The 70,254-nt window shown below is 47.3% G+C and overlaps 4 protein-coding genes across 7 annotated transcripts; 2 read left to right on the top strand and 2 right to left on the bottom strand.

Moving 5' to 3' along the window:
* The first annotated feature begins 18,795 nt into the window (after positions 1-18,795).
* LOC136534998 (peroxisomal acyl-coenzyme A oxidase 1-like) lies at positions 18,796-24,241 on the top strand. Its single transcript, XM_066527348.1, has 14 exons — positions 18,796-19,190; positions 20,073-20,181; positions 20,294-20,355; positions 20,589-20,798; positions 20,951-21,038; positions 21,113-21,275; positions 21,377-21,575; positions 21,931-22,128; positions 22,561-22,692; positions 22,840-22,960; positions 23,067-23,177; positions 23,299-23,368; positions 23,516-23,699; positions 23,816-24,241. Exons 1-14 carry the CDS (start codon positions 18,819-18,821, stop codon positions 24,026-24,028), a joined length of 2,232 nt encoding a protein of 743 aa, XP_066383445.1. The 5' UTR covers positions 18,796-18,818; the 3' UTR covers positions 24,029-24,241.
* Positions 24,242-24,391: 150 nt separating this feature from the next.
* On the top strand, positions 24,392-39,712 carry LOC136534996 (glycine--tRNA ligase, chloroplastic/mitochondrial 2-like). 3 transcript variants are annotated; one of them, XM_066527346.1, is made up of 36 exons: positions 24,392-24,830; positions 24,947-24,997; positions 25,098-25,165; positions 25,474-25,555; positions 25,658-25,721; positions 25,930-25,985; positions 26,084-26,161; positions 26,521-26,595; positions 26,850-26,920; positions 27,078-27,194; positions 27,287-27,388; positions 27,800-27,920; positions 28,055-28,141; positions 28,271-28,357; positions 28,838-28,939; positions 29,194-29,254; positions 29,838-29,893; positions 35,034-35,105; positions 35,524-35,606; positions 35,701-35,749; positions 36,019-36,081; positions 36,368-36,457; positions 36,541-36,627; positions 36,790-36,864; positions 36,945-37,003; positions 37,209-37,302; positions 37,383-37,601; positions 37,689-37,783; positions 37,969-38,059; positions 38,149-38,253; positions 38,341-38,379; positions 38,696-38,785; positions 38,877-38,978; positions 39,124-39,205; positions 39,300-39,385; positions 39,477-39,712. In XM_066527346.1, the coding sequence occupies exons 1-36, from the start codon at positions 24,546-24,548 to the stop codon at positions 39,573-39,575; spliced, it is 3,243 nt and encodes a 1,080-aa protein (XP_066383443.1). In that variant the 5' UTR covers positions 24,392-24,545; the 3' UTR covers positions 39,576-39,712. The 3 variants fall into 3 exon arrangements, with proteins under 3 accessions (XP_066383443.1, XP_066383442.1, XP_066383444.1); XM_066527345.1 differs by having other exon boundaries at positions 29,194-29,257; XM_066527347.1 differs by lacking the exon at positions 25,098-25,165 and having other exon boundaries at positions 24,741-24,830; positions 29,194-29,257.
* Positions 39,713-40,618: 906 nt separating this feature from the next.
* On the bottom strand, positions 40,619-58,128 carry LOC136534995 (mediator of RNA polymerase II transcription subunit 13-like). 2 transcript variants are annotated; one of them, XM_066527343.1, is made up of 16 exons: positions 58,078-58,128; positions 57,904-57,983; positions 51,401-51,479; positions 50,832-51,140; positions 50,679-50,765; positions 49,618-49,849; positions 48,340-48,546; positions 46,300-47,610; positions 45,937-46,189; positions 45,736-45,820; positions 45,558-45,645; positions 45,199-45,277; positions 44,490-44,788; positions 42,201-43,248; positions 41,744-42,121; positions 40,619-41,490 (listed from the first exon to the last, which is right to left on the bottom strand). In XM_066527343.1, exons 3-16 carry the CDS (start codon positions 51,457-51,459, stop codon positions 40,853-40,855), a joined length of 5,073 nt encoding a protein of 1,690 aa, XP_066383440.1. In that variant the 5' UTR covers positions 51,460-51,479; positions 57,904-57,983; positions 58,078-58,128; the 3' UTR covers positions 40,619-40,852. The 2 variants fall into 2 exon arrangements, with proteins under 2 accessions (XP_066383440.1, XP_066383441.1); XM_066527344.1 differs by having other exon boundaries at positions 45,736-45,822; positions 45,942-46,189.
* Positions 58,129-60,172: 2,044 nt separating this feature from the next.
* LOC136534991 (uncharacterized protein At4g28440-like) lies at positions 60,173-62,575 on the bottom strand. The gene is made up of 2 exons (XM_066527335.1): positions 62,143-62,575; positions 60,173-60,769 (listed from the first exon to the last, which is right to left on the bottom strand). The coding sequence occupies exons 1-2, from the start codon at positions 62,456-62,458 to the stop codon at positions 60,585-60,587; spliced, it is 501 nt and encodes a 166-aa protein (XP_066383432.1). The 5' UTR covers positions 62,459-62,575; the 3' UTR covers positions 60,173-60,584.
* Positions 62,576-70,254: the final 7,679 nt, after the last annotated feature.

The raw sequence follows: 70,254 nt of genomic DNA, 5'->3' as shown, positions 1-70,254 counted from the left end.
TCCTCGGACGAGGACGAGGAATGGCCCAGGGCGGATCTCTCCGAACTCCACAACCCTGGGGCTTTGCGCCAATTCTTGGCTGCAAGCGACTACTGTCTCGGCTACTCCGACTCCGACGATGAAGGGACTTACGATCCATCTCGTGAGTGCTTCCACATCGGGCTCGGGATGCCAAGGGCGGGCGAAGAGGGCGAGAGGACAGGCAACCATTCCCCGCCCCGAGCAGGGGCAGGCGACGCCACACCTCCGCGTCTCGAGGCCCCGGCAGCACGGAACGAGAATCCCGTTCGTGGGAGCCATCGACGCCCAGATCTGGAGCAGCTCCACGAGCTTCGAGACAAGGTCGAACAAGACCGGCTCCTTCTGCAACAGCTTCGGAACACTCTCGAGCAGGAGCAGCAGGGGCGCGGTGAGGGCGGAGGAGCCCGAGGGTGGGCCCGCGACGTCCATCACCGCATCAACAACGACGAGGAGGGAGCGCCATCCCCAATCTTTAATCGCGCCAGCCAGAATATCGCAGCCGCTGCGATGCTGGTCCGATCAATGCCCGAGCCCTCCACCACCGAGGGGCGACGGGTCCGTGGGGAACTCCGCGATCTCCTCGAGACCGCCGCGGTGCAGCAGGCCGAAAGTTCCGCCTCCCGCCGGTGCGGAGGCACTTCGGAGCAACCCACAGCGCAACCTTGTCGGGGCCAGGATGCCTCAGTCCGTCCCGAGGACGCTCGCGCGCCGACGGTCAACAGGGCCCCCTCGGTGCGCGACCGACTTAGGGACCGACGCGAGGCATAGGGCGACCACAAAGTAGTTGGCAGGCGACGGCGCCACGATGACGGAGCAGCACGGGGCTACCACCCACACCGAGGCGGTCGCTACGACAGCGGTGAGGACCGCAGTCCTTCCCCTGAGCCGCCAGGACCTCGGGTCTTCAGCAGGGCCATCCGTGTTGCACCCTTCCCCGCCCGGTTCCGACAGCCGGCCAACCTCGCGAAATACAGCGGCGAGACCAACCCGGAACTCTGGCTCGCCGATTACCGCTTGGCCTGCCAGCTAGGTGGCGCGGACGATGACCTGCTCATCATCCGCAATCTCCCTCTGCTGTTGTCGGACTCGGCACGAGCCTGGCTCGAGCATCTCCCTCCCTCGCAAATCCACGACTGGCGCGACTTGGTTAGGGTCTTCGTCGGGAACTTCCAGGGCACATACGTGCGCCCTGGGAATTCCTGGGATCTTAAAAGCTGCCGCCAGAAGCCAGACGAGTCTCTCCAGGATTTCATCCGGCGCTTCTCCAAGCAGTGCACCGAGCTACCCAGCGTCGGCGACTCGGAGATCGTCCAGGCTTTCCTCTCCGGCACCACTTGTCGGGACTTGGTCCGAGAGTTAGGACGCAACGTCCCACGCTCTGCTGCCGCACTCCTCGACATCGCCACCAGCTTCGCCTCAGGGGAAGAGGCTGTCGGAGCCATCTTCCCCAACGCCGACCCCAAGGGGAAGCGGAGGGAGGAGGCCCCCGAGGCCTCAGCCTCCCACCTCCCTAAGAAAAAGAAGAAGGGTCGCCCAGGGAAGCAGGAAGTCCTCGAGGCCGTCCATGTCGCCACGACGGATCACAGGAATCCCCGCGGACCCCGCGGCCCCGGGCTATTTGACGACATGCTGAAAAAGCCCTGCCCTTACCATCAAGGTCCGGTGAAGCACGCCCTCGAGGAGTGCACCATGCTCCGGCGCTACTACGCCAGGCTCGGGCTCCCCGACGACGACGCCAAGCAGAAGGGCCCCAGCGGTCGGAATGAGGACAAGGACGACGGGTTCCCCGTGGTACGCAACGCTTTCATGATCTTTGGCGGACTCTCGGCATGCCTCACGGCACGCTAGCGAAAGAGGGAACGCCGGGAGGTTTTCTCGGTCAAGGTGGCCACCCCCCGGTACCTCGACTGGTCTCGGGAGGCAATCACCTTTGACCGGGATGACCACCCCGATTATGTTCCAAACCCCGGGCGGTACCCGCTTGTCGTCGACCCGATCATCGGCAACACCCGACTTACCAAAGTGCTCATGGACGGAGGCAGCGGCCTCAACATCCTCTACGTCAACACTCTGGAGCTCCTGGAGCTCGACCAATCGCGGCTCCGAGGCGGTTCCGCGCCCTTCCACGGCATCGTGCCAGGAAAGCGCACGCGACCCCTCGGGCGCATCGACTTACCCGTCTGCTTCGGCACTCCCTCCAACTACCGCAAGGAGGTCCTCACCTTCGAGGTGGTTGAATTCAAGGGGGCTTACCACGCCATCTTAGGGCGCCCGTGCTACGCCAGGTTCATGGCGATCCCCAACTACACCTACCTCAAGCTCAAGATGCCAGGCCCCAACGGCATCATCACGGTCGAGTCCACGTACGAGCATGCATACGACTGCGACGTCGAGTGCATCGAGTACGCCGAGGCCATCGTGGAAGCCGAGACCCTCATCGCCGATCTCGTCCAGCTTGGTAGCGAGGTTCCCGACGCCAAGCGGCGCGCCGGGACCTTCGAGCCCGCGGAGGCTGTCAAGCCCGTCCCCGTTGATCCCACCGTCCCCGACGGCCGAGAACTGAAGATCGGCGCCACCCTCGACAGCAAATAGGAGGCCGTGCTCGTCGACTTTCTCCGTGCGAACGTCGATATGTTCGCATGGAGTCCCTCGGACATGCCGGGCATACCAAGGGAGGTCGCCGAGCACGCCTTAGATATCCGGGCAGGCTCCAGGCCAGCAAGGCAGCGCCTGCGCCGATTTGACGAGGAGAAGCGCAGGGCCATCGGCGAAGAATTGCAGAAGCTCATGGCAGCCGGGTTCATCAAGGAAGTATTCCATCCAGAGTGGTTGGCTAACCCTGTATTAGTCAGAAAGAAAAGTGGCAGGTGGAGGATGTGCGTGGACTACACTGGTCTAAATAAAGCGTGCCCGAAAGTCCCATTCCCATTACCACGAATTGACCAAATCGTCGACTCCACTGCAGAATGCGAAATCCTTTCCTTCCTTGATGCGTATTCCAGTTACCACCAAATCAAGATGAAAGAGTCCGACCAGCTCGCGACTTCTTTCATCACTCCATTCGGCATGTACTGCTACGTAACCATGCCGTTCGGCCTCAGAAACGCGGGGGCTACTTACCAACGGTGCATGATCCAAGTCTTTGGTGAACACATCGGGCGAACCGTCGAGGCCTACGTAGATGACATCGTAGTCAAGTCCAGGAAGGCCGGGGATCTCATCGGCGATTTGAAGATTGCCTTCACATGTCTCAAAGGGAAGGGCATCAAGCTCAACCCCGAGAAGTGTGTCTTCGGGGTTCCCCGAGGCATGCTCTTAGGATTCATAGTCTCGGAACGAGGGATCGAGGCCAACCCGGAGAAGGTCTCGGCCGTGACCAACATGGGCCCGATCCGGGACCTCAAAGGGGTGCAGAGGGTCATGGGATGCCTTGCGGCCCTAAGCCGCTTCATCTCACGCCTCGGCGAAAAAGGCCTGCCCCTGTACCGCCTCTTGAGAAAGTCCGAGCGCTTTTCTTGGACCACCGAAGCCGAAGAAGCCCTCGCCGGGCTCAAAGCACTGCTCACCACCCCCCCCCGTCTTAGTTCCACCCACCGAGGGCGAGCGCCTCTTACTCTACGTCACTGCGACGACCCAAGTGGTCAGCGCGGCCATAGTAGTCGAGAGGCAGGAGAAGGGACACGCTCTACCCGTCCAACGACCTGTCTACTTCATTAGCGAAGTGCTCTCCGAGACTAAGACACGTTACCCCCACATCCAGAAGCTGGTTTACACCGTAGTCTTGGCTAGACGCAAGCTGCGTCACTACTTCGAATCCCACCCGGTGACTGTGGTGTCGTCCTTTCCTCTGGGAGAAATAATCCAAAACCGGGAGGCCTCGGGTAGGATAGCCAAGTGGGCTGTCGAACTTATGGGGGAAACCTTGTCTTTCGCGCCTCGGAAGGCGATCAAATCACAGGTCATGTCTGACTTTGTAGCCGAATGGACCGACACACAGCTGCCGCCCGTTCAGATCCAATCAGAATGCTGGACCATGTACTTCGACGGGTCTCTAATGAAAACCGGGGCTGGCGCGGGCCTGCTCCTGGTCTCGCCCCTCGGAGTACACATGCGCTACATGATCCGGCTTCACTTCGCCGCCTCCAACAATGTCGCCGAATACGAGGCCCTCGTCAACGGCCTGCAAATCGCCATCGAGCTCGGAGTACGACGTCTCGACGTACGGGGTGATTCGCAGCTCGTCGTCGATCAGGTGATGAAAGAATCAAGCTACCATGACCCCAAAATGAAGGCGTACTGCACGATAGTACGTCGCCTGGAGAACAAGTTCGACGGTCTCGAACTAAACCACGTTGCACGAAAGTTCAACGAGGCCGCGGACGAACTAGCGAAGATGGCATCGGCACGGACCCCGGTTCCCCCGAACGTCTTCGCCAGAGACCTCCACAAGCCATCCGTCGACTACGCCTCGGCGACGGAAGAGGGCCCGTCAGCCGAGCCCACCACGGGGCCCGAGGCCCCCTCTGCCACCGAGACCTCACCCGGGCCCGAGGCCATGGCGATCGACGCAGAGCCTCCCAAGGCCGATCAAGGAACGGACTGGCGAGTCCCTTTCCTTGATCGCCTCGTTCGAGGAGAGCTTCCTACCGACAGAACCGAAGCCCGACGGCTTGCGTGACGCGCCAAGACTTACGTCCTCTGCGACGGCGAGTTGTATAGGCGTAGCCCATCTGGTGTTCTCCAACGATGCATCACCGCCGAGGCTGGCCAATCCTTACTCTGGGACTTGCACGCGGGAGTCTGCGGGCACCACGCGGCGCCTCGGGCGCTCGTGGGTAACGCCTTCCGCCAAGGTTTCTATTGGCCGACGGCGGTGGCCGATGCCACGAGGCTAGTACGCTCCTGCGAGGGATGCCAGTACTACGCTCGACAGACGCACCTCCCGGCCCAAGCCCTCCAAACCATCCCCATCACATGGCCATTCGCTGTATGGGGGCTGGACATGGTTGGGCCTCTGCAGAAGGCACCCGGGGGCTATACCCATCTGCTGGTAGCTATCGACAAATTCTCCAAATGGATCGAGGCTCGTCCGATCGCTCAGATCAAATCCGAGCAAGCGGTGCTGTTCTTTACGGATATCATCCACAGGTTCGGGGTTCCTAACACCATCATCACTGACAATGGGACACAATTCACCGGTCGCAAATTCCTAACTTTCTACGACGACCACCACATCCGGGTGGCCTGGTCGGCCGTAGGGCACCAAAGGACGAATGGCCAAGTAGAGCGTGCCAACGGCATGATCCTACAAGGCCTTAAGCCAAGAATATTCAATCGATTGAAGAAGTTTGGCAAGAAATGGCTTGCCGAACTCCCGTCAGTCATCTGGAGCCTAAGGAATACCCCGAGCCGAGCCACGGGATTCACACCGTTCTTCCTGGTCTATGGAGCCGAGGCCATCCTCCCCACTGACTTAGAATACGGTTCCCCGAGGCTACAAGCGTACAACGAGCAAAGCAACCGCACTGCCCGCGAAGACGCCCTCGACCAACTGGAGGAAGCCCGAGACGTCGTGCTGCTACACTCAGCCAGGTACCAGCAGGCCCTACGACGCTACCAAGCCCGGCGCGTCCAAAGACGAGACCTGAAGGTGGGCGACCTGGTGCTGAGGCGGAGGCAGAGCAACAAGGGCCGCCACAAGCTGACCCCACCGTGGGAAGGGCCGTACATCGTCGCTCAAGTACTGAAGCCCGGGACCTACAAGTTGGCCAACGAGAAGGGCGAAATCTTCACAAACGCTTGGAACATAGAACAGCTACGTCGTTTCTATCCTTAAAATTCCAAACGTTGTTTACATTGTTTCTCGAAATACAATAAAGAAGCGTTCTTAGTTGTTATAATCTTTCGAGGAACACCCCTTCGCTATAAGGGAGACTCGGCTCTGCCTCTGCAAAGCCGAGCCTCCCTCGGGGGCTAAAAAAGGGGGAAACCCCCTAAGTCCCGAAACCCCCTAAGTCTCGAACACCGTTTGTTAATGGTCTTTCGAAAAAATTCTACGCCAAACTCTCTCGCGCTCCGACGGGACCTTCACAAGGAACCCAAAGACCAAAAGTTTGTCTAGAGGCCAAAGGGCCGGTCGAGTCGTGAGAACAGCCTACGCCTCTGGGCTACGGCAGCTCCCTCGCCACCCTTCGCCGAAAGACGGCTTAGGTCCCGAGGGATTTCTTTGCGGGTCCCCAAGATCGAGACAGAGGGCACAGGCTCGGAAGTAGAACAGAAAACGGTTAAAAGACGCACGTACGCAAATACTTTAAAGGCCTCGACGGCCACCAAGACGTCACGGTATGACAACTAACCCAATCCGATTACATGACCCCTTTTGGCCCAGAATTAAAGCTCAAGGACCGGCGGCCGGCGCGGGAGGGACCACCTCTTCTTCAAATAGACGGGCCAGCGCTGTGCCAGGCGCCTCGGCCGCCTCCAACAGCTTCACGACCTCCGCATCCGCCTCCTCGTCATCTTCCGGCAACACGTAGCCGTCGCTGACAGCCTCGAGGCTGATGGCGTAGTGCGAGGAGACGACGGCCAGGGCGCGCTTGACACCCATGTGCAACGCCCCCCGGAGCCTCTCGCGGACGCGGCCGCTCAACGCAATCAGGCGGCTCCCAAGGGAGCTGGCTGATTGGACCTCCTCGACGTCCAAGGCCTCGCAGGCGGTGAGGACAGCGCTGCGCAGCGCCTCGTGCTCCCGGACCTCAACATCCAGCGCCGCTTGCGCTGCGACGGAGGCCTCAGCCGCCTGGGAAGCCTCTTTCTCCAGATCTACGCCGCAACGAGGGGTCAGGAGTCAAACGTGAACCGGAACAAATGGAGCAAGGAACACAGTTCAGCGGAACTTACCCGCGGCCTTGTTCTTCCAGGATGAGACCTCGACCCGAGAGGCCTCGGCCGCCTTGGTAGCCTCTGCCAAGGCGACTTTCGTCGCCTGATGCTCGCTCTGCTCCGCACCCAGCTGCCCGGCTGTGGCCTTCGCAGAGGCCGTTGCTTCTTGGGCCCGGGACCTGAAGGAGTCTCTCTCCTCCTCCAGTTCCTTGATCTTCGCCACCAGAGGGGCCGCCTGGCCCTTAGCCATGACTAGCTCGGCCTGAAGGTCAGCACAGCGAAGGCGGAGGTCCTCCACTTCCGCACTCCGCGCCGACAAAAGCCCCTGGGCGTCGGCAAGCAGGCCTCTCTGCCGCCGGAGCTGGTCCCAGATACCCCTCTCCCTTCGTAGGAACACCGATTTCCCAAGGGACCGGGTCTCGAGCTCCTAAAGAGGTGAAAAACGCACGTCAAACACTGCGAGGACAACTCGGCATGAGATACGAAAGTACTTACCCGAGTGACACCAGGCAAGTCCCCTTCCATGACAGTCATCGCTGTCTGCAACGACCGCACTGCCAATTGGCGGTACTCCTCGAGGGTATCCCAACGCCCCCCCTCGGCGATGTCCTCAAGGGCGAACACGGGCTCCCCCTCGGGATCAGCCTGGTCCCGCCAGAAAACACGCGGGAAGTTCCACCCACGGGGCTCGGGCCGTAGCGGGACAAGGGCCGAACTCCCCTCGGCAGGATCTGGGACTTGCTGCTCCGCGGCACTGGCCGCCTCGGCGTCCGCCGCCTCCTTCCCTCGGGAAGAATCATCAGACGAGATTGTCTGAACCAGGGGCGGCACCAAAGTTGGCCGCGCCTCCACCTCCATCGCCTCGGTCTCGACGGACCCGGGGGCTCTGGCCTCCGCCATCTCCACCTCGATGGCCCCGGAGTCCACCGCCCTGACCTCGGAGGTCTTGGGGGCCCCGGCCTCACCCTCAATGGCCTCGGCAGTGCTAGACGCCCCAGCCTCCGTCGCCCCAAGACCCACAACGTCGTGAGGCGCGGGCTCCTCCTCATCCACTCGCCCCGCGGCCGCCTCGGCACCCTTTTCCTGGGCAGCCACCTCCTCCGAAACGGCCTCGCCCGATGCCACGCCACGCTGCACGCCCGCCTGCGCCTCCGCTGCCTGATGGGCGGAGGAGCTAACGCTCACCTTGAGCGCCTTACGAGGCGCTAAGGGAGGATCTTCCACCAGAAGCGTCTGGCTGGGAGAAAAGACACTCCCAAGGTCAGCATGCAACCAAGGGGCAAACAAGAAGTACTACGGACCCCACCAGGGAAGGCGCTTACCGCGAACGGGGATGCAGCCGCTTCGACACCGCCACCCTCCTCTGCAACGGCGGCGGTGGTGGCAGCAGCGCGGCCTCGGTGTCCACCAGTACCCGCTGGCCTCCGTCGGATCCCGGCACCTCCTCGACCCTTCGCGGAGATGATGGGGTCGCCCCCACCGTCACCCGCTCCACCTCCACCGTCGAACCCATCGGGCTGACGGCACGCTCCTCCGACACCCGCGCTTCGGGTGTGTCGGCCTCGGCCCCGGGACGGGCCGCCACTGGCCCCGGGACACCTCCTCCTCCTCCTAGGGGCGTCAGGCTCCTTGCCGGCGCCCTGGGAACCATCTCCCTGATGTCGGGGAGGTATTCCAGGCAGGCCGTCCCCACCTCGCGCCCGCCGCCGTCGCTCGAAGAATCCGTCACCGACGACGAGGGAGACGGTTCCAACGGGAGCCCGTCGAGCCTCTGACGTCGGCGACGGGCGTCCAGCTTTTCGCGCGCGAGGATCTTCTTCGTGCGCTTCGCCTCCTTGGCATCTTTCTTCCTCTTCTCCTCCTCGGCACGTGCCCTGTTCGCAGACCGCCGCCGGGTGTCCTCGGGTACGGGCGGCGGAGAGCCTCGCACATCTCTTATCCCCTGAGGGAACGACGAAGTAAGACAACAGACGAAAGGGCAAAAAGCAAGAAGACCGCGAAAGCCTCGGCAACCTCCAACTTACCAGCGAGACATACCCCCGCGACAGGCGCATCGGGAACGGCACCAAATCCTCAATCTTCGGCTTCACGTCAACCGTTTCCCTCACCCGACGCAGGGTCTCTTCGTCGGTAAGGGCGAAGGCGGACATCTTGATACCGGCAATCGGATCGCTCGGCGTCATCTCGAACAGCCGCCGCCGCCGAGCCATCAGCGGCAACACCCTTCGACGGTGAAAAGCCACCACGACCACAGCCGCCGAAAGGCCATGGTCACGCAGCTTCCGCAAGGCCCTCAAAAGCGGTTCCAGCCTGGGCTGATCGGCCTGGATGACGCCGTACCCCCACTTCTCCGGTTGACTCTCTATGACCCGCCCGGTATAAGGGGGAAGTACTCCGCCGTCGTTGCGGAGGTAGAACCAGCCGTCATACCAACGACGGTTGGACGACGACAGCTGGGCCGGGATGTAGAGAGACTGCCGGTCTTGCCGCACGTGAAGGGTGCAGCCGCCGGCCCTCTGCACCTTCCGAGCCCCCCTCGTCCCCCCCGGCTTGGTGGTGAACGTCGCTCGGAACAAGTGGAGCCACAACTCCCAGTGGGGAGCGATCCCCAAGTACCCCTCACAGACGGCGACGAAGATGGCCGCCTGCGCGATGGAGTTGGGGCTGAAATTGTGTAGCTCCACGCCATAATAGTGCGGGAGCGCCCGCATGAAGTTATCCGCCGGCGACCCAAAGCCTCGCTCATGGAAGACCACGAAGCTCACCACATAGCCGTCGCGCGGCCTCGGCTCCGACTCGTTCCCCGGAGCAATCCACTCCGGCTCGTCGGGGTCGGTGATCGGGCGAAGAAGACCGGCCTCCACGAGCGACTGGAGCTTCTCCTCGGTGACGTCGGACCGCTCCCAGGGATCCGCCGCGAGGATGACGGGACCACCAGCCATTGCGCGGCGGAGGACGCTGCTACGGCGGTAATCTCTCTCCCTCTCTCTTTCAGCCTCTCCCCCTCGCCCTTCTTCTCCCCGGCGCTTTATGCTCTCAGCGACGGCACGGAGGCAGCAAAAGCGAATGCGGAAGAGGTAAGAAGGGGAAGGGCGAGGTTCTTTGCGTATTTATGCAGGGACAAGACGAAACCGCCGGGCGACGAAATCGGGGAAGTTTCCCCAAAGGATCCGGAGCGGTTATCCAGATCCGATTTTACCGCCCACGCGCCCACTCCCTCCTCATTAAATCGTGCGTGCAGACACATCCCGTTGGCCGGCGCCACGTCGCGTCCAACAGCAGCAGCAGCAGGCGCCGTTTCGCCTCCCCGAAAAAGTCGCCTCAAAAGATGCGCCTGCCGTTGTTAGCCGTAGGGAGAGGAATAACCCCCCCGATTCCTTTCAGGCAAAGGAACTGGGCACCGAGCCTGCTACGGTCCAGGGGTTCGAAGGCTGGGCCCTTAGAGGTTTCGACAGCCGCCCCAGGGCAACAGAGTCAGGGGCGACTACGGGCGAGCCTATACGAGGCCGAGGCCCAAGCAAGCGAAACGCTTGGGACGCCCTGTGTCGTGTCCGAGACCGGCGGGAGGTCTCCGAATGGGGTCCCACCGTAGGGAGGCACCGAGCCACCGAGGCCCAGCGAACGGCCTCGGCACCCACTAGAGAAACCCTCCGGTACTCTTGGAGCGCGTCTCCGGACCGCTAGCCGACCCCCAGCGAACGGGGTACGGGCCTCCACTCGGACTTACCCGATAACAGCTCACCGGAAATGCCGTCGCTCGCGCCCACCGAGGGTAGCACGGCATCTTCCACCCCTCCTTCCGAGCGAAAAGGAAGCGCGAGGGTCGAATAAAAAGCCAGGAGAATCCCTGACGGCCCTCTTGCCCCGTGCAGAGGCTAAGGGACTCTTCCTGCGAAACATTGCCGAGGCCCAGCGACTTAGACTCGCGCACGAGGGGGCTCGGCAAAACAAACCCTCCTTCCGAGCGAAAAGGAAGCGCGAGGGTCGTTCAAAAAGACAGAAGAACTCCTGACGGCCCTCTTGCTCCGTGCAAAGGCTAGGGAGCTCCTTCCGCAAAACATTGCCGAGGCCCAGCGACTTAGGCTCGCGCACGAGGGGGCTCGGCAAAACAAACCCTCCTTCCGAGCGAAAAGGAAGCGCGAGGGTCGTTCAAAAAGCCAGAAGAACTCCTGACGGCCCTCTTGCTCCGTGCAGAGGCTAGGGAGCTCCTTCTGCAAAAGTCGTCGAGACCCCGCGACCTAGGCTCGCACCCGAGGGGGGCACGGCAGACAGACCCTCACGCGCGAGGGGCGAACCAAAAGCCAGGGGGACCTCTGACCGCTCTCTCGCTCCGTGCGAGAGACTCGGGGGCTCCTCCTGCAACTTTGCCGAGACCCAGCGGCTCAAGCTCGCACACGAGTGGGCTCGGCAAACAGCCCCCTCGTCCGAACAAAAAGGACGTGCGGGGCTAAAGACAAAGCGACCCGAGCCCATTACGGTCCAGGGGTTCGAAAACTGGGCCCCCAGGGGTTTCGACAGCCACCCCAGTATAAAGGAGTCAGGGACGACCACGGGCGAGCCTGTACAGGCGCGCCCCGGGTCGTGTCCGAGACCGGCGGGGAGGTCTCTGAATGGGATCCCACCGTAGGGAGGCACCGAGCCACCGAGGCCTAGCGAACGGCCTCGGCACCCACTAGAGAAACCCGCCGGTATTCTTGGAGCGCGTCTCCGGACCGCTAGCCGACCCTCAGCGAACGGGGTACGGGCCTCCACTCGGACTTACCCGATAACAACTCACCGGGAATGCCATCGCTCGCACCCACCGAGGGAAGCACGGCATCTTCCACCCCTCCTTCCGAGCTAAAAGGAAGCACGAGGGACGTACAAAAAACCGGGAGAACCCCTGATGGCCCTCTCGCTCCAGGCGGAGGCTAGGGGGCTCTTTCCGCAACATCGTCGAGGCCCCGCGATCCGAACTCGCACCCACGGGCCCGGCAAACGCGATGAGAACACTCCACTCGAAAGGGAAAAAAGCCCCTGAAGAAGTGAAATCACTCCCCCAGGGCCTCGGGGGCTACACCCGGCGGGTGCGCTCGCGCGCACCCACCGAAACCTCGAATACAAACGCCATCCCGACAGGAACTATCAAGAGCCAATTCTCGTCAGAACCTCAGGAGGAGTACCTCCACTCCCCCCAAGGCTCGGGGGCTACTGTCGGGTACCGAGAGAAGGGGTACCCTAAGCAAGACCCAAAAAACAACTGCTTAGACTTCGGAGAGATCGAAACCAGCTAAACACTGCCGGTCTCGGCCGATTCTCCGACTCGCCCGAGGCCCCGGGGGCCTCGGCCGATTCCCCGACTCGCCCGAGGCCCATCACCACGAGCCTTGGCCGATTCTCCGACTCGCCCGAGGCTCCCTCACTACCGACCTCGAGCGATTCCCCGCCAAAGGCCTCGGCCGGGCCACCGACCCTCCGCCTCGCGTAAGGAGGGCTCGGCAGCACTCCCCTGCCCCTTCCTCCTCCCGTCCCTCTGACAAAACATCGTGTCGCATCAACTCAGCCAACTGCTACCCCTGACGACAACCGCATGCTCGGCACAGTACAGCAGAATGGCCGACGGGACAGGAGGCAGGACTGGGCAGGGGTTACCCGTCACTGTGCCAACCACCGTGCACATGGGTTGACGCCCATGCCCCCCTATGCTGCCAACTCCTGGAGGACAACGCAGCGTGGGGAGCCACGTCTGGGCTACTGTGGCCTCGGAATCAGTACCCAGGACCAATAATTCCCTCCAAGGCCTCGGCAGTGTGCTTCAAGGGCTCGACAGACTGGGGACCCAGGTTCCCCAAAGCCCCCCGCGATGGCTTGGCCTCGGCACCTACAGAACCACAGCCCCCTACGACGTCATCACGCGATGACCTGCACGTCCCCCGGACTGGGCAGGGGTTACCCGTCACTGTGCCAACCACCGTGCACATGGGTTGACACCCATGCCCCCCTGTGCTGCCAACTCCTAGAGGACAACGCGGCGTGGGGAGCCGCGCCTGGGCTACTGTGGCCTCGGAATCAGTACCCAGGGCCAACAACTCCCCCGAGGCCTCGGCAGTTTGCTTCACGGACTCGGCAGCCTGAGGGTCCATGACCGCCGAGCCCCCCACGATGGCTTGGCCTCGGCGTCTGCAGAGCCATTGCCCACTACGACGTCATTACACGGTGACCAGCGCGTCGCCTGCCATGTCCTGCATCAAGCTGTACTGGAGCCCCGCGACGCACAAGATCAAGTACGACCGGCGTGTCACTTCTGCACGACAAGGACGGAGCCACTCCATCGACCATACCACAACAACAGTGGCCGGCTACAGGGCTCGGACACGACACCCTATCTGCAGAAGCGCTATGTAGCAACCTATGTACGTTCCCGGTCCTCCCTTAGAGTATAAAAGGGAGGGACCGGGACCATTTCTAGGGGGGGAGGACGAAGACACCGATAGAACGAGACACTTCCACTACGCTGCTTGAGAACAACGCCTCAAACAGCCCGCACCACCCTCGCCGAGACCTGGGGCTAGCCCTCTCTCTCTCCTAGCTTGTAACCCCCTACTACGAGCACTCCGGTGCAAGGAATACAAGATCAATCTCTCAGACTGGATGTAGGGCCTCGATTGCCTGAACCAGTATAAACCTTGTGTCTCCTTGCATCACCATCCGGGATTAGGGGCACGCAGCACGAATTCACTCGTTGGTTGAGGGACCCCTGGTTCTAAAGCACCGACAACAGGTGATTAGTCCATAGGTACATATGTGTGAGCAACATATGCCATGAATGTAAAAATGGCTTGGAGATGCTGCAAAGCTCACACATGTGAAGATGAAGGAGCTCATTGCACATAAGACATGACATTGAGTCATGTGATCAAGATAGAGAAGATCAAGACAAGACTTGGCTTGATAGACCAGTTGCAAGCGTGAAGGGCAAGTTGAAGGCTTTGGAGTGATGGACCGCGTGGCGGTGAAGCTTGAGCAAGACTTGGCGCTGATGGATGATGGCAACAGTGAAGAGCAAGTAAAGTCAAGATCGATGAACCAATATGATCATGTGATGATATGGAGTGAATCATATCATCGTTGATCGTGTTGGTGCATGTGTTGCATTGACATTGGAAGGAATGGAATGCACAAGGCAAAGGTATAACCTAGGGCATTTCATTTCACCGGTCATAGGCATGTAGAGAAGTTTATGACCGGATTTAGGATAGATGGCCGTACTATCAAGAGGAGCAAACTTATTTACATATCGGTCATCTAGTGCCACTCGAGTGATCTAACTTTGCATCGTTGCTAGGATCGAGTGGCGTGGCATGTTGAGTGGCTAACATCCTTTGGGAAATGGTTATGAAAAGCTAACACACTTACACATGATGGTGTACACTTGGTAGTGTTGGCATATTTACTAAGGAGATGGAGTTGGAGTTGATGAGGATCAACTTGGTGAAGAAACTTCATCGGCGGAGTGTCCGCCCGTAGAGTGCGGACAGTCCGACGGTGCCACCGGCGCCCTACACAGAAAAGATAGAGTCTCACTGGGTGCACCGGACGCTGGCACTGGAAGTGACCGGATGCTGGCAGGGCGCATCCGGTCAGGCTGACGCATGATGACACAGGAGCTGGAGTTTGATCGGACGCTGGGCTGCGTCCGATCACATGCGACTGGATGCGTCCGGTCAAGGTCGGTACCTTACTGTAAACGATTGGACGCTGGACCTCAGCGTCCGGTCAGTTGAAGCTGCTGCGTCCAGTCAGAAGATGACCGTTGAGATCAGAAGAATGCCGTTGAACGCAGGTGACATGTGGCTATCATCGGGCGACCGGACGCTGATGTCCAGCGTCCGATCAACACGACCGGAGCGTCCGGTCGGCCTGATTTTTGCCCAGTGAAGGGGTAACGGCTAGTTTAGCCCTTGGGGCTATAAATAGAAGTGGCCTTCGGCCATGGTTGGTGCTGAGCACCTTGGGGGATTTCGTGTCCATGCTTGAGAGTGCTTAGGAGCCCTCCATCTCACATATACCTGATAGTGATCATTCGATTGTGTGAGAGAGCGATTCTAGTGCGATTGCATCGTGAGGTTGCATCGAGTGGCACTAGGTGATCAAGTTGCAAGCCGGTGGTGCTTGTTACTCTTGGAGGTTGTCACCTCCTAGACGGCTTGGTGGTGATCTCCGTCGAAGCCCGCAAGAAGCTTGTGCGGCGCTCCGGAGAAGTGCTTGTGAGGGGCATTGTGCTCATCCCGTGGGAGCCGCGAAGAGCAACTTTAGTAAAGCGTGTCATTGAGCTAACCTCACTTCCAGGGTAGGTTCTTGCGGCGCCCGATGTACGGGCTTGGCGGGTGATGCCAATTAGCCGCCGAACCACCAAGTGAGCGATCGACACAACGGGGACTAGCGTGTTGGCAAACACGTGAACATCGGGAGAAAAATCATCATGTCAACCTTGTTCTTCCCGTTGGTTCGCATCCCCGTTACACAAGCTTGCGATTACATTCATATACATTGAGCTTGTGTTGTTGCTTTTATAATTAGTTAGCTTATGTAGCTTGCTAGTTACCTTCTTACTTGTGTAGCATAGAAGTAGCTCCCTTGCGTGACTAATTTGGTTTGTGTAATCTTGTTAGTCATATTGCTTAGTTTGTGTAGCTAAGTAATTACGCTCTCTAATTTGGCATTGGTTACCTTGTTATTGAGCATTGCTAGTGAGCTTAGTTGACTTTGTGTTTTTGCTTACTAGCATGTGTAGGAGTTCCCTTGTTGCTTAAAGTACTAGTGGCATAGGTTTATGTGACCTTGCTCCTAGAATTGGTTAGGTGAGCTCTAGCTAGCCCGGCACCTTTGTTGCTTTATTAGTATCTTTGCAAGGTGCTAGTGAACATAGATAGAGGGGTGTAGTCTTGGCTAGACCGATAGTTTTAATTCCGCACTTGTTTCGGTTAGCCAACGTGATTAAATTTTAAAAAGAACTATTCACCCCCCCTCTAGTCGCCATCTCGACCCTTTCACCGTTGTAGCTATATATCCGCAGTCATCCGTCAGTCCTTTCTGATTTCCGCAACCGCTCTCGAGAGAAATCACATCTCAGTAGCCCTCTGGCTTCTCTGTATCGTACCTCTACGCGCACGGAGTAGCCGAAGAGCAGGTGCCTCCAGAACCCTCGTCCGCCTGAGAACCTTGCACGGGGTGAGCGGCGATTAGGTTTTTGGGGAGCGATCCGCGACTGCTCGTCCACAACAAGGCGTCTTCTTCCCGGTGACCGTTCGTGGGACTATACTGCGAACATCTTTCTGCATCGACTGCGGTCCACGACTTCGACCAACGCACTATGTCAACTGGTGCGAATGAAGCCTCCGCTGCCCTCGGCATGGGACCCTTCGCTGGGTACAATCTAATCTCTGTGATTACTGTACTTTGCGCTTTTACTGTATCGATCTGTATGTCATGTCTACATGCTGTAGCGTTCAATAGAGATATACACATGCACATATATGCCGTCACAAACCTGTTGATGTTATATTTCTGGATTAAATTAACCATGAAAATACCTAAATTTCTAACACTTAGTTCATCTAGTCTGTAACTCAAGATTGTGGCCTGGGGGTTGCTAGATGTGAAGTTCCTTGTGCTAACGTTTTATCCCAGGTTGAAGTATTATGTGTATATTTGTGCTTAAAAAAAGAATGCTAGACCTTGTTATGGTAACAGCTAGTTCATCATTTTCTTGCAATCTGGACATATTATCAGTGTTTGTTTGATATGCAAAATTAGTGCAGCCAAGATATTTATCCCTTTGTGATGTGTTCTGTGTTCTCTGTAGAAAAGAAAGAAAACCTTCTCTATAATGTGTAGGTGAAACCTCACCTTAATCTTGGAGATTTTCAGCTCCAGGCATAGGCTTGTGCCCCCTCACGAGCACCCCTTCTATTTGCAGATCTTGACTAACACTGCTCCTCCTTCTTTGTTTGGTTGATCCTCACCTAGCCACTTCTCTCGACTCTCTTACTGATCAGCCCCTTTCCCTCATCGCATGTCGTTCTCCATGGCTGGCAAGGACTAGGCTAGGTGCTCTTGGTAGGCTTCAACTTAGAGTGGAGACTCAAGGACTGGTTTGCTACTACGATGGGGGAAACGCTCCTTTCACCTTCACTTCTTGTTCTCGAATTAGGCCCTGTTTGGTTCGTTCATCTTCTTCTACAGTTCTTATCACATCGAATATTTGATATATGTATAGAGTATTAAATATAGACTAATTACAAAACTAATTACACAACTTACGACTAATTAGCGAGATAAATCTTTTAAACCTAATCCGTTCATGATTGAAAAATATGGTGCTACAGTAAACATACGTATTAATTAGGCTTAAAAAATTCATCTTAAAAATTAGCATCTATCTATGTAATTGGTTTTATAATTAATCTATATTTAATACTTCTTATTAGCGTCTAAACATTTAACGTGACCCTAAACAAACCAACACGCCCTTAGTATTCTACTCCCCTATTCACCTCACTTGTCAAGGGCTGTACAGTGCTGCAACTTGATTGGCTAGCTCCCTTGTAGAAGGGCATGGCAGTTCACTGGTGTATAGACTAGTACAAGAGTGGGTGAAATAGTTGCCACAGTGGTGTGTCCTAGTGTGTACCCTGAACATGTAAAGAATGATCTGTGGTGTGCGTGTGTGATAATCTCTGTGGGTCTGAATATATGATTTGGGTATTTTTATGTCAATGTGTATCAATTATCTAGCCTGGTGTAATTAAGAGAATCTAATGGCCCACTTATCTATGGTTAGTTATCTACTAAAAATGTGGGTCATTACAACCTTCTTTCGTTCAAAAATCAGAATCCAAACTACCCGTTCCATCTCCAAATAAATATCTTTTAGAGTTAATTTTTATAATGTTGATGAACTTTATTAGTAGAATATAAAAGGTATGTTTCATGTTATTCAATGATACTAATTTCATTAATAAATATTACTATTTTATATAAAATTTTAATTTTAGATAACTCTAGAGTTAGTTTATTTGGTGACGACCAAGGTAATATTAGCCGAACGAATGACCTACTTAATAGTATTAAAGAACGAAGCGTGAGTTAATTTATTTGCCGATGAAGCTAATAGGAGTGACTCTAATATATACACTACTTAATATAATATTAAAACGATCAAGGTGATTTTTCTGTCTACTTTTTTTTTTTTACTTTGCACAATATAATTGCCTCTCGATCCTCTCTATATCGTACATGATCCGGACTCACAGCGAGTTAGAACTGTATGTGTTCGTGCATCTAGTGATGCTAAAGAGGCTATTTCTAATACGTATTAGAATAGATAATGTGATCATTATATAATACATAATAAATCTCCGAGCTATATTTATTAGTGACCTCACAACAAGGTTTGCTAACAGAACACCTCGTCCACCTTTCTAATAGAAACCGGTTAACGTACGTACGTGAGATAGATTAATTCCTGTATCTCTGTGGCCTACGAAACGGCAGTACACACGCGGGCGGGATGCGGTGGGTCAAATACGCATGTGACGCGAGTGAAAAACAAAACACATGCATGCAAATATAGGCCTTGTTTAGATGCCATCCAAATTTTAAGTTTTTTCACTTTTTCTTCATCACATTAATTTTTAACCGCTTGTATGGAGTATTAAATGTAAGTAAAAAAATAACTAATTACACAGTTTAGTTGAAAATCACGAGATGAACGATTGGACAATATTTACCAAATAAGACGAAAATGGTACTATTCGTCGGGTTCAATTTTTTTCTAATCTAAGCGAGGCCATAATGTAAAAAGGAAAGGAATCCTTTTTCTCTGTCTGAAACCAAACCAAATCCGCTGCGGCGCATACTCCAGTCTCCAGGAGATGTGGTCGGTAGCAGTCGTGTCTATCTTCGTCTTCCAGAATCAGAAGGATAATAGGAACTCGTCGCCGGCTTGCGGCGCCACCGTTCGACGTCGTCACTGGGACCCGGGTAGCCCAACAACAGAATATATATACTGCAGGGCGTTGAGGTCTTTATTAGGGAGGAGTTGTGGCAGCACAGCACAACTCAGCTGCGAAGCCAAGAACCCAAGAGAGAGAGAGAGAGAGATGGCCATGGCGGAAGTGGACCACCTCGCCGCCGAGAGGGCCACCGCGCGCTTCGACGTCGAGGAGATGAAGGTCGCCTGGGCCGGCTCACGCCACGCCGTCCACGTCGCCGACCGCATGGCACGCCTCGTCGCATCCGACCCTGTAAGCCGGCCGGTCAATCCCACCCCACCCCGTCTGGATCTCGCTCCCCTACCTCATCCCCTGCACCCTGCAGGGCTGCAGTGCGCCAAATTCCGCCGCCTCACCTCACCGGACACGCAGATCGGAGGACAAGTCCCGCCTGCTTCTTGCATCTACCTGTTGTAGCTGTAGCTCGCACACGTGCTTCCCTACTTCACTTCCATATATGCAGTAGCCAGTAGTACAATCCAATCCATGCTTCGCCTTTTCCGGATACACTCACCATCTGTTCCCTTCTGATTGATTGATTTGATCCGCTGACTTATGTCTTCTTCTTTCTTTCTTCGTAAAAAGCAACACCACTTTTGCATCTGCTTCCGTACATTCGCTCCCTCGGTACCAAACGGAGAAAACAAAGGAAGCAACCAAACGGATTTCGGATAACCCGCTTGATTCAGCTTTGGTCACATCATTATTTAGGATTTTACGAATATCCTTAGCTCCACTGTTGACTGCCTGCTTTTTTATTGTTTCCCTCCCTGCCATGGTCACCTCACCTCACGATGTTGACTCCAACCACAATCTTTTATTTATTTGTAACCAAACATTAATCACATGTTACAGTAACCTTGGTCTCCACTTTCAAACTGGATACTCAACAATGCCCTTTTGTTCAAAAAGGCAACAGAAGATTGTAACGGTCATGCTTTTCTCTTCCCTTACAAAAATCTTTCTTTTTCTTTTTCATGCTAAAGAGGCTAATATCGACATAATACCCACCCTCTGCTTTGTGTGCCCAGCTCAATACAGCCCATTACAGGCATCAAGATATATATCTGATTGACATTACAATCTGTTAAATCCCCCCTTCCCCTTACATCTTTGCGTTCTCGATATGTGTAGGTCTTCCGCAAGGATAACCGGACCATGCTCTCTAGGAAGGAATTGTTCAAGGACACTCTGAGAAAAGCAGCCCATGCGTGGAAGCGGATCGTCGAGCTACGTCTTACAGGTCCCAAATCAACCCCCATCTATTTCCACTAACAACCAAAGATCCGTTGATCAACTGTGCTACATACAGCACTCTAAACTAATGTAATGTCTCGCTTGATGTCGATTAACAGAAGAGGAAGCAAATTTGTTGAGACAATATGTCGACCAGCCTGGTTATGTTGATCTGCATTGGGTATGTCTATCCATTCCTTTTTCCGTTAGTAATAATATGTTCTTATTCATACCTCAGTCAAGCCTTTATTGTGTGTGTCGATCTTCATATGGTTCTTGGGTTTCTGTAAAAACTAGGGCCTTACCTTTGATAGCAATCACAGAAAATTCATGCCATGGAAGGAACAACAGATAGTTGCTTTGTACAAGCTTCTTCTTCTTTTGTTAACTTACGGACACAATACGATCTTGCAGGGCATGTTCGTGCCAGCTATAAAAGGGCAAGGAACTGAGGAGCAGCAGCAGAAGTGGTTACCACTGGCTTACAAGTTCCAAATAATTGGGTGCTATGCTCAGACGGAACTTGGTCACGGCTCAAACGTTCAGGGCCTTGAAACAACTGCTACATTCGATCCAAAGACTGATGAGTTTGTCATCCACAGTCCAACTCTCACGTCCAGCAAAGTAAAGTTCTATGAATCAACTGCCACCTTATTGATTTGTTTAAAACATTTGCTCTTTTCCCTTTTTAAAAATTACTTTAGTGCTTTAGCAATTTGTGATGTAAATTGTTGAAGACGCTGCCCCGCAATTCATTACATGTTTCTTGTTGGCAGTGGTGGCCTGGTGGCTTGGGGAAAGCTTCCACCCATGCAGTGGTGTACGCTCGGTTGATAACTGAAGGAAAGGACTATGGCATACATGGTAGTGTTTTGCTTCTGGGAAGCCTTTATTGATGCACTCTCTTTCTTTGCGACTTATGCATGTCGGTGTTCCAGGTTTCATTGTGCAACTGCGAAGCTTAGAGGATCACTCCCCACTTCCTGGTGTTACTCTCGGTGATATTGGTGGGAAGTTTGGTAGTGGTGCATATAACAGTATGGATAATGGTGTTCTTCGATTTGATCATGTGCGCATCCCAAGGGACCAAATGCTGATGAGGTTTGTCCATTTGGATCATCATACTTCATTCTGTCACTTTATCCCTTTTTTCTTGTCTTAACCTTCCTTAAACTTGACATGGTTATATTCTTGCTTTCTAGGCTTTCACAAGTTACAAGGGAGGGGAAATATGTTCACTCAAATGTTCCAAAGCAGCTGCTGTATGGGACAATGGTTTATGTTCGTCAGTCAATTGTTGCAGATGCTTCTAAGGCTTTGTCCCGTGCTGTTTGCATTGCTGTACGATACAGCGCAGTCCGAAAGCAGTTTGGCTCTCAAGATGGTGGCCCTGAGACTCAGGTACTTTCTCTGTTAAATATTTGAATAAATTTCGTATCGTTATTATTCGTTCATTTTTCTGTTAATTGTGAAGAAATTTTGTTAAAAAACTATGCTCTCAACCATAAATTGAGCTGACCATATAAAGTAACTAATAAATGAGATCTATCCACTAGGCGGGCATCAAATACCTATTTGGTTTGATAAACGTCCATACCCTTATCTATAAACTTGATCAAATGTAAGATTGATAGTTTGACTTGGGAGAAAGATAGAAGTAAAGTCTTTTTGGGACGGAGGGAGTACATGTACATGGATATTTCTGCATCTTCTGGCTACCAATGAGAGGTGACTAATATATTCAAACTGATTACAGGTCCTTAATTACAAGACTCAACAGAGCAGACTCTTTCCATTGCTGGCTTCAGCATATGCATTTAGATTTGTGGGTGACTGGCTCAACTGGCTATACACGGATGTCACTCAGAAATTGGAAGCCAAGGACTTCTCAACACTGCAGGAAGCTCATGCATGCACTGCTGGTTTGAAGGCTGTGACAACATCTGTAACAGCTGTATGTATTGAGTTTAATTTCAGTAACCCTTGTGCTGTTCTACTTGTTATTAATGGTTTATATTCATCAGCCCTCTTTGGCTCTCGTATACAATTATGATTGGAGTGGAGTTGAGTTAATATTGATCATTCCCAAGTACTCGTAGTATAAAAGTGGTTTGTAGAAGTTCTGAACTACCAATTGGGCAGATGTTGTCTATATCACTAAATCTTTCTTGGGTATTTCAATTGTAGCTCGTAATTCAGGTTTCATAGGCTGTCACTAGATACGATTTTTCTGTCTGACTTGCCTGACTCCATTCCATTTTAAGAGAGCAGGCTCTGGTCTGATGGTCAAGCTTATGCATGTTCTGATGGTCTAGTCACTATATATAACAAAGGACAGTTTTACAATTCATTGTTGTATAAAGGGATATTTCTCTCTGTTACGCAGGATGCAATTGAAGAATGCCGGAAGCTCTGTGGTGGACATGGTTACTTGAACAGCAGTGGGCTTCCTGAATTGTTTGCCGTCTATGTTCCTGCTTGCACTTACGAAGGAGACAACATTGTTTTACTTTTGCAGGTTTGTATGCTACTCATATTCCTTAGTTGTGATGATGTCAATCATCTGTCATGCTTTTAGCACGTAGTTTATTTGATTGAAGCCCTTTTTTTCTTTCATTGTGTTTTTTGTCAATGGTGTGGTAATAGCCTTTGGTGGTACCTGCAGGTTGCAAGGATTCTAATGAAAACTGTTTCTCAATTGGCATCCGGAAAACAGCCTGTTGGCACAATGGCGTACATGGGCAAAGTACAGTATCTGATGCAATGCAAATCTGCTGTCAATTCAGGTACATAATTATAGGCTGACACATTGTATGGTCTCCTTGTCTCTTAAGGAGGTGATATATTTTGTGATGTGATGGTAATAGTCCATGTTTTGATGACTATCAACAGCCGAAGATTGGCTTAACCCTGCTGCCATTCAAGAGGCATTTGAAGCAAGAGCGCTCAGGATGGCGGTAAACTGTGCCCAGAACATAAGCCAAGCTGCAAGCCAAGAGGAAGGTTAGTATTTATTTTACACACATTAGTCTGGGAGACAGGCAGAAAACAAAAATCTTATATAGCTGGTAAAGTCTGGATGGAAATTAATCAACTTTACCAATGACGACCTCATTCCCTGCAGGTTTCTACGAGCGGTCCCCAGATTTGCTTGAGGCTGCAGTAGCTCACATCCAGCTGATCATCGTGACCAAGTGAGTAGCAAGTACACAACCATGTGGAGGAAGCATGCGCAATTCCTTCCATGTCATTTTTCGTATTTTTGGAAAAGAAAAGAACAGAAAAGAAAATGAAAGGAAATAACGATGATTCATTTGCTACTCTTGTTGCTTGTCGCCCAGGTTCATCGAGAAGGTGCAGCAGGACATTCCTGGACACGGGGTGAAGGAACAGCTGCAGACCCTCTGCAACGTGTACGCGCTCTACATCCTCCACAAGCACCTGGGTGACTTCCTGGTGACTGGGTGCATCACGCCCAGGCAGGGAGCGCTGGCAAACGAGCAGCTGGGCAAGCTGTACGCGCAGGTATATTATATATAGCGCTGGCAAACGATGAAATGGAGTGAAATCCAGTGAAGAAGTGGGCAGCAGGAACTGAACTGAACTGAACTGACGGCTTGCTGACTTGTCACATTACACAGGTGCGGCCGAGCGCTGTGGCGCTGGTGGATGCGTTCAACTACACGGACCACTACCTGGGGTCTGTGCTGGGGCGGTACGACGGGGACGTGTACCCGGCGCTGTACGAGGAGGCGTGGAAGGACCCGCTGAACGAGACGGTGGTGCCGGAGGGGTACCACGAGTACCTCCGGCCCCTCATCAAGCAGCAGCAGCTCAAGCTCTCGAGGCTCTGAACGAATTCTCTTCTCTCTGATGTGGTCCGCTGCCATTTGCGTGTGACCCCTCTGAATAAGCGAGCGAGCGAGCGAGAGATTCAGCATTTCTCTGCTGCTCGAGTGCGTACGTAGTGCAAATTTGTATCGTAGAAAGAAGAACTGGTGTTACTGAGGGATCGAGGATTGAATTGGTGCAGGCATGCAATAGATTGTTACTACTAGTTTTACTAATAGCAACTCTTCTTTTACTATTATACTATAGATTGTTGTTAGCTTAGCTACATTCTATAGATGATAGATTATAGATAGATTGTAGTATGATGCACCCCTGTGGTCTGTGGACTGTGGTGGTTTCTGCTTTTCTGCTCAGTGGTAGCCTGCTACTGCTCAGTGCTAGGTGCTCTCCAGAGAAAGATAAGTAGCCGAAGTACGTTTTCACTAGAGGGAAGACGTACCCCACCTCCACCAGCCATCTTATCTGTCTCCTCCCTCCCTTATCCTCCTCTTCTACCTCCACCTGGCAAGTGGCTTCTTGATGATGGCTCCTCCGCCTCCCCTCCTCTCACCCACCGCCGCCCGCCGGCACGCCCCGCTACTAACGGCGCCCGCCACTTTGCCTCCTCCAGCCTCCACCCGCTTCTGTCCTCCTCGCCACCGCAGACGCCGACGCCCTCGCCCTCGCCTCCCCCTATCTTCTTCTGCTCCTGCCGCAGCAGACGGCGACGCCTCCACCTCCTCCTCCGCCGTGTCTGCTGCCAACCAACGGGGCTCTTCCGCTTCCTCCGTCCTCACCTTCCAGCAGGCCATCCAGCGTCTCCAGGTTCGTTTCGCCCGCTGCTCCCTTCCCCTCCCCACTAATCAAATTCAAAACCACCCATCTCCTCTCTCCTCTGAGTGACGTCTGATCCCTCTTCAATTCCAATTCCATTTCCACAGGAGTACTGGGCCTCCGTAGGATGCGCCGTCATGCAGTGTAGCAACACCGAGGTAACCTGCTTTAGTTACATGCGTATTCTTCAGCATTGTTACTTACCCCGACCCTTACTAGTAGGTAATAACGTTGTTTTTTCATCCACATCGAATCCAGGTCGGAGCAGGCACAATGAATCCTCTCACATTTCTTAGAGTCTTAGGTCCTGAGCCATGGAACGTCGCGTAAGCTCGCCTTCTCACCCCTCATCCTGACCACTACTAGTAGTATTTATCAACTCAACTCCCACAGTCCCACCCCTTTTGTTTATGCGCCGCCGTCTAATTTCTCCTCATTGCGCTCCACAAATTATGGCTTACAATAATTTCCTTATTATATATAATAATAATTCCTGTAATCTCAAAACACTGACATGTGATGCTCTATATGAACGGCAGTATATACAAAGGCTACAGTGCTAACTCCATCTTCCTTTGCTTTTTTTCTTTTCTTTTTGTTGTACTGTATTTTTTCTCCAATTTTGATCCTCAAGTTACGTGGAGCCAAGTATAAGACCAGATGATAGTCGCTATGGGGACAATCCCAATAGGCTTCAGCGCCATACTCAGTTTCAGGTTGACTCAAGTTTTGCTCCTTTTTTTCCCATCTTATTTTATTTGATTGGCCAAACTGTTACCGGTGCCTGATTCAAGGAATTTAATCATTCCTATGAATAGGTAATTCTGAAGCCTGATCCTGGAAATTCGCAAGATCTCTTTCTGCACAGCCTTTCAGCAATAGGTATTGCTAAATAATATTATCTGCCTTCAGTTCTACTAGACGCTTTGTACAACAACCAAGGAACACTAATGTGATAAATGTTTTTACTTTTGGGTATTAATTAATGAAAGTCCCAACTGGTACATTATGATGTTCTATGTTTCCCTCTAATCACATTTTTAACGAATATAAATGGAGTCAGTGATTGGTTGAGTTGTTTTTCTCACAGGTATCAACATCTGTGAACATGACATCCGCTTTGTTGAAGACAACTGGGAGAGTCCGGTGAATTTCTACCTTCTTTCCAGTGTTCTTTTTTTTTATGCCAGCACATGTTGTCCTGGCTAAGTAAACTCCAACGAATTTCTTCTTATTCATGATAGGTTCTTGGTGCTTGGGGACTGGGCTGGGAGGTTTGGATGGATGGCATGGAAATCACACAGTTCACATATTTTCAGCAGGTACAACTAATTAAATAGTACTATGTATCACTTCATGACTCTTGCTAAAATCAAACTGGGGACCACACAGCTGTTTCATCTGCATATTTAGGATGTAGACAAGGAATGCAAATCAGACCAAGTGACAGTGGACTTATTAGATTTTTTAAGAAAAGAAAAGAAAACTAGACCATCCAGGAGGAACTATGTGATCTGCACCAAGAATAAAATAGCATAAAAAAACGAAACTTTATTTATTCAGAACTAGATGACCTATGAGAAACTAGATGATTTTGCATCGTCACTTCATGTACTAAAAGTTTTCAGGTCCTATTCCTGTCTAATCCCTGTACCTTTTTTTTGTATCTCAATTGTTGCAGTCAGGAAGCCTTCCATTGCAGCCGGTTTCTGTTGAAATAACATATGGACTTGAGCGTATCCTCATGTCACTTCAGGTAGGCCCAGTAATTATTTTGTACTCGTCTTGTATGAGTCATACATATACAGTGCTTATTAGCATTCTTTCTTCCTGGATAGAATTGTAAACATAATTCCTTGATTTTGTTGATTATTGATCCTTGACTCCTGTATGTCTATAGCACAACAACTGTGATACTAACTTCTCCATTGAGATCATTTCTACCATACTATGCTGGGTAGCATGACCTTTGAAAAAGCTGACCTTACTTTAATTTAGATGCTGTGACAGGGAGTTGATCATTTCAAGAATATACTATACACGGAAGGAATTACATATGGAGAACTGTTCCTTGAGAACGAGTATGCTTTTTTCTTGACTGTTTTTCGATGCTATGCAGATCTTTTCTTTTCTTTTTTCTTTAGATTTTCCCTCCATTTTCCTCCTCTTATATACCATGGATACTGATTCTGTCATGTGCTTAAGCTTTGGACCTTATTTCTGGTTTCTTGACTTCAGGAAGGAGATGAGTGCATATTATTTAGAACATGCAGATGTCAGTCACATTCAAAAGCACTTTGACAATTTTGAAGAAGAGGCTCGCTCTTTGTTATCACTGGGGCTGCCAATTCCGGCGTATGCTTGAATGATTTTATACCGTCTCTTTTGGATCACAAGCAATTAAGTGATAACATTGACAAGTTGGCTCTTGATTTGCAATGAACTAGGTATGATCAGGTTCTGAAGGCCTCTCATGCTTTCAATATATTAGATTCTAGAGGTTTTGTTGGTGTAACTGAGCGTGCAAGATATTTTGGTCGCATGCGAAGGTGCGGAACTATTTCCCTTGTTTTCTTTCTATCTTACCTCATCAGGTATCATGGAAACTTTCAAGTGCCTCTTTGTTCCTAATTAAATTATATATTTCCATTAGAGCAACAAATATCTCCATATCACCATGTTTTTCTTTTTCTTGGAGGTTTAGCAACCTGCATTTTATTTTAAGTTCTAATATTCCTCACTACCCATATTTTGATTGCTTTTCCAACTTCATTGCTATGGGCTTTGGATTCATAATTGAAGATTGCTTCATCTAATATTGTTTTCTTATTGAACTGATTTGGTGTTTAACCATTCATTATTATGTTACATTATTTGATGTTCGTTCAATGTTCTTCTTTCATCTAGCTTCTGCATTAAAGTCAAAATAAAATTATGATCTTGCTGACTGCTTTGTGCAGCCTTGCTCGTCAATGTGCTCAGCTTTGGGTGGAAACTCGAGAAAACCTTGGACATCCTTTGGGTGCTTACGAAGAGGATAACCTTATCTATCCTCATGTCTCCGAAAAACCTCGTAGAGAGGTAGTTCATTTACATTGCTATCCGCTGAGTATTTTTTACGAAGAAAATCACATAAGAATGCACATATGGTGTTGCAGACTACACAAAACAAAACACATGTTGTTTGACCTAGAAATTTGGTTTCTGCCATTCAGGAAGTGCCGGTGCAACCACGGGCATTTGTTCTTGAAATAGGAACAGAAGAGTTGCCACCCCGTGATGTCGTAGAAGCAACTGAACAGGTAAACATGGCTTTCCATTTGTATCTAAAGAACATGATGACCCTTGCTTTGCAAATTTTTCTTTACTAGAATTTGCTGACTTTGTTTCATAGTGTAATGACTTGTGATCTGTTGCTTGTTGATCTTCAGCTTGAGAAATCTCTAGTTAATACATTGGAGAAACGTAGATTGACCCATGGGAAAGTGCACACTTACTGGACACCAAGGAGATTAGCGGTATCATCCTGACAGTTTTCATCTCGCATTTAGTTTCCTGACCAGCCTTCTTGATGTATTTTTCTACACCGTCATATCTTTCAAGCTTCATCAGAAATTGCTGTCATGTAATGTCTAAAATATCTGCAATATTTGTATTCCTTCTGTGAGTAGAGACCAGGAGCCAGTTTGGTGTGTGTTCAGTTAGAAATGAATGTGATAACCTGCCTGATGGCTAAGCCAATTGCATGGTGGAGAACTTTTCTTACTCATTAAAATTTCCTTTGCTTAGTATATTAGGGATGTTTGTGCATTTTAGTCACACGGAAATATCTAAAACGGTGTACATGAACACGAAAACATTTTTGAAAGAAGTGATTTCTTGGTGGGCATCTTTTAGTTATGTTTGTTATATGGAAAACCCTTAATATATTAGACCACTATTTTTTTTACATCTACACTTGTCCAATCTGAAGCAAGAAGTCCAGCTTTGATTTACAGATTGTTGTTGAAAATCTTAGTATGAAGCAAACAGAGGTAGAGGTTGAACTACGTGGTCCACCAGTTGCGAAGGCATTTGACGAAGAAGGAAACCCCACTAAGGTTGGCTATCCACAAGAAACTTGGCTATACTCTGCTGTTGTGATATTGCTTATTCTTGTATCTCTTTTGTAGCCTGAAACATGAATATGTGCATGTGGAAAATAAAATCTAGTTTGGTTCTTAATTAGGAGGAACAGAGTAGCATCATTTACAAAAGCTGCATTTTTTACCATTGCTGATAAGGACCTTATCCTCTTAGAACAATTTTCTTTTGATGGAATTTTTACAGAATAATTGTCTTTGTTCCTATCCAGGCCGCTGAGGGATTTTGTCGAAAGAATAATGTCTCTGTCGATCATCTATATAGAAGAATAGGTGGTATACAAAACAAGCTCTTCCCTTTTAAATATTTATAATTGCCACTTTCTTTTAGAGTTGCCAATTTCTCTTTCTAGCTTTTGGGTTTATCTTCATCATTGCACCATTTATATAATTATATTGCTCATTGTGATTGGTTGCCAACTTACCTACCTACAGTCATCTCCACTTCTTGTTCATGCTTGCTGTGTTCGAATCACCATGTGGAATTGATAGCACGGAATTTACTATAGAGCTGATGACCTGTGTAGATCATTCATTGATATTACATTTAGTTATTTTATAGGATAACCTTAGCTTTAGTTTAGTTCTCATCTGCTTATTCTCTATAAACTTATTCAGTGCTAGAAATAGAGGGTACTGAATTGATTAGATGAATCCATATTTTATCAAGAGAAAATTGAAGTTTCTTTTTCAGATTTATTATCTGCTTCCTATATCTTATTACCAGATGCCCATGTTGAGGCCTTATGCTTATAACACATAATACTGCTTCCCCCTTATAACCCCCTTTTTTCTTAATTATCTCTTCTTGTTGTTAAAGAGGCCTAAATTTCATGAAAAAAATCACACTTTACAGGTAAAACAGAATATATCTATGCTAGAGTCAGAGAGTCTGCTCGTTTTGCTGATGAGGTTATTTCTTATCCTATATATTTGCTTGACAGAAGATTGTATTGGATACCTGAAGTAGGCCTTAGTTGATCAACAGAGTTTTCAAGAGTTAAAAAGTTCTTCCTCGTATATTCGTGGTGTTTATAAACAATGGACTTTCTGGCACTGGAATGAGAATGATATCTGTTGCATTTTGCTAGGTTTTCTTAGAGCAGCTTGCTTGTATTCGGATCAACATACTAATCTAGTCATCCATTTTTTTAATTGTCAGTACCAGATGGCGAACTCTAATGTCTAAACAGATTAAATGCTCCATCCTATTTACCATCAGTCAACCTCCATAAACTAGGTGCTATGTTTTCTTGTGCGAAGTGAAAGCAATAGAATTTCATGGGAAATTAGTAGATTGATTATGAGGCCAAGAGGCAGGGGTACATATAGAGGCAAGGAGGACCCAGGGTTGGTTTATAGAAGTATGACCACCGTCGGATCTCCTTGCCTATTATAAGAGTAATCAATCTATAATAGCCATAATAGGCCAACAGCCATGCGTTGCCGGGGCTGCAGCAGAGTTTCTGCCGGATGATCTGATCAGAAGGACAAAGAAGAAGGCAATGCGATCGCTGGACATCCTCGGCGAAAATGAAGGTATTGACCAACAAGCTCAGGATGATTACGCCAAGTTGTTTAGACATCCTCTGTCTGATTCACACCTCCGGGCGCTGTCTACTCTGTTCAAGTGGTCCTTGCCTGAGGACTTTGGCCAAGGGGTTGACAGTGAAATGTTGGGATAGCTTTCTGTTATATGTTTGGTCGGCTTCAAATGTGTTTTTATGGATCCTGCAAAAATTTTAATTTGGAATGTTAGGGGTCTAAATTCTACCTCTAGGCAAGACTCCGTACGCTCTATTGTGGATTCCTCTCGGTCGGACATTTTGTGTATTCAGGAAACCAAAGTCACAGATATGTCTCGCAGAATTATTCTCTCTAGTCTAGGCTCGGATTTCTCTGACTTCATTGCTGCTCCTTCTGTTGGAGCCAGTGGAGGAATCTTGCTCGCTTGGAGACAGCATATTGGAGTTTCTCTAGCTCGGCGGGTTGACAACCACAGCATAACAGTTCAGTTCTCTACAGAAAATGGGCAGTCATGGTGGTTGACCAGTGTGTATGGACCCCAAGGCAATGACGACAAAATTCAGTTTCTGCAGGAGTTAAGGGATATTCGTGCAGCATGTCCGGGACCATGGGTGGTGGGACTGGTGGCTGGGGATTTTAATCTAATCTACAGAGATGAGGACAAGAATAATGCTAATTATAATAGGGCAATGAGGGTCGTTTCAGAAGGTTCATCAATGATTTGGCTCTCAAAGAGATACCCCTGCATGGTCGCAAGTACACGTGGTCAAACCAGCAAAACTCTCCAACCTTGGTAAAATTGGATCGAGTGCTATGCTCAGTCGACTAGGAGGAGAAATTTCCCAACTCCTTGCTTCAGAGTAATCATTGCCCTCTTCTGCTGGGCCTCCAAGATAATAGATCAGGACGACCCAGATTTCACTTTGAGTCCTTTTGGACCAAACTCGATGGGTTCAGCGTGGGCTTCAACCCCTGCTGGCCAGTGCCCTTTTATAACTCTAAACAAGAAGTTTAAAGCTGTTACTAGGGGCCTGCAGAGTTGGAGTGGTAAGGCGGTGGGCCAAGTTAGCTTTCAGCTTGCCTTGGCAAGAGAAATTTTGCATCAGTTCGAGATCGCTCAAGACAACCGACAGTTTTCTCCTGGAGAGTTATGGCTCAAGAACAATTCCAATCTAAACCAGCGCCTCATGGGGGCATTTAGAGCGACGATCGATCATTTGAGGCTCAAAGAAATCAAGCTAAATGGACGACGCTTCACTTGGAGTAATCAACAGGAGAACCCGACGCTCACTAGAATTGATAGACTACTATGTACCCCCGAGTGGGAACTGATCTTCCCCGCGTGCTTCTTGCATTCCCTTCCATCGCTCATGTCGGACCATACCCCGCTACTACTGCAGGGAGAGCTTGACCACCATCAGAACACGTCCTTTCGCTTCGAAAATTTCTGGACTAAGATGGAAGGCTTCCAAGATCTTGTCCAAAACATTTGGAATAGGCCGGTCGCCTCTACCCTTCCTATGAAACGCTTGCATATCAAAATGGCGCGTGTGGCAAAAGGAATCAAGCGTTGGAAAAAAGATAAAATAGGGGATACGAAGCTGCAGCTCGCCATAGTGAAGGAAGTATTGTTACAGTTAGAAGCAACCCAAGAGCATAGGTTGCTCACTGGCATGGAGCTTGACCTATGTCGGCGCCTCAAAGCCCGTAGCACGGGGCTCGCAGCCATTGAAAAATCAAGAATCAGGACAGAAATCGAGGCTCACATACATTCAGTTGTGGAGATGCTAACACCAAATTTTTCCACAGTAGAGCCAGTGCACGCCGGAGAAAGAATTACATACATAGTCTACATACGGATGCGGGGATTGCGGTTGCTCATGAAGAAAAAGAAAAGGTGATACGAGATTATTTTAAAAATCACATTGGCTCCATGGTTCCGAGAACTTCGACAGTCAATTGGCAATCCCTTGGCTACAATCAACATGATCTCTCCGATTTGGAGGTGCCTTTCTCCCATGATGAGGTAAAAAATACTATAAATTCCATGCCGTCCGACAAAGCGCCAGGCCCAGATGGCTTCACGGGTGCCTTCTTCAAAGCTTGTTGGGAAAAAGAGGATGTTATGGCAGCCATGAACAGCCTATTCACATTGAATGCCCAGGATTTTGAATGGCTAAACTCGGCTTGCATCATCCTTCTACCCAAAAAAACGGATGCAACAAGAGTTACAGATTTTAGATCCATCAGCCTCGTTCATAGCATTGCAAAGATCTTCTCCAAAGTGTTAGCTAACAGACTTGCCCCTCGACTGAACTCCCTCGTCTCCAACTGCCAGAGCGCATTTATAAAAAAGAGAAGCATCCATGATAATTTTCTTTACGTCCAGGAAGTAGTACAAAGGCTACACAGGCAGAAGATACTAGCTTTGTTCATGAAACTAGATATCCACAAAGCTTTTGACACGGTAAATTGGGGGTATTTGCTTGAGATTCTGCAGGCTCTGGGCTTCGGACCGCTGCTGGCGTGAATGGATCTCTATTCTCCTACGTACATCCACCTCGACAGCCTTGCTTAATGGGCGGCAAGGAGCCACTTTTAGCCATGCCAGAGGCGTCCGGCAGGGAGATCCGCTTTCACCCATGCTCTTCATCCTAGCTATGGACCCGCCTCAACGATTGCTTGACCAAGCAACCCAACATGGGATACTCACCCCCTTACCCATCACGGCGGCAAAATGGAGAACCTCTATGTATGCAGACGATGCGGCTATTTTCATCAATCCAATAAAAGACGATGTAGAAGCCATCAAAATCATCCTACAGGCTTTTGGCACATTCTCGGGACTCCATATTAATCTAGAAAAGAGCTCAGTGCATCCAATCAGTTGTGGAAACGTCGACCTAGACCAAGTCCTATCACCCTTCACCGGTAGTAGAGGGGACTTCCCATGCAAATATTTGGGGCTACAACTCCACATCAGATCACTGCAAAAGGTCCATATGCAACCTCTCATTGAGCGTATTGGACAAATGTTACCCAAATGGAAAGGAAGATGGCTAAACAAAGCAAGACGCCTCACTCTAGTAACTTCTGTCCTCTCCTCCATGCCAACCTACCACCTCACGGTGTTTCCCTTGGCGGCATGGGACAAAATCAGGAGATCTTTCTTATGGAAGGGGGAGGAGAATGCCAATGATGGACACTGCCTGGTTAACTGGCCAACAGTTAATAGACCAAAAGACCTTGGTGGTTTAGGCATTCCTGACCTTGATAGATTTGGGAGAGCCCTCCGGTTGCGCTGGCTTTGGCAAGAATAGGTGGACAACTCCAAGTCTTGGAGCGGCTCAGAGCTTCCATGTACTGATGATGATCGTCTCCTCTTCAACTCCTCAATCATTATAACTTTGGGGGATGGTGCAAAGACTAAGTTTTGGCACCATAATTGGCTTGATGGACAAGCTCCTAGGTACCTAGCCCCGAACTTGTTTCGCCTTGTTTCAAGGAGAAACCGAACGGTGCAACAAGAGCTCCGGAACAACAATTGGATGCTGCTCGCTAGGAAGGAAAATCACCTCGGCTGTCCACATAGAGGAGTTTGTGTCCCTTTGGATACGAATACAGGATGTGCACCTACAACAGGGCGTCCAGGACACCATCATCTGGCGATGGACCCAGGATGGGATTTACTCCACCCGCTCAGCTTACAGAATTCAATTCAAAGGCTCGCTCGTCCCCTTCCGTACGGAATTGATTTGGAAAGCGCACGTGGAGAACAAATGCAAGATCTTCGCCTGGATTTTAGTGCAAGATAAAATTTTTACGGCGCAAAACCTATAAAAGAGAGGGTGGCCACACCAACAACACTGCGTGCTGTGCAACGGTCCCTTAGAAACCGGTCTCCACCTATGCCTATGTTGCCCTTTTGCTAAGGCGGTTTGGGATCAAATCCTCTCTTGGGAAAACTTCACTCAACTGCAACAGCAACCCTAGGCAGACCCCATCCATATCAGGGCATGGTGGGAAGAGGTGGCAAGGAAAGTGCCAAGATCTGAACGTAGACGACTTAACAGGGTAGTAATCTACACCTTTTGGAATATTTGGAAAGAGAGAAATAGGAGAATTTTCAACAACAAGATAGAAACGGTGCCGCAAGTAGCCGCAAGGATAAAGAAAGACATAGAGCAAAGGAAGAGAGCACTCGCTTATATTTAGTTGTTGTTCCCCCATTGGGGCGTGTGTTTCCCTCCTTTACCTGCTTCGGGGGGCTTGAAACCCTTATGTGGAGTGTCCTTGCTTGTACATAAACTATCTTTCCCTATCTTAATTGAAAGGCAGAGCTCCTGCCATTGCGTTAAAAAAAAATCGATGCTTAGCAATAATTAATTACTTAATTATTAAGTACTGTGTTCAGAGTCCGTGTCTTCCAGTACCTGACTCGACATGTGTGGCTTCGCATATTCTTTTCTATTTGCAGTGTGTATCTCTCTGCTTCTGTCCTTTAATTGTAGCATGTCAACTGCAGGTCCTAGCTGAAGATATACCTACTATTGTTTCTGGTATCTCATTTCCCAAGTCGATGCGCTGGAACTCCAATGTATGTGTACCCTGAATGGCCTTTATGCTGCCAATGTGCTATTATGTTCGAGGAATCCTAGTCATCTATCAAATGATCTAATGCCACTATAGTTTCAAATTAACCTGATTACATATGTGTTAGAGTACTTGTATCAACAGAACTCATAACTTAGCTGTAGCTAGTTCTCTTCTGTTGTTTCACCTAGGGGGGACCCTTCCTGAAAATAATACATAGATAAAAGGGTAATATACAGAATGAATGCTTCTTCATAATTATGTACCTTTGGTTAATCTTGGATAAATTCTCAACTATAGTTACTTCTTTGCTTTTCTGTGGTGAGGACAATAGTTACTTCTTTAATTTGGGCAATGAGCTTTACAGATCCCATTACAAGATCAATGTGCATGCCACTCACTCTAGATTATTTCACTCGCAGATTGTTTTTAGTCGTCCAATACGCTGGATCCTGGCACTTCATGGCGATTTTGTTGTGCCATTTTATTTTGCTGGTATCTCAAGGTACTACATTTTGTATTAGTTCTCGATCTTGTTTTGTCATAAATTTTGAGCATTCTTGTTTCTATCAATTAACAAACAAGGTTTGCGTTGGCAGTGGGAATCAGTCATGTGGCCTTCGTAACTCTTCTTTGGCTAATTTTAAGGTACTAATTGGATTGCTTGTTTGTATATTTCATCTATTTTGCTTCTTTTGTTACTTCTATCTTGATGGTTGTCTTGAGTAAGAATGTTGCTGCATAAACTAAACTTTTATGATATTATACATTGTATTTCAGCAAACAATACATAAAAGATTCTTTTCTGACATCTTCCCTTTCTCTTGTATTGTACATAAATAAAATAACTAAAGCAGCATACTACCAGCTCATCATATGTACCATGGAAGTAATCCGAATTTTTTCTCCAATTTCAGGTGGAAACTGCAGAATCATATTTACGTAGTGTGGAAAAAACTGGGATCTTGATTAATATGCAGGTGAGATGAGTGCATATAGGTTGTTCATACACACTTAAGTGATCCACAAACTCATTTTTAATTTTTTTATTAACAAAGTAATGTTTTGTTTGGAGGTTTCTTAACGTCAAATCTCAATCTCACGCAATATTTGTCATTAAAGTATGGATTTGAACTTTTGATCTTTGTCAGCTTTAGTAGCCTGCATGAAGCAGGGAAAAGGCTAAATGGATTCATTCATAATTTTTCAAGTGCTCAGCACTCCAGATGTTACTGTAATAAAGTTTCATAAAATATTCTACTGCAGGAGCGGAAGGAAAAAGTCTTGCATGCCTCTACTGTATTGGCTGAAGGTGTTGGTGGCGATTTTGTTGCGCCTGATAGCTTGCTGCAGGAGGTAGATATCCTTTTATTCCATTTTTTATTTTTTTATCTTAATTTTTATTGTCAAAAAGTGTAATTTCAAACCACATTATGCAGGTTGTCAATCTTGTGGAGGCGCCTGTGCCCATCCTTGGTCGATATGATGATTCCTTCTTAGAACTTCCGAAAGATGTACTGATTACGGTATGTTCAGCCTTTTATTGTGGATGCGTAGAAGCTAACTTTTTTTCTTCAATTCTTGACAATTCAGTGACCAAAATTATAAGCCTGCTAACATGTAACCTTGTTTAGAAATATAATGCCTTGTAATGTGCTGCATTTTTTTAATCAGAATTGCAACTACAGGTTATGCAGAAACACCAGAAGTATTTTGCTGTAATCTCCAAGTCCACAGGCGATCTGCTACCTTATTTTGTTGCTGTGAGAGATTTTCCTCCATCATATATTTGACAATTGAGTAATGCCTTTTTACCCTTTTGTTTAACTCACTTTTCCCTTAGGTTGCCAATGGTGCAATTAGCGAGGAAGTTGTCCGCAAAGGGAATGAAGCTGTTCTCAGGTTATTGAAAGGCCCTATGATGATTTTATAAACAAGTTGTGGCATGCATTGCAAAGTCAAGTTCTTTGCATGAACAACAATCGCCATAGTCAACTAAACAGCATTATGATTGAAGTGTTCTTTCTGTGCCCTCTGGATTTTTTGTTTGATTAGAGGACTTTACTACTTTAGTCAGCTTTAGATTCTGAATTGTCGTACAATGCAGGGCAAGGTATGAGGACGCCAAATTTTTTTATAAGATGGATACACAAAAGAAATTTTCTGAATTCCAAGGCCAGCTTAGTGGCATTCTTTTTCATGTAAGTATACTGTCCTTAATTCTTACGCTATTTCTTCTGTAATGTTTGTCTTTCATAATAATTACATCCTAATTGAATAGGAAAAACTTGGCACAATGCTCGATAAAATGACACGTGTTGAGAATACTGTTGCTGAATTGGCCCTTATTCTCGGAATAAATGAGAGAATGATCCCAATTATCAAAGATGCGGCTGCATTGGCTATGTCAGATCTTGCCACTTCTATTGTCACAGAATTTACTTCACTTGCTGGAATTATGGCACGCCATTATGCTTTGAGAGATGGCATCCCTGAAGAGGTTGTGATTCTTTTTTAATGTGGTAATTTGGTACCAACTTGTCTTAGCATTCTGTCCATTTTGGCTGATTACATATTCATGTCAAAGATTGCAGAAGCACTATTTGAGATAACACTTCCTCGGTCTTCAGGTGATGTGTTTCCAAGAACAGATGCTGGTATAGTCCTTGCGGTTGCTGATAGGTACTTGTGCACACAAATGTAGCCCACTCAGTCTCAACATGAAAAAATAACTTCTGCGTTTCATTTGTTAATTCTGTTAGCGCACAGAAATTTTGTGGCAACTTTCCGGGTAGTACTGCATTTCATTTGTCCAAGAATTTATTCAAGCTAGAGAAGCTGCTACCCTTTTCTCATTTGTTTCACAGATTGGATAGCCTAGTTGGATTGTTTGGAGCTGGATGCCAGCCAAGTTCTACCAATGACCCATTTGGACTTCGAAGGGTCTCTTATGGACTGGTAAGGGAGTTAGAAAAAGCCCAATTACCATCACATAAAACTTTCCCAATTATCATCACATGAAACTTTCTCACACGTATTTTATCTAGGTCCAAATATTGGTTGAGAACAAGAAGAGCTTTGACCTCAGGCGAGCTCTCACCTTATTGGCTGGGGTGCAACCCATAGAAATAGAGACTAATGTTATAGATGAGGTCAGTATGCATTTCAGATAATGTTTATGTACTTATGTTCATTTAGTATATGGTTCCTGACAGATTTATTTTCAAAATCCTTTTTAGGCAGTACAATTCGTCACAAGGAGACTGGAACAACTTCTGGTACATATTATCTTGATCTTTAATGACAATTGAGTTATATACACATATTAGGATTTTTCATTTTGGGTGTTAGCTAGGGATAGAGATACACTGGTACACACACTGGTACATTTACCATGGAAAACAAAAAAATTTTGGATGGTTGTCATTATTTCTCCAACTGCTGTGCTGGTCATTTATTTGAATAGGATTAACATTTTGAACTGATACATCTGCATTTCATTTAAAACTCATTTTGCTCCATGTAATCAAACTTTTGGTCGATGGAATCCATTGCCTTTTTCAAAGTGGCATCTATTCTTGTCATTGCCATCAGGTGGATGAGGGAATTAACTGCGAGATAGTCCGTTCAGTGCTTATGGAGCGTGCAAACTGCCCTTATCTAGCAGCACAAACAGCAACTGAAGTAAGATGTTATGTGCCCCTCACCAATCCGCCCCAAAGATTCTACAGTTCTTCCGAGTACTCTATAGTTTTTGTTGTGTGGACACTTGCAGATGGAAGCATTTTCAAGAACGGACACTTTTCCAAAAGTTATTGAAGCGTATTCAAGGCCAACAAGGATCATCCGTGGAAAAGAAATCGAGTCTGTTTTGGAGGTACTGGCTTAAACATGTATACCATCATAAACTACGAGTTCAGTTCAAATTACAGCGAAGTTTTTACTCGCAACTAGCCCATCACCAGTCATGAGTACTCATTATTGGTGCAGTATTTCTCTCCTGACTCTGATTTTATGTGTAGATTGACCCAAGTGTATTCGAGAAAGATGAAGAAAAAGTTTTGTGGAGCGCCTACTTGGAGGTTGCTGATAAGATCCATCCTGGTACACGTTTTTCAGTTTCATTTTTGTCGTGAATGGCTTGCCTCTCTGCATTATGTCTGATTACCTGTGCTGTATCCAACAACCCATCCTGTAGGTGTTGATATTAAGACCTTTGCGGATGCTTCTCTTCTCCTGATTCAACCCCTAGAAGATTTCTTCAATGGTGTCTTTGTCATGGCGGTGAGTTTGAAATGCCCTTGAAAAACTTTTGTTGTTGCTGATGATGACTACCCTTGCTGTGTTCCTTACTGATGGTGTATATCATGTACAGGAAGACGAGAGAGTTCGCAACAACCGGCTAGGGCTGCTGAGAAAGATTGAGAGTTTGCCCAAGGGAATTGCAGACCTGTCAGTTTTACCTGGGTTTTAGCCGGGTGAGCCTGCCTGTAGGCACCAATAATTTCACTGCCGTTCCAGGGGTGAGTGAGTGTATAGAGAGTGGGTGCCGATATATGTGAGGAGATTTTGCAAATTAATTATCCTGGAAAGCAAATGTTTTAAAAGCAAGTTTGTTGAAGAAAGAGAAAATTGGCGTCGAGTGGAGAGCAGCGGCACAGCACTGCTTTGCTGTTGCTCCAATAGGGCACACGCAAGTTATGAGTATTTTGCAGCTGTAGCGGGGAGATGATTTTACAAGTACAACAACAGGCAGTCGAGGCCCGATTACAGCAAGGTGCTTATCTCAATAATGTTGCTCTGAAGAAATTCCAGTACTGAACTTTTGGATCCGATTACAAGCTATTACTAAACTACTTTTAAAGAAAAACAAAACCTCCTCACAGAAGGGCAATCAGCAATGCACGCTATCCCAGTGAACACTGTAGAAGGGAACATTAATATGTTTGGAAGATCCATCTAAAAATTACGCATGGCCAGTCAGGAAGGACTTATTAGGGCACCAATCAACAAACGGAATCATATCTCAATCTTGTGTGCACATTGATCTAACCACCGGATTGACAAACAATACAGACCTGTTCACAGCGATCTACTATTATATGGATGCTGTTTTTTTTTAATGCTGCAAATAATGTCTCTGTAAATCTTTGCAGTATTATGTATTTCTACTTGTGTGGACACTTGAGTTTTCCAATTATATCAGACTCAGAATACGAGAGGTGTCAACATTATCAACTCAGAAGTTTTAGTCAAGTTAAATTCAGAAAAAGAAAAGGAAAAGGAAAAGGAAAACAAGTTCTAGTCACAGGATTACTCTCTTTACCCACCCCCAAAAAAAAAAAAAAAACTCACCACGTAAAGGTTCAAATTTTGTCCCACAATAAAGCCTTCATTGGTTTCTGCAGCTTCCAATATACAGCCAGCAGTGCAGGAGACAGAGAAACAACAGCACACCCTTAACAAGAGGTGAGCATTCCCGAAACCAATACCTCAATATACAAGGACATGACCAAAAAGAGAAAAGGTTACAGCGGTATTACATTTAATCAAGGGAGAGGTATCGACCTGTTCTGCACAGTTGATTACATCCTCGGCCCAACAAATCAGGGTTATTAAGTACTATCAATGCAAAATCAGGCTACAACGTGCCCTCACCTGCCTACCTACCTACACAGAGACACTTTGAATCTGAGCACCATCCAGCCCTAATTTTCCTGTTTAACAGCTACATAACAATTAGTCACCCCTCTAAGTTGTCTCTCCCTTCTCTGCTGGTTGAGATAGATACTTATCAGCGTAGTGTAGAAGCCGCCGCATCCTTAGGACCATGTCACAGTGGAAGGGCAGGGCAGTGCGCCTTTCTGTGTACACTGGGCTTACTGTCAACCAAGAAAGGGAGTGAAGCTCCGCGGCCACAGCTTCCAGCACATTATGCATCTCCATCTCACAGTCTCGAGTTGTTGTTTCCTGAGTGAAGTTCCTTGCCTGTTTGCTCATATTGCTGCCACCACCACCTCGGCTCATCTTTTCTTGAACAGTGGCAATGCTGCCTCCATAGTGATCAATGATGCTAACTGAGAGAACAGAGGGTTGTTCATCCTTGGTGAGCTGTGCAGAGTCCCTCCTTACAGGTGGGACGGCTTTGGAGATGACATAACCCATTGCTAAGGGAATTGCAGTCCCTTTGCTGTGCAATAGATGGGCAAGCGGTGGTGATTCTGATGTGAGGCATGTTGGGAGCTGTAATGTTGCAGGAGAAAGATATCTCATACTTGGTGAAGGAACTAGGAGATATGAGTGTGATGCTGGCATTGACCCAATGGACTTCACTGGAGTGAAACCTTCCAAGTAACTCGAAGGGCCACTGCTGCCTTGATTCCCTTCGCCTGTAAAAAGGGCCACAATTTGACAAGCTTCAATCTTTTACTATTGATTTCCTTGCAAACAAAGGGTTATGCTCATGTAGTGATAAACTGCTGTAGGTCGAAATGATTTTTAAGTGGTCAATAAGTAACAAGTAATTAATCTGTGTTGGAACAAAATGCATCACTGAATAGATATACACATCAAATGGGCATAAAGTGATACCTTCTGGAGTATTTTAATATATACGATGGTCTATATACAGGAGGTTCTTACCAGAAGCATGTCTGGTCAACAGGTCCGCTTGGCATGTGAGATGCAACGAATGATCTTGTGAAACTGCAACCAAACTGATGCTGCGAACTAGGTGCAGTGATCCCCTTGAAGTGTCCATTCCAGTTTGTTCCACAAGTATCTGCTTTTTGTTGCCAGATTGTCCAAGTGCACCTTTCATGAAGCTTGATTTTGAATGAGGGCTGTACAGAGGGTTTGGTGAGGAAGGCATGTTTCTATCTTGAATTAAGGCCATGTCTTGCTGCTGGAGTGTAGGACCGTTTGAACTAGGTGGAATACCCTCAGGTATGGATCGCCGTAACTGCACAGGCCACTTTTTGACTTCATTACCGCCAAAAGAGTATATTGCCTTTTGCCATTCTGCAGACAAAACATATTAGATAATCGCATTAGTCTCAAAACAAAAGGTATCTGAGTGCCTGATAAAATAAGTGAGTACCTTGAATTTCAAGTTCAAGGAAACCTCCAATACGTGTTATTATGACATCTCGTGGTCTCATATTGCTAGCCTCAGGTGAAGACGACATTATTTGACAACCTTGCTGTAGAATTTGGATGAAAAGACTTTGGAGAACTTTAGTGTCTTGGCGGCTACTAATACCACCAAAAGGAAATATTAAGCTGTCCAATAATTCTCCTCTAGCATCTGTCCAAATGCATACTAACCATCGCCAGTCCTCAGTCCAACCATAACAGCAATGAAGACTTGCTGCACTGTCACTCTCAGATACATCGAGTAGAGGGCTCACTCCACTATCCGAGTTACTTCCTGACATTGAGCCATAAACCCTGCTGCCACCTGTATCTGCTCCAGATTTTAACGGTTCCATTAAAGCATTAAGATCAGCAGACCCAGGGTCTGCTAGTATGAAAAGTGGCTCAAAGGCATATTTTCTATCATCCTGAGCACATAAATCTGGCATCTTACTTGGGTCCAGCAGTCCTCCAGAACGAGCAGGCTGCCATGAGTTATCCCATGTTGCCGACCTCATGGATGCATCAAAATCTGTTTCTCGAGAGAGAGTTGGCCCAGACATTCGAGGAACTAAACATTCTTTCCAAAGAGTAGGAGCAGGTGATGTAGCATGCATCATTGTGGACTGAGATCTACCCAAATAAGTTGGTGACTGAAACATGTCGCTTGTGGAGACAGCCCGTGGGATTCGTCGTGCCTTGTTGTACACTGTGAATGCTATGTCCTTCAAAACAGCAAGCTCCTTGCTTGGCTTATCAATTCTCAGTACAGTTTCAATAGTAACAATCTGCAAGACGAGCTTAGGTATACTGAACCCGGATAGCATAACGACATTTGATGCTGATGCTTCATCTGCAGAGGCACTGCTGTTTAGGGCTTTGGCAACCTGCGAATATAGCGACTTTCTTTCCCTTTCCGGGGATGAAATAACATACCCAAGAGCAACGGAACATTCTACTAACGTCTGCAGAATTGCACAAGGTTCTGGAAATGGGCAAACTACATAAATTACCTGCATGGATAAAGGGCTACTGGTGTTAAAAATAAGGTGAATAATTTACCATATTATGAATATCATTTGTATCCATTATGAGGGCTCTAGGCCAGAATATATACACAGGCAGGTTTGTGCAAATATATACAAAACCTACAGCTGAGAAATACAAAACATGAATATACTCGAACAAAATTATCATATAGTGACTACATAAATTATCATCCAAGTGGAATTCAATAATTTCCATGTGGATACTCTAGGTTCTTGGGTCATCCCAGGCCTTCCAAACAAGACCAGAATTGTATTTTTAGTCCACAATACTACCAGGTAAAAGATTTGATATCAAATCAACCAAAGACAAGGCAAGAATTAAATATCATGCGATGTTAAAAAGTTCCTGGCATTGAAAAGAAGTTCTGCAAAAAACAAAGACAGACAAAAATGTGAATAAATCAAAAGGTTGAATCATTTCCATTCCCAGGAAAACGTGATAATTAGGTTGAAATACATGTCATAAGGAATATGATGTGAGCCAGCTTTGCTACAAAGAATGCAAGCATGTTGAAGCAGCAAGCTTGGGCCCCTCCACATCCAGCATCTAGGTGCCATGGTTGGCAATTAGACAAGGGTAGTGAGGATAGACAAGAGAAATGAAGACAAGTTCCTGGATAGCAATTCTAAGGAGAGATCGATTTCTTTCTTGTCTGTTCCAATTAAGGGATCTATTAACAACACATGCATATTGTAATTGTATACTACATCAATGCCTTAAGAGGAAGTGGATATTTGAACTACGGATTTATCCATGATACCATGACAGGAGCCCTGGTTATGGTAGCATCATGAAAGAAGAAAAGTTCTGTTTGCACAGATGAAAGTAACAAAAAACTACAAGGTCAAAGAACAAATCATGCCACAAAACAAAAACCTCTGAGGATCATTATATCCTATAGAACAGATGAAATATATCTCATTAAAGAAACGCCTAGACTAAATATACTCACTTCTCGTTTGCAACAACTTTTTTTTTGAAAGGGGGGGGGGGGGGGTGTTGTTTGAAAAAAAAACAAAGGGAAAAGACACTGCAGAGTTGCAAAAGATTAAACAATCAAGGTAGATGGAATAGAAATAAAAAATGAACATAATTATGCAGAGTACCACTACAAAGCATTCCAATAGGAGAGAAGCAGCTATTTTATTGTTAAGTTATATGAATCAGATCAATGGCAAAGGAACAAAAAGGAAAAAGGCCTTACTGTGCAAGGTCCACTACTGCTCTCTTTCTGATTTGTAGAGATGTTTGAAGTCAGCTTTATATCCTTAAGTATCCTTGAAATAGATGTTACAAAGCTTTTCACACTCCAATGTTTTGAAAAAGCTTGAAGATACTCACTTGTTGAACTGATGGCACTTAAGTGGCCACAGCCAACCTTCTTCAACTGTTCAGGACACTCAACTAGAACAAGTCCTGAAGGCAAATATTTTCCAGGAGATAGTTCCATTTGTCCTCCATTGTTTTGTGGTGAATGAGTTCCCAGTTTGCAAACTTCATAAACTACAGGAACACAAAATTAATGATGGCAAATGCTATTAAAAAGTAAAAACACTTTGCATCATAATGAACTGGAACAGAGGTTTGGAGATTAAGAACTTGCTAATGTACATAAATCTGCTGGAGTGACAAAAGTATTTCTTGCCTACATCAATCATGTTGTAATGTTGTCAAAAAGGGAGGAATAAGTGAATCATGTTTATGGTGACATCTGGTTTATGTTAAAAATATAATGTTACGAGTGTCCTCTTTGAGTTTTAAGTACCAAAATTTCTGTCTAAAAAGCATATCTGCATGTATTATGAATTGGCAATTATTTAGGGATGGACTCAACACAGGGAGTAGCTTATGTCAGCAATATTATTCACGAGAAATAACTAAAGAAAATATGGAGCAAGAAAAACATGACTTACCTGTTCCAAGCTGCATGAAAAAATCAGCTGCAGCCGAAGTCAACATATCAATGTCAGGGCAAAGTGCATAGTAAGTAACCTAAAAGAGAGAACAGATAAGAAATCAATGAATCAAATATATTAATCTAGACTCACTAACTGTATATGAATACAATGTTATGCTGTTGTGCCATTTGCACTATGGTAGTATGGTGTCTTTGCTGTTACAAAAATATTCACAAATCTGGCTAAAAGCAGTGCTAAAAAGATAATTTCAAGTAGTTAGGCCCTATTTGGAGACGTCTTTGTTTCCCCAAAAGCAGCATGAAGGGAGAGGAGGGAGAGAAGGTAGTGACAGAACACTGCCAAACTAATCTTACAGGCTTCGGCAAGGCATAAGGTTCAAAAGGAGCTTTCTCCCACGTTTTAAGACTATTCACCGAGGCCTTTAACCAATCATCCTGGTAACTGCAGTTTTAATGCTTGCATCAGTAACTCATTTAGATACATATGCTTACGTAGGATAAAACAATTCATGGAAAAGAAAAGATACACTACCCGACTAGCATAGAAGGTGAAGGGAGGACAGCAATGGTTGGTCTGACACGGTGATATCCCTTTTGGTACTCTAGTTCTGAAATGCCTGCAGTGACACATAAAAATCCCCTGTGATACAAATCGTCGTCTCTTCCTCCCTTTGGCAATATTATTTTTGTAGCAAAATTATCAAGTTCAGAGTGCAGGTCACAGCAGGTATACCTCGGTTGCTACTGGTCGGCTGGGGTGGGCTCAATGAATCTCCACCAATGGACAGTGAACTTGATGGCTCCAGGATATCACCAGTGGAGTACTGAAAAGAGTATGCATCTCCAGTACCTGCAGACTCAGCTGCATTGCCTCGGCCCCTGCACCAATCAATTACTGATAACGGGCCATCCATGTTTGCAAAGGCAGTTTTAAGAGCTACTCTTATATCTGACTGCAACAAGCTAATCATGGATGACTCTGAAACCTGTACCCAAAGGGGACTGAACATGAATACTGGAATATATGGAGAAACAATGTACTACACAAGTATCAGTGATAATAAAAAAGAAAAAGGAAGCGAGCACAAGATTTTACCTCAGCAGAAAGTGGATCAACTAAATCAACACCAGCACAATCCTTTGAATGGCATGTTCCTAATAGGCCACCACAGCCAGCATGAACCATAGAAGGATCACAAGAAAATCCACGTCTCTTTTGCTCATCCAGGGAAAGCCAGAAAAAGGAACCATCCCCGTCATCCATATCAAGTGACATGTCAACAAATGAAGTAGATTGTTGAACAAGCAGAGCCATGGCACAGAGAAGATCTACAACAGGCTGTCTTTGTATAGACAGACTTGGGCTTGCACCAGCTAATGTGTTAGCAGACAAAGACTCAAGAGATTTTGGCCCTTTAGGCACAACAACAGGCCTCCAAACTCCCACATTGTCCATTAAGGATCTGTCAAACATTTCATGATCAACATCACTAGATAACCTTACAGTCATAATTTCTTTTTTTCTCATGTCATACTTGGGGGTGAGATCTGATTTGTTGCTGACATTTGTCTGCATAAAACTGGATGTTGCACTGTTAAACTCGGCAGACGCTTTGCTTCTCAGAGACAATAGTGTATGCCTAATTCTGCACATGGCAGCCTGGAACGTGATGCATTCAATTTCAGTTGCCAGAGCAGTCTTCATAGACAGCAGAAAATAGCCGGCATTGAACATGCTGTCACTCTTCTTTTGTGAAACAAGAGAAGAACTAAATGAAGTCACACCAGAAATAGGCGGTGACGTTTCTCCCTTAGAGGGATGTATGTCAGTACTCTTTAAGCTCTTGTCACTCTCTTTCTTCCCACCTTGGACAAGTGTGTATAAGTTTGATGAACCAACATCATGTAAATGATTACCAGATGTTAGTTTAGAAGGCTTATCTGGCTTGTCTCCTGTGGACTCAATTTGAGAGCTTTGTGCAACATCATATGAATAAACTCTTGAACTAAAACTAGAACTGCCTGGTTTCTTTGATCTGGGGAAGTATGGATTTGTAAACAATGGTGTTAGGGCCTCAGCAATAGAAATTTCAACAGCTGCATATTCTGGAGCAAATGTGAGCTTTGCTTCAGCTTTGGTGAGATAATCAAATCTTCCAGATGATAAAACTAACGAGTGGGACTGTGCAGGTGTTGCAGTATCTTTATGAGGTTCTTGAACTTTAGAAACAACATCCTGAGCAGGGGCCATAATTTGGTGGTCAAATGCATCCAAAGATGTGAAACCAACAGGAGAAAGTCTTTGTTCAGGGATATCCATTGCTGTTGATGGACTATCTGTGAATGTGACATCTCCACCATCTGAAGCAGGAATTACTAGAGCATGTGATTCAGCAGTACCTGGAGGCTATACGAAATGGAATTTTCAGTTACATGAATTAATACTACAGGTAAATCACAAAGATTCCATTCTAATTCTAAACAGCCATGTCATCATAGGGGGATTATTTCCCATCAAAGGTAGCATGCTAACTCCTTCAATAAAACTTATATGATGATAGTTTCCCCATCATCAAAGGTAGCATGCTAAATCTTTAAATAAACCCAAGGAGCAGATAACTTCAATAGACATTTCACAACAACTAGCTAAAGTATAGAAGTTAAAAGGGGGATGGGAATGCACATTGTAAGAAATTTCTTTCACCTTTTAGTGACATGACAACTAAATGTTTTTCAATCAATGAGTTCAAATTATGATAAACTCTAACAGAGGCCATTGGTTATAACCTAAACAATATAAAAAAGCAGTAGTGAAGTAGTTAGTTAAAATAGAGAACAAGGCACCAGTAGTAAATTTCTCTTGTAACATTAGTGTAGCAATACAGCAGTATTGAATGCAACTCAAAGAGTCAATACAGTTTATTACAGTTAGCATACTTGCGACTGATGACATATACAGGTCAATGTACTGGATTTGAAATGTCATATAGACTGTCATTCTATCATAGGCTCATAGCCATTTAAGTTGAGCTCAGCACTATCACAGAGCTCCTCATACTTAATTAAGTCACTATTTGAATGTTATAGTAATGGCTCCGAAGGTAAATAAAATACTACAAGGATATAGAATGCCTACCTCACCAAAGTCTAACTCCTCTTCTTGAAAGAAGTCACTAAAATCTCCAAACTCTGAGAGAAGTATATTGATGTCCATAACGACACCCTCATCATCCCAACCCCAAGAGCGTCCAACCTGACCATTCGCACCTTGTATGTTTTCACCAACATCTTTGCCAGTATGAGAAGAAACTTCTGTTACTTCAGAACGAGACCGCTTGGATACCTAATTACACAAAGCATAGCATCATGATTATACTGATGCCCCTACATTCATGTACAGAGTACCACAATATTGCTTATAAGGCCGGTGCCAAAAAAGAAATGGTTAACATCTCAACAAGATGTGATTGAATCACACAAACAGAACTCTGTGCACAGCGAGCTCCATTAAGGCAAGAAATTACAGACCACTCTGATGGTTTTAGCATTAAAGGAACAAACACATGGTCAAGGGCCACCATTTTATCTAAGCAGAGGTCCAGGCAGATTTATATTTGCGCACAGATTATAGTCACACAAAATATTAATGTGCAGGAATCTGGCCTAGTTCAGTCAGAATGTGGGTGTACACCATCATCAACCAAGGTGGTCATGGCTCTTTCTCAAAAGAAATATATGTGAGAAGTGAAATATGTACAACCGTGTATAACCACTCCATTTATGATTTATCTATTACCAACCAGCTTTGTGTTCCATTTTTAACTGCAACCAAAATATAGTACTTAAAAGTATCATATATTTTTAAATCAAAATTATGAATATATTAAGTACTCCCTCCATTCCAAATTGTAAGTTGCTCTGGCTTTTCTAAATACATAGCTTTTACTATGTATCTAGGTGCATAGCAAAAGCTATGTATCTAGAAAAGCTAGAACGACTCAAAATTTGGAATGGAGGGAGCAGGTCACATCATTTTCACATTTCTTTATCTCTTTGAGGATGACTAATTTTTTTTTTCAATGATATAAATTGCTCCCCACAAATAAAAATAAGAATATAGTCACTCATACTTAATTATTTATTACTACAAGTGTTATGCATTTACAAGAAGAGAGCTGATGGTATATTAAGCCAGTCTGTCCTCTCTTTTGCATTTGTACTTCATTCAGGATGGTTGGTAAAAAATTGAAACTCGATATTCACATGGATAATCTTCCATATATCACAAGTATATCACACAATCTCAATAACTTGTCGAGAGAAAAGAACACCATTTTGCGTTTTAAATACAGGGAAAAAAAGGTCAACTCAGTATACTGAAATATGTGAGTAAAGAAGGAATAGATTACAGTACCGTCTTACTACCGATATTATCATTGTTGGATGGCATATCAGACTGACGACCGAACACAGAGTCAGCATCAGCTACAAGATCACCTTCAGTAGCAACTGCACGCTCACTTCCATCAGAAGTGCTACTCACACTACTAATACTGCTGGCCATGCTGTTGCACTTGTTTTTTTCCCTTCTTAGTCTTAGATAATTAGAATTGACTCCAAGTCCACAAGAAGATCCAAGGAAAGAGCTGTTAACAGAGGACACCAATTAAAGTAGGAGAAATTATGGACACGACAGAGGTTATAACCAGCACATATAATAAAAAACAACGGAAACGTCATATTGAACAGTTTACTACTATTTCTTGTGTACGATCAAACACAATTGAGTTTTACATGGTAGAAATAAATTCGTTTTTTTTTCCAGGAATTTTAGTGTGTATGAACCATGGTCCGTCAGCAAAAAGCATATACAGTTCTGAGGAGCTCTCAGATGTACTTGGTAATACTCTAAAAATCTAAATGTAATAACAAGTTCACACCCTGCTGATGGTTCTAGCTCTTGGGAGACTGAGGCCAAGATGGTGATTCACACAGACACAGATCATGTTCTAGCCACCAACTCAAGTTCCAGGAAATGAACAGGAAAGTATGGCGTTCAGTTGCCCATCCGTAGTTTAGATTATCAGCAGCACAAAACAGAAGACAGTTAGAAAGAGAGGGTAAAGGTTAGCAAAGGATCATGGGTTGGGAGAATAGAAGTGCTCGAGATCAAAATGCAAGTGTTTTGATTTGTCTTCTAAACAAAAACACCTGTGATTAACTCTTTCAAACAGTGGTTTGAGAGAATACTAATCAAGTCAAACACAAAGTAGCTTAAAGAGGATTTGGAATACGTACAACCAATGATTAGGGGGCAACAAGTGCAAAATTTTCTTTGTAAGTGCTGATTTTCATGGAGCTCCTCAATTTATAGACAACATTGTGAGTCGACAAACATGTTTACAACGAATAATCAATTCTCACTTTAGCATCATTGATAGAGCATGCCAAAGAAACAAATAACTTGAGACTGACCTGTTCTGAAAGTAAGAAGACGGAGAAAAATTCCAGAACGGCCATGCCTCCCACGATGAACTTCCCAGCGAGCCCTGTAAACACATTCTGCAAAGAACAAAATATAAGCCATGTCCACTACAATCATTGCAAGAAAAAGAGTAAGATTAGTACCTTTTGCTCGAAAAACGAACAAATGCTTGATGGACCATAGGTACCAAAACAGCCTCAGGTGGGTAAATAAATGTCCTCTCAAGAACTGGAAGGCTATCAGGTGCTTCTATCTTACGCAGTCCATCAGTACCAACCTGAGCATCCTTCGCTGGATCCAATTCTCTTTTTATCTGAATATGCTCGGACTCAGAAACTCTGTCAGCTGAAGCAGCTGGAAAGCCAAGTGCAACTTCAACATAGCAACTTTGGCCTCTCAGCTGGCATACAGTAGGTTGACTAAAACCTGGTAAATTAGGTGCCGATGATTTGCTGCAATTGTTAAAGGAACTTAACGTGAGACGACACTGTCAAAGTGAACAATCTGTTCATATGGACATCTTTAAAAAATAACTGAATACACAATAATTTCATAAAAACATCTAATGAAACTAATACAAGTGCTTGCTTGTAGATTACATTGCGACCATCTCATCAGTGGGGATTAATGCTTTTTCTTTAGAGAATATTTGCATACATAGATACAGAATACTAGCTTAACGTAATAATAAATTTCACTTCATTTGAAATACCTTGAATATACTTGTCTTACAAGATCACTTGGACAGCAACCGACAAGCCTACCCAGCATCCCACTAGGAGCAACAACAACTGCAACATTCAATGTAAGTCATGAAATAAACACAAAGCACAACTTATATAAGTGGTGGAAACAACAGAGAAAAGTGAAATTACATATTAATCAAATAAGTCGAGCTCAGAAAATTTAGTAAAAATCAGTAAAATCTTCTTTATTCTTGAGTGTTGGAGTATGAGAGCATGAGTATATTAGGCCCATGAGGCCCATGTATGACTAATATATATTGCTACCCTTCTAGGGTTAGCCTAAGGAATAGATTCTCACAACTCTAGCATGGTATCAGACTAGGTTTTCTTCTCCCCAACCAGCCGCCAGGCGCCGCCGGCCGGCCTCTTGCCGCCGCCATGGCTGGCCGCCCTCCCCCTCCCTCCCCCACCTACTTCCAGGCCTTCCCCTCCCTTCCCTACCCCTCCTCCTGGGCCCAGCGCGCGGGCGCGGCGGCCCGGCCGCCGCCGCCGCCGGCGGCCTCCTTGCCGCAGGCGCGGATGGCCCGGGCGCCGCTGCGGGCGCAGGCGCAGGGAGCCCCGGGCGCGGGCGCGGGCGCAGGCGGCCCCGCCGCCGCGGCGCGGCGCGGCAGCCTGGCCACCGGCTCGCTGCAGGGGGCGGGCAGCGAGCGCAGGCAGCCCCGCCGCTGCCGCTGCGGGCGCGGGGGAGAACCTGGAGCCTTTCTTCTTTCCCGCTCTCCTCCTCTGCCTGCCCCCCTGCCCCTCTCCAGACGGCAGGGGCCAACTCCGCTCTCTCGCCGCCGCCCTCGTGGCTGCTCGGGCTGCTGCTGCGGACAGCCAGGCCCGGGTGCGGGCGGCCGCCCTCGCTTGGGAGCGCGAGCGCGACGCGGCTGAGCCCTGGCCCGCCAGATCGCTGAGGCGAGCAGCTCCTCGTCCTCCCTACCTCCTACGACACCGCGGCCACCTCCTCAGGCTCGACGGGTCACCGCGCGTCTCACACCACGGTCATCTGGCACGACCCGGCCGACCCGCACGTGGCTCAGCTCCACTACCAGGCCGGGGGTGTCCAGAACATCCGACTCCTCGTCCCGGTCATCCTCGAGCCTGAGTCAGCCCTCTTACGCCCGCTGGAGGGACCTGGTCCTCCTCACCCTCCGCCGCTACGCCCTCGACGACCACGTCCTAGTCGACGCCTCGGTCGCGGCCCAGAACCCATCGTGGCTGCGCCTTGACAGCGTCGTCCTCTCCTGGATCCTCGGGACAATCTCCTTGGACCTCCACGACCTCGTCCGCAACTCTGCTGACGCTCGCCGGGCCTGGCTTGCACTCGAGGGCCAGTTTCTGGGCAATGCAGAAGCCCGGGCCCTGCGTCTCGATGCGAGCTTCCGCACCTTCGTTCAGGGTGACCTCTACGTTGGCGAGTTCTGCCGGCGCATGAAGAGCATGGCGGACTCCCTCGGCGACCTTGGCTGGCCCGTGGAGGACCGCATTCTGGTCCTCAACGTCCTCCGCGGGCTCAGTGACCGCTACGCCCACCTCCGGACGTGGATCACCCGGCAGAGGCCCTTTCCCTCCTTCCTGCAGGTCCGTGACGACCTTGTCATGGAGGAGCTCACTCAGGGCGTCCAGCCAGGGTCCACCTCCGTGCCAGGGTCCTCGTCTTCCTCGACTGCCCTGGCTGCTACTCCTCCGGCGCGTTCGTTCGCTCCACCGCCGTCGTCGCTTCTTGGTTCTCCTCCCCCCGGGCCGAGCGGGGGTGGGGGGGGCCGTGGCGGCCGCCGTCGCCGCGGAGGGGGACGTGGGGGCCGCGGGAGCCACCAGTCGCCCGCGACTCCACGGGGTGCACCCTGGCCCTCTTTCCACAACCCGTGGTCGGGGCGCATCTCCATGTGGCCCTTCCCGGCTCCAGGCGGAGAGCCTCGCCCACCAGCGGCCTTGCTCACTGGAGCTCCTCCGGGGCTTCACTTCCCGTCTGCGTGGGCTCCACCTCCCGGCGCATCTTCGTGGGTGACACCTCCTGACACCTCGCCCGGGCCTGTCGGTTGGAACCCGGCGGCCTTGGCCAGATCCTTCAGCACCATGGCCCTGACACCGCCTGCCGGTCCAGACTGGATCGCCGACTCGGGTGCCACTTACCACACTACTCCAGACCCTGGTATACTCCCCTCTATTTACCCTCCTTCTTCCTCTCATCCTTCGTCCATCATGGTCGCGAATGGTTCGTGTCTTCCAGTTACGTCCGTGGGTGCCGCCGGCACTCATGGTTCCTTTCGTCTTCCTGACATTCTTGTTGCACCCTCTATGGTTCACAACCTTCTTTCTATTCGTCGTTTTACAGCTGACAATTCCTGTTCTGTTGAATTTGACTCTTCTGGTCTTACTGTAAAGGATTTGGCTTCCCGGCGTCCTCTTCTCCGATGTGACAGCACGGGACCCCTTTGCACCCTTCGGTTTCCGGCGTCTGCTTTCTCTTCGTCGCCGTCTACTTTGTCAGCTGCCTTCGCCGCCACTCCTTCCTCCACCACTTGGCACCGTCGCCTCAGCCATCTTGGACGTGATGCTCTGACGCAGCTTAGTCGCAGTTCCGACATTGGTTGTACTCGGGCTCACGATGAGCACTTGTGTCATGCGTGCCAGCTGGGCCGTCATGTTCGTCTCCCTTTTTGTTCTTCTTCACATACTACGCATGTGTTTGATCTTGTACACTGCGACCTATGGACATCTCCTGTCATCAGCATTTCTGGGTATAAATACTATCTTGTGGTGGTTGACGATTTCTCGCATTATTCGTGGACTTTCCCTTTGCGTGCAAAGTCGGATACCTTCACCACTCTTCTCCACTTTTTCGCCTGGGTGTCTACTCAGTTCGGCCTTACCATCAAGGCCGTCCAGTGTGACAATGGCCGTGAGTTCGATAACGGCACCTCCCGTGCCTTCTTCCTCTCTCAAGGTGTCCAGCTGCGCATGTCTTGCCCGTATACCTCCTCCCAGAACGGCAAGGCCGAGCGCATGATTCGCACCACGAACGACACCATGCGCACCCTTCTGCTCCAGGCGTCGCTTCCTGCTCGCTTCTGGGCAGAGAGTCTGCACACCTCCACCTATCTCCTTAACCGCCTACCTTCCGCTGCCTGCCCGGCTCCCACACCACACCACGCTCTCTTCGGTACCCCTCCTCGGTATGACCACCTTCGTGTCTTCGGGTGTGCATGTTACCCTAACACCACTGCCACCGCTCCCCACAAGCTGGCTCCCCGTTCAGCTCTGTGTGTCTTCCTTGGGTACTCCCCGGATCACAAGGGGTACCGGTGCTTTGACCTCACATCCCGTCGGGTCCTCATCTCTCGCCATGTGGTGTTTGATGAGTCTGTCTTCCCCTTCTCCACCACCACCACACCACCTCCCACCCCCGATCCTGACACCTTCTCTCTGTTTCCCACTGACACGGTGGTCCAGCCACTTTTACCGCTGTCTCCTGCAGGTGCTGCTTCCCCGTGCCCCTCGCCGGGCCCGTGCCCCCGCTCGCCGCCCACCAGTGACGCCCCTGGCCCTGCGCCCTGCACGGGTCTGGAGGCGTCGCCCTCCGGAGCTGCCCCTGCCCCTACGTCCGCCGCGAGTCCGGGGACGCCGCCTGTCGCACCTCCTGCGCGTTTCGCCCAGCCGGTGCACGTCTACCAGCGCCGTGTGCAGGCGGCACCGCTGCCTCCGGCATCACCGGGGGCCCCCTCTCCACTGGTGACGCCTACACCACCGGTGGCCCCTTCTCCGCCGACGACCCCTACACCGCCGCCGCCGCCTCAAGCTGCCCGTGTCGTGTCGCCGGTGTACCACCCGCCACTCCTTCACCGACACCCGCGGCATGTTCACCCTATGGTGACGCGACACGCGGCTGGTACCCTGCGGCCCCGGGCTCTCGCGACGATGCCCGACGACCCGCAGATCTCTCCTGTACCCTCTTCCGTTCGCGACGCCTTGTCGGACCCTCATTGGCGCCGCGCGATGGAAGAGGAGTACGCGGCTCTCCTCGTCAACCAGACATGGGATCTGGTGCCCCGTCCACCCGGATCCAACGTCGTCACTGGCAAGTGGATCTGGACACACAAGCGGCGGGCTGATGGTACCCTTGAGAGGTACAAGGCTCGCTGGGTTCTCCGGGGTTTCACTCAGCGCCCTGGAGTCGATTATGATGAGACTTTCAGTCCCGTGGTGAAGCCGGCCACCGTACGCACAGTGCTCTCCCTGGCTCTCAGTCGCTCTTGGCCCGTGCATCAGCTGGACGTCAAGAATGCTTTTCTCCACGGGACTCTCACCGAGACAGTCTACTGCAGCCAGCCAGCGGGGTTTGTTGACTCTTCTCGTCCGGACATGGTCTGCCGGCTCAACAAGTCTCTCTACGGCCTCAAGCAGGCCCCCCGGGCGTGGTACTCTCGGTTTGCTGCTTTCCTGCTGACCCTGGGGTTTGTGGAGGCCAAGTCAGATACGTCCCTGTTTATCTATCATCATGGAGCTGAGACTGCCTATCTGCTGCTCTACGTTGATGATATTGTCCTCACAGCCTCCAGTCCGTCCTTACTCAGCCGTGTCATCGCCTCTCTTCAGCAGGAGTTTGCTATGAAGGATCTTGGTGTGCTCCACCACTTCCTCGGGGTCACTGTTGAGCCTCGCCCCACCGGCCTTCTCCTTCACCAGCGGCAGTACACTCTTGATATCCTCGACCGTGCTGGGATGACTAACTGCAAGCCCTGCTCTACTCCAGTTGACACACAGGGCAAGCTGTCAGAGGCCGTGGGAACCACCGTGGCAGACCCCACTGCTTACCGGAGTCTTGCAGGTGCCCTTCAGTACCTCACCTTCACCAGGCCAGACATCACCTATGCAGTGCAGCAGATATGCCTTCACATGCATGATCCCCGAGAGCCTCACCTCACTGCGCTCAAGCGCCTCCTCCGCTACCTCCGCGGCACTGTCGACTACGGCTTACTCCTTCAGCGGTCTTCCTCCACCGAGCTCGTCGTCTACACTGACGCCGACTGGGCCGGGTGTCCGGACACTCGGCGCTCTACCTCCGGCTACGCTGTCTTTCTGGGTGGCAACCTGGTGTCCTGGTCGTCCAAGCGCCAGCCGGTGGTCTCCCGATCCAGTGCCGAGGCGGAGTACCGAGCTGTCGCTAACGGCGTGGCTGAGGCCTCCTGGCTCCGACAGCTCCTTAACGAGCTCCACAGCCCTCTCTCCCGGAGCACGCTGGTCTACTGCGACAACGTCAGTGCGGTATACCTCTCCACCAACCCCGTGCAGCACCAACGGACCAAGCATGTGGAGATCGACCTACACTTTGTCCGTGATCGGGTTGCCATCGGCGATGTTCGGGTCCTCCACGTCCCGACCACCTCCCAGTTTGCCGACATCTTCACCAAGGGCCTCCCGTCATCGACCTTCACCGAGTTTCGCTCCAGCCTCAACATCATTGGTGGCTAGTTGCGTCTGTGGGGGGGCTCGTGTGTGTGCTTCTTTTCATGTCCAGTCTGTAACTCCGCTGCGCCGGTAGTTCAGACTGCGGGGGGGTGTTGGAGTATGAGAGCATGAGTATATTAGGCCCATGAGGCCCATGTATGACTAATATATATTGCTACCCTTCTAGGGTTAGCCTAAGGAATAGATTCTCACAACTCTGTCATTGAGAAATGAGAAGTATTTTAGAAGTCTTACTTCAAGAAACGAGTCCAAAGATCATTCTGTCATACTACTCAAGATCACTCTGTCATACTAGTCAAAATCACTCTGTCATACTAGTCCTGTTTAAAGAAATCAATACTTCCAATAAAGCTAATTTTTTTATCTCAATGGTACGAACATGAAAGAGACATCCTTGTAAGTTGAGCGGTGAAGAACTAACTAATTACTATCCTCATACTTTTTCTTTGTTGTGTAGCTCGGCAAAAGTGTACTTTTTTGTTTATTGTTATAGGATTTCGAGAAGCGATATACCTGCAGACCCTACCCTATTGAGTGTTTGCTACATTTTTCAATGCCCAATTCCTTTGTTCATTGGTCACTGAAGCCTGAAGGTGGTTGACGAGGCAAGTTAATTTAACACGGTAGCTTTAAAGACATGCTATAGGTTTATCTTAATATCTGTGCACAAAACTACAAACACTAGAATATCGGGAGTACTTCTAAGATATAACATGTCACTGTTTCTAATTGTAAAGGAGACAAAAACTAAAAAACACATTTTGGAATTTTTGGAATTCTATAATTTCGATGACTCACCATTCATCATGAAGCATTTTTACGAATTGGGTTTTGGGCAATACCGTTTTGGATGGTTCAAGTGTTCCCTATGACCCTATCGTAAACGAAATTCAACACTTTTTCCACTTAATCCTCAAACATATAAATCAGCCAAAAAAAGATAAAGGAAGTCTTTGAAAGCACTGCAATGGTACAAAAGAAGCAAGACACGAAACATTGTCGAGGGATGGAACAGTACCTGGAAGACCTTCACCAATGGAGGGAGGAGAATGAGTGAGAACTTTCTCTATGTCATCACTACAAAGGTTCCGAACATACCTTGTAGAATATTATTTAAAGTAAGGTCATCAGTACATATATACACTGAAGAAGATCAGCAATATATCAGGCATTCATAGCATTGAGTACTTACCTAGCAGATATTACAACGTGAACAAATATTGCTTCCTCGGTGGCAGCAAAGACAAACTCAACTGTAGGCTGTGCTCTCCTAAAACAATGATAATGAGAATAAAGAAATCAGGAAAGGTAGAGTCCCTTAACTACCAGCTGTGGCAATATGCTCCTATACAAGATAAGGTAACCAAACAATCTCTTCAGTTCAGAGCATCTACACACCCGCATATCATATAATAAAGGTTAACAAAATGGCACGAAAATCATTGCCAAAACCTACGGTGAAAGGAAAAACAGCAGACTATAAAGTTATATATGGTTACAGTGCAGTTTGATGATCCAATTAGGACTGTTCAAACAAAATAGTGTATCAGTATATAAGCAGAAGCCTATCTAAACACAAGACTAGGCCTACTGGATGGTCCCTACTACATAAGGAGGATCGCCAAATGATAACAATGAGATGTAGAAATATTGAGACAACCGCGATGAAAGTATTTGCTAGACATGGTTGGAGATTTAGTAATAGAATTGCTCTCTAGATGTCAAGTTTGGAAACTTCTCTATTTTTTTCTTTAGATCAAAACTTTGTGTTTGAGATTGCGTGGATTACAGTGCTTGTGTTGTAATAAGCAACAGCTAGATGCATTGGTCGATGCAGAAGCTAGGATATTAATATATTCCCTTTTCTAAAAAAGATAAGAACTTCACACATACATAGACACCTATACTACTATACATTCCGCGACGGTGAATCCTAATGCCTTTGGTATGCAGCAGTTCTCTTTCTTGTATGTACCACAGGCACAAGAAGTATATATTTTTATGGTCTGGCTAATCGATTGCTTGTGTTTCGGGAATGGTAGGCCTAACAGAAGTGTCAAGAGGGTGCTGCGGATCGGGGGTGATTGAAGTTGGGCAAACATGCAGAGGGCGAAGAACATGTGGAGACCCTAGCAAATACCTAGACTGGGATGCTGTCCATCCAACGGAGACGACGAACCAAGTCATCGCAAATGCGATGATGGATTCCATTAGAGAACTCTACAGCTAGGCTAAAGTGAAGATGGCCGTGATTGGGAGTCTGGATTTGACATCTTCATCAAAGATGAAGGGAAGGCTAGTTTAATCAGAGTCATGTGTATCCAAATGTACTAGAGCTAATATACATATATAGTCTATAGTTTGAACTGGAAGAGAGTTAAGTTATAGTGATTTGTGTCAAAGGAATGAGAGAGGTGAGAGATTACCAGCAGTGTCAATTTGCTGAGCGGTGTCAACCGATTAGTTGGGTGAGTGATGCCAATCTTGTTAGAAATGCGCATTGGTATAGTAATATACAGAATTGAACCAGAGGCCACCTCAGCAAAGCAGTAAGACTGTAAGAGGAATGCATATCGATGAGGTGAGTGTAGATTGAGGCCAGTATGCAGTTGGAGTTCTTTCATGACCCAAAAGAAGAAACAACAACAACAACAAAGCCTTTAAGTCCCAAACAAGTTGGGGTAGGCTAGAGTTGAAACCCAACAGAAGCAATCGGTTCAGGCACGTGAATAGCTGTCTTCCGAGCACTCCTATCTAAGGCTAAGTCTTTGGATATATTCTATCCTTTCAAGTCTCCTTTTATTGCCGCCCAAAAGAAGAAAAAAAAATGAAAATGAAAACAAACCGCTACTGCACTTACTATCACCCATTCCATGATAGGGATCAGGGGATGTCACCTAGACTTAGAGGGCATTGCGCACGAGGCAGGGCAACTGGCTACACGGGCTAGAATCCATACCATACGGATGGAGATTGATGGGGTTGACGTGCGGGCGGCAGAGGTCGTCGGTTGGCAGCGGCCGGCACGGGTTGAAGTTAACAGCTGCTGGGGGGCCGGACCTGACGAACGACTTGGCTTGCATCCGTTTCTGTTTCCACGCTACCCTCACCCAGAGCTGTTCCTGGACCCAGAGAGGAAGACGCCACAGGTCAGTCAGTCCTAGCCAGTCAAGTAGATGCAGTGTAAATTTTATGACGATTGCTGAACAGCACCAGTCAATCTATGGATCACAAATTTGAAAACCAACCACCCAGTTCGATTCAGTTCACAGGAACAGAGCCAACCATAACCATAATCATATTTCTGATATTACTATAGCAAGAATTAGCACCTCAACAAAAAAGGCATCGCCACCTTCATTTTCTCACCATACCACAAAACTTAAAACAGGCACTGCAAGATCAAATGGATTCAGAAACACACCCAACGTGAGAAAAAAAAAAAAGTAGTAGCATTAAGAGAGACTAGGCGTCACGGAACGGATAGCATCAGTCAGACAGAACACCTGCTGCTGCTGTACATAATTCGACATGCTTCTTCAAGATAATCTTAAAATTAACAGTCCCAATCGCCAGCCTTCCAGGATAATAATTAGATAGGATCATAGGAGCCTAACACTACCGCTTCCTTAACTGAAATATATGTCCACAGCCCGACTTCGCCCAACAGATGGTAATATCGCTTCTGCTCATTCCTCTTCAGTCGACATCCACCAGCTCGTACTCCACCAGCGACATGTTGTTGTCTTGGTTCACCTTGAAATCGGCAGGCAGAGTCACCTCAATCCGACCCCACTTGTCCACTGCCAGCCTCATGGTGCCCTTGAACATGTCAATCTTGGCGTTGCGGAAGATCACTGTTGTATCTGGCTTCAGAAGGTCAACTGTCCACAATTCCACAAAAAAGGAAAGCGTGGTTAGATTGTAACCAACTAACCACAATGATGGATATCACAAACCTACTAATAATATGCACATAGCCATAGAGCAATCTTCCATAGATTCCAGGTATATATGATAGAGAAATCACCAGGATTTGAGCAATCTGTAATTAATTAATCTAAACAACGCAATGTCATGTGGACATCAGAAAGAGTTATCACAGTAGGAGAAAACCGACGATTTTCCATAGCAGAAGCAACCACAATCATCAGTTTTCAAATGATGCAACGCCACATGGCCGACAATTGTTTCTAAAAGCAAGAAACATCAGTTTTGAACAATGCAATATCATGAGTCATCACACAGGGGAAAACCAGCAACGTCTAAAACAAAAGCAACATCCAGCGGTTTCAAATGACACAATGTCATGACTCATGAGTCATCACGCAGGGGGGCAACCAACGACGTGTTAAAACAGACAATTGTCACGCATGGGAAAACCAGCAACGTCCAAAACAAAAGCAACATCCAGCGGTTTCAAATGACACGATGTCATGAGTCATCACGCAGGGGGGCAACCAACGCCGTGTTAAAACCGACAATTGTTTCTAAAAGCAAGAAACGTCAGTTTTGAACAATGCAATATCATCACGCATGGGAAAACCAGCAACGTCTAAAACAAAAGCAACATCCAGCAGTTTCAAATGACACGATATCATGAGACATCATGCAGGGGGGGCAACCAACGACGTGTCTACCTATAATAACCTGGTGGTTTCTGCATGTCACCACGTCCTGGTTCCCACCATGTGACAGACAACAGATGTGTGTTGGTCACCCAGAGTTTCCCATATTGATTGAAGGCTCACAAAGCACGCTCCAAAATAGCAAACTTTAAGTGAAACCCTCTTGTTGCATAACACCAAGGTCCTATATATATGGGGCAATAATGTAGGCACTAGAACTACTCTGGCAGGATATTTGCAGTGCAATCAACACCCAATCCCTCCATCCCTAGCCCTAGCGAGCAATAAGAGTAGGAGCACACACAACATCATGGCATAGTAAGCAGATGAATCAAATCAAAACAGGGCAGAAACTATGATGTAGATGTAGTCTATATGCAATGTAGGATCCAGCTAGTTGATGTTCATTGTGTATTAACTATGAAAAACACAGGCACTAATCAGTAGCAGTTATACACATGAAGTATATCCGGTCATAAGGTCAGCGCCAGATCTGCAATTCTACATGTGTGATCTAATCCGACTAGCACATCAGTTGGTCGATGGATCGATGGAATCGGAAGCGCGAGTGATTCATGAGCGAGAGAGAAAAAGGGTATGGGGGAGCAAGCGGATCGCAGGCAGCATACCCTGTTCGTTGCGGGCGGTGACGAGGACGGTGCCGGTGCTGTCTCCGACGAGGCACTCGGCGACGCGGGTGCGGCCGAGGTGCGTGGAGGGCTTGTCGAGGACGGTGCGGGCTGAGATGACGCGGGCGGTGAGGGTGTGGCCGTGCGTCTGGGGGCGCAGCTGGTCGATGGTGGTGAAGACGGGCTTGCGCAGGGTCTTGGCGCCGTCGGCGGGGCCTGGGACCGCCGGGGCAGGGGCGAGTCCGCGGCGGACGTAGCCGGTGCCGGGCGGCGGGGCGCCGCGGCCTCGGAAGGGGCGCCTGGGAGCCGTCGACATCGGCGATCCTCCCTCCAAAACCCTAGCGTGGGCGGCGGCGGCGGTGTGCTGGGGTTGCAGTTGGAGTTGGTGGCGGCCGGTTCGAGAAGACAAGTTGTTGTTGCGACTCGCGAGAGGGCAACTGCCAGGTGGGGTGGGGGTACGCCCGGTATTTAATACTGCTCCACCAAGACAGACACGTGGGCCCCGGGGGAGTCAGAGTCTGGGACCCGCACGCACGACGCATCGGATGGAGAGAGAGAGAGGGGGGAAGAGGAAGGCGAAGGGTCGAAGACGATACGACGCCTGGGCATGTGGGCTGGCTGGGCCGAAACGGTTGGAGTGGACGGAGGCTGTTGAGGCCCAGCCCAAGTTGCATTGCAGCACCTTCCACCGTCAACACGTGTGTCAAATAAATTCCGCAACACTGCGATTGTGATAGATTCTGTTTTCCACTTTTCTTTTTTGTGTCTGACTGATGAAGGAAACCACGTCCATCGTTTTGACGATCTTTGTGACGACCTAGGTCATTACCACTTTACGTATGATTTATTACTCCACGGATAGTAGATTTGTCGAATAATAAAACATAATCAAAGTTGGTAATAGAAAATAGCTAGAGGGTACCAATAAATATTACAATACCATCCTACGCACTTAAGTCTTTAAAGAAGCATCACATATTTGCGCATTATTACAAGCCCGATATATAGAAGTCCAAACTAGATTACGAGGTGAGCGACAAAGACATATCGCTCCTGACATACATAACTGAGCCTTATTTATTCATCACATCCACCATAGGAGGTGGCAGCAACTCGACTAGCTTTCTCATAGTCATCCTAATCTATATAGGCATATCCATCGTCTAGAGACTCTTGTGCACATTCTTGGGATCCTCTGAAGAGGGAGAGTTAACAAGAGTGAGCACAACGTACTCAACAAGCATATAAATATCAAAGCAATACAATCTGGTCACCTCAAATGATCAATAATATATCATCTTGTTGTTCAAAATATCATTTGTAGAACAAGTCAAGTTTAATTTAAAACACTACTATCACTTGTATCTTGAGAAAGAGCCACCCATAGGTTTCCGTAGCCTCTGATCCAAGAGACATGACATGAATTCATGATTTAACTCTGCGTAGGTTTGTACCACTTTAGCCATAATTACCTTGACCAATTTTCCATCGCACTTCCTTAGGTGCGACTCATGGTCAAGATACCGAATTTCCCCATTTCGTATAATTATGCATCCACATCTATCCATGTGCGCTAATATATATATGCATGTATGTCCTTCATTGACACCTGATTGGGGATTTCATCACCCAATCCTCTCCTCACTTACTATAGGGATTATACAACAACTTCATGGGTACTAGAATCAACTCTTCCCAAACGAGTCCATAGTTGACACGAATTTATACGGCCTAATAACACAAGTGAGAGTTGATTATTAGTCCTACCAAACTTTTCCAACTAAATATACAGTAGGGAATTAGCTGCTCCATCAGCTAACCCAATGTCATCAAATTCACATATCATCCATCCATAGTCAATTTTAGAAAATAATATTTAATGCAGGTTACTTTATTTTCTCAAACTTTGTATAAAAATTCAAGGAGAAAATGATCAAGTTGTTAAGATTCAACTCGGGCTCAGTTTGGTTCGCTGGAGGTTCCTGCCTGACTTTGCTCGCTTCCTGAATCAGTATATATATACTGATATTTAGCAGGGATAGAAAACACACAAATATATATACACAATACATACGTAGCCATGTGGTCATCCTACAGTTAAGAAATAGCCTCCTGGTACTTAGTATCAATTACACTGTGATTTATAAAAAGAATATTGCATAGTCGTGCTTAGTCAAACATTAAATTAATTTAGTATTGTTAAACTCTTTTTTACTCTCACGTGGGCTGAACCTGAAGCCCTCCACCGCACAATACTAGTACTACTAATTTGCCTTGAGTCCAAAAGCACTAGCAGCTAGCAGATCAACGGACCCAGTGACCAGTGCACACACTTCTCTCTCCCCTTCTTCCTCTCTGCTTCCTTCCCCTTCCTTCAGATCGACAACCATGGCTGCTGGGCTCTCCAAGAATTCCTATCCAAAATAAATCTCTATGATTTCTAGCTGCTATGCGCTGGTTTTCCTCTTCAATTTCCCTTGATTTCCCCTCTCTTTGGTGTGCGCAGGTCAGCGACGGCGGCATGCTTCACCGAGGTGCCAAGTTCGGCAACCATGGCTCCTAGGCAGAGCAAGTAACCCGTGGCGGCTGCAGGGTCGAGATTGCGGACTAGAGGGAGTTGAATAGTTATTCCTAAAATTAAATGCGTCAGTTAACCGAAACAAATACGAAATTAAAATTATTGATTTAGCCAAGACTACACCCCGCGATCTAAGTTTCAAGCACCTTAAAAATGATCATATTTAGGCAACAAAGATATCGGACTAGTTAGAGCTCTCTTAATGAATTCTAGTAACAAGGTTACATAAATCCATGCAAGTAGTACTCAAGCAACCGGGGGAGCTCCTACACAATGTAGTAAGCAAAAGCACAAAGCTCCTAAGTTCACTAGCAATGCTCAATAACAAGACTACACATGCCAAATTAGAGAGCTCAAATTACTCAGCTACACAAAATAAGCAATGTGACTCACAAGGTTACTCAAACCAAATTAGTCACGCAAGGGAGTTACTTCTATGCTACACAAGCTAGAAGGTAACTAGCAAACTACATAAGTCAACAAATTACAAGAGCAACTACACAAACACAATATATATGAAAGTAAATACAACCTTGTGTATGGGGATGGGGAATTCAAAGGATCTAAACAATACCTAGAGGGGGGGTGAATAGACGTATCTAAAAAATTTCTGCGTAAATTCAAAGTCAAATATCAGTGACAGTCGGAAGTTCTGACTGTTTGGGCCGGAACTTTCGGCAGCCTAAAGGTCCAACGCAAACAGCCAGGAGTTCCGGCACCTACGTGAAATTCACTACAAGTGCTAAAATGAACTTTGAGTGAAATATATATTACAACCCCACTCCCTAGTGGTAAGGTGAAGTGTTCGGGTTGCTCCTTTGACGCCGGAAGGTCACCATTCCGTAGATCGAGTCCAAACCCTAAGAGAAGAGTTAGAGAGGAAGATAAACCAATAAGAACAAATATGATAGAATAAATCACAACAACAACAAGCACACGGGACACAAGAATTTATCTCGAGGATCGGCAACCCCACAAAGATGCTCCTATGTCCTCGTTGTTGAGGTGACCACCAAGGTCATAGTCTCCTTCACCTCCTTGCCTCTCTCAAAACAACCACAAAGGTTACTTAAGCTTTTCACTAAGAAATCAAGGGTAAAACAAACTTCCCAGGGCTTTTCCATAAGATGGAAGCTCTTAGGCGACGCCTAGCTGGCTAGGGTTCCAAGAACCTAGGAGTATTAGACGCAAATCAAACCGGCTTGACGAAGAAATCAAGTGCTCAAGCTTACCAAAGTGATTCTCTCACTCAATCCACTCTTCTTTCACTCAAAACCTTAGAGGAATCAAAGATTGGAGCAAAGGGGAGAGGAGATGGGTGCCTTGAATGCTTGGGAGCTATTTTGGACGAAGGTTGGTGAGCAATGAATGAGTGGTTCTTGGTTAGAAGAGAGGAGATAGCTATTTATACTCATAGTGAAATCCAACCGTTCAGATCTGGGTCGAAAGTTCCAACACAGATCGTCGGAATTTTCGGCCCTTCTATAAATCACAGTTTAAGGCGCAGTCAAAGGTGGTCAAGACAGTTGGAGCCAGAACTTCCGGTGGAATACAGGAACTTCTGGCTATCGGGACTTCTGACTCACGTCAGAACTCCCGACCTAGAGCTGAGCTAGGGGGCTAAGTCCTAAAGCGCCGAGACTTTCGACGGGAGCTGAAACTTCTAGCACCCGGAACTCCCAACTCCCGTTGGGACTTTCGACGGGCGAGAGAGCGCAGGCAGGGCTGATGGCTAAGTCCTCAAGTGTCAGAACTTCCGGCACCAAATGCCAGAACTTTCGACGGCCGAAACTCCTAGCTCATGCCGGGACTTCCGGCTATCAAAAGTGCATAAACTATATTTAAGTGTTCGTGAGGTGATTTTGTGTCTCTCTTTATATTTTATTTTTATGCTTGAGTACTCTATCTTTCTCAAACCACCTAAATTTGCATCCCTCTTTATAGTACGACATACCTAAACCCAAAACAAAATTAAAAATGCTTGAAGCGCGCTTTGGGTTCGTTCGTCTTTTCACTTGAAGAATTGAGGGATACCATTTCATCTTAAATCAACTCCATAAAACTTTCAAGGGACTAAAGCTACAATATATCTCATTAAGATCTCATTAGTCCCTAATTTGGATGTCATTAATACACCAAAACCCACATAGGGGGCAAATGCACTTTCAATCTCACCCTTTTTGGTAATTGATGACAACCAACTTAGGCTTTTATAAATATGTAAGAATTTAAAGCTTTTGAACCTCAAAATTTATAGAGAGCTCCCCCTTAATATATGCATTGAATTTTAATTTTAATGATGATCATCAACACATCACTTGCATATATTAAGATAGAAACTCCCACTAAATTTTGCAATCCGTGGGGTGCAATAAGTGTATGTGAACAAGTGAATATCTGTTAAAAGGGAGATGCAATATGACATGTTGCGCTTTTACTGTATCGATCTATATGTCATGTCTGCATGCTGTAACGTTCATTAGAGATATACAAATGCACATATATGTCGTCACAAACCTATTGATGTTATATTTCTAGATTAAACTAACCATGAAAATGCCTAAATTTCTAACAATCCAAAAATCTAATCTTAGGCAATTTTCTATCAGTGGTTTTGCTACTGCTTTAAAGCCAAATAATTTTGATAGCAAGAATTTCATGATATGACATGCTAAGGTGGTATTGTGGTTGACTACGATGAACTGCTATCACGCCGCACAGAGGAAGCTTGAACAGGTTACTCCTGAGGAGGAGCAAAAGTTCTTGGCTACCGATAACCTGTTTCGAGGCGCCGTGATTAGTGCACTTCATCCTAAGTATGAGAAAAACTACATATCTTGCATATCAGGCAAAGAGTTATGGGATACTCTTGAGGCAAAGTTTGGAGTTTCTGATGCTGGGTAGTGAGCTGTACCTTATGGAGCAGCTGTATCACTATAAAATGGTTGAAAACTGTTCTGTAGTCGAACAGGCTCATGAGATACAGGCGCTAGCAAAGGAACTAGAATATTTCCCATGTTTGTTGCCCGACAAGTTTGTGGTCGGCGGTATAATCGCTAAGCTACCACCTTCTTGAAGGGATTTTGCTACTTCTCTAAAACACAAGAGACAAGAGTTTAGCGTGGCTGAGCTTATTGGATCTCTTGATGTTGAGGAGAGTGCGAGAGCAAAAGACAACTATGGAAAATGAGTTGAGTCTTTTCGCTGCCAATATGGTGCAGAATAAAAACTCATTTGCATCCCTGTAATAAAAAGAAGAAGAATATGCAAAAGAATAATAATGCAAAGCCTAAGCAAACTACACAGTTTAAGAAGAAAAACAACAAGAAAGGTAGAGGTTGCTTTGTTTATAGGAGTGATGAGCATTGGACAAGTGCGTGCCTAGACCGCAAATATAAGTAAGAAAAGGAATAAGCAAATATGGTGATTAGCGAGACTGGAGGAGGAATATCTGAGCTGACAGGACTGGAGCCTTGCTAATGGGAAACGGTTCTCATACGCGTGTTCTTAGTGCTGGTATGGTCGTTCTGAAGTTTACTTTAGGGAAGACGGTGCTATTAAAGAACGTGCAACATGTCCCCTCCATCAAGAAGAATCTTGTTAGTGGTTCTCAAATGAGTCGCGATGGCTTTAAAATTGTACTTGAGTCCAATAAGTGTGTTGTGTCAAGACATGGAACATTTGTTGGAAAATGTTATGATTGCGGAGGCCTGTTCCACTTATCTTTGCTTGATGATGTGTGTAATAAAGTAGTGAACAATGTTAATGTTTCAGATAAGTCGAATATATGGCATTCATGACTTTGTCACATTAATTTTGGTTGTCTCACGCGGCTTGTAAATCTAAATTTAATCTCAAAATTTAACTTAGTCAAAGATTCTAAGTGTCAGATGTGTGTGCAATCAAAGCAACCGCACAAGCCTCATAAGGCTGCTGAGGCGAGGAACTTGGCACCATTAGAACTCGTTTATTTTGATTTATGTGAAATGAATGGCGAATTGACTAAAGGCGGTAGACGATACTTCATGACATTTATAGATGATTGTACTAGATTTTGCTACGTATATTTATTAAAAACTAAAGATGAAGCGTTGCGTTATTTTAAAGTCTATAAAGCTGAGGTAGAAAATCAACTTGAGAAGAAAATCAAGCGTTTGCGGTCCGATCGCGGGGGAGAATATTTCTCAAATGAATTTTATGAGTTTTGCGCGGAGCGTGGAATTATTCATGAGAGGACGCCACCATACTCACCACAGTCCAATAGGATTACAGAGAGAAAGAACCGCACTCTAACCGATTTGATTAATGTCGTGTTAGAGACTGCGGGACTATCTAAGGAATGGTGGGGTGAGGCTATATTGATAGCATATCATGTCCTGAATAGAGTGCCCACAAAGAACAAAGAAATTACACCATTCGTGGAATAGGAGAAGAAGAGATTAAATCTCTCTTACCTACGAACTTGGGGTTGTTTGGCAAAGGTAAATATGCCAATAAATAAAAAACGAAAGCTTGGACCAAAGACCGTTGATTGTGTTTTTCTTGGTTATGCTATTCACAGCGTGGGTTATAGATTTTTAATTATAAATTCTAGTGTTCCTGAGATGGTTGTTGATACAATCATAGAATCTAGAGACGCTACATTTTTTGAGAATGAATTTCTCATGAAAAATGCACCTAGCACGACTGGTCATGATTTTATAATTGCCCATGAGCATAAAAATTTTACTCCGATAGAACAAACTGAGAAACCCTATATGCAAAATCCTGAGGAGGATGACACTGTAGTCACTAGAAAATGTAAGAGACAGAGGACTACAAAGTCTTTTGGTGATAACTATATTGTGTACCTTGTGGATGATATATCAACGACCATTGAAGAGGCATATTCCTCTCCTGATGCTGACTTATGAAAGGAAGCAGTACAGAGTGAGATGGATTCTGTTATGTCTAATAGAACTTGGGAAATAGTTGATTGTCCCTATGGGTGCAAGCCTATAGGGTGCAAATGGGTGTTCAAGAAAAAGCTTAGGCCTGATGGTACTATCGAGAGGTACAAGGCAAGGCTTGTGACCAAGGGTTATACTCAAAAAGAAGGTGAGGATTTCTTTGATACTTATTCACCGGTTGCCCGATTGACCACAATTCGAGTTTTGCTTTCACTGGCAGCCTCTTATGGTCTTATCGTTCATCAAATGGACAGTTAAGACAACTTTCCTAAATGGAGAGTTAGAGGAGGAGATCTATATGGATCAGCCAGATGGGTTTCTAGCAAATGGTCAAGAAGGCAAGGTGTGTAAATTATTGAAGTCATTATATGGCCTAAAACAAGCTCCTAAGTAGTGGCATAAGAAGTTCGACATAACTTTAACATCTATTAGCTTTGTTGTGAATGAAGCTAACAAATGTGTGTACTATCGGTATGGTGGGGTGGAGGAGTCATTTTGTGCTTATATGTTGATGACATACTGATCTTTGGATCTAGCCTCAAAGTGGTCGAGGAGGTGAAGGAATTTTTATCTAAAAATTTTGAG

Source organism: Miscanthus floridulus, unplaced genomic scaffold (assembly GCF_019320115.1).
Source record: "Miscanthus floridulus cultivar M001 unplaced genomic scaffold, ASM1932011v1 os_2472_1_2, whole genome shotgun sequence".
NCBI classification, from domain to species: domain Eukaryota; kingdom Viridiplantae; phylum Streptophyta; class Magnoliopsida; order Poales; family Poaceae; genus Miscanthus; species Miscanthus floridulus.
The sequence above is the reverse complement of the archived record's forward strand: the minus strand, read 5'-3'. Positions and strand labels throughout refer to the sequence as shown.

Coding starts and splice junctions, on each gene's coding strand:
- LOC136534998 (XM_066527348.1), top strand. CDS start 18,819: ATGTGGTCGGTAGCAGTCGTGTCTATCTTCGTCTTCCAGAATCAGAAG. Junction 22,129..22,560: donor TGACAACATCTGTAACAGCT/GTATGTATTGAG, acceptor TCTGTTACGCAG/GATGCAATTGAAGAATGCCG. Junction 23,700..23,815: donor TGGGCAAGCTGTACGCGCAG/GTATATTATATA, acceptor CACATTACACAG/GTGCGGCCGAGCGCTGTGGC.
- LOC136534996 (XM_066527345.1), top strand. CDS start 24,546: ATGATGGCTCCTCCGCCTCCCCTCCTCTCACCCACCGCCGCCCGCCGG. Junction 25,556..25,657: donor AGCGCCATACTCAGTTTCAG/GTTGACTCAAGT, acceptor TCCTATGAATAG/GTAATTCTGAAGCCTGATCC. Junction 35,106..35,523: donor CGATGCGCTGGAACTCCAAT/GTATGTGTACCC, acceptor TTTCACTCGCAG/ATTGTTTTTAGTCGTCCAAT.
- LOC136534995 (XM_066527343.1), bottom strand. CDS start 51,459: ATGCTGGGTAGGCTTGTCGGTTGCTGTCCAAGTGATCTTGTAAGACAA. Junction 46,190..46,299: donor TTGATCCACTTTCTGCTGAG/GTAAAATCTTGT, acceptor CTTTGGGTACAG/GTTTCAGAGTCATCCATGAT. Junction 45,821..45,936: donor GCCGACCAGTAGCAACCGAG/GTATACCTGCTG, acceptor GTGTCACTGCAG/GCATTTCAGAACTAGAGTAC.
- LOC136534991 (XM_066527335.1), bottom strand. CDS start 62,458: ATGTCGACGGCTCCCAGGCGCCCCTTCCGAGGCCGCGGCGCCCCGCCG. Junction 60,770..62,142: donor CACCGCCCGCAACGAACAGG/GTATGCTGCCTG, acceptor AATTGTGGACAG/TTGACCTTCTGAAGCCAGAT.